This window comes from Asterias rubens, chromosome 13 (genome assembly GCF_902459465.1).
Source record: "Asterias rubens chromosome 13, eAstRub1.3, whole genome shotgun sequence".
In the NCBI taxonomy this organism is placed as follows: domain Eukaryota; kingdom Metazoa; phylum Echinodermata; class Asteroidea; order Forcipulatida; family Asteriidae; genus Asterias; species Asterias rubens.
The window spans coordinates 11,391,117-11,446,358 of NC_047074.1; the positions used below are offsets into that span (position 1 = coordinate 11,391,117).

The 55,242-nt window shown below is 38.9% G+C and overlaps 2 protein-coding genes and 1 long non-coding RNA gene across 6 annotated transcripts; 2 read left to right on the top strand and 1 right to left on the bottom strand.

The window, feature by feature from the left end:
• Positions 1-3,866: 3,866 nt before the first annotated feature.
• LOC117298995 lies at positions 3,867-7,675 on the top strand. The gene is made up of 3 exons (XR_004520023.1): positions 3,867-4,061; positions 4,357-4,446; positions 5,646-7,675. It is a non-coding gene; the product is annotated as an uncharacterized LOC117298995 (long non-coding RNA).
• A 1,518-nt stretch (positions 7,676-9,193) lies between these two features.
• On the bottom strand, positions 9,194-26,090 carry LOC117298322 (armadillo repeat-containing protein 3-like). Of its 2 annotated transcripts, none has more exons than XM_033781504.1 (19): positions 25,984-26,090; positions 24,369-24,442; positions 23,380-23,497; positions 22,723-22,848; positions 22,166-22,234; positions 21,370-21,571; positions 20,271-20,439; positions 19,589-19,772; positions 18,931-19,086; positions 18,365-18,650; positions 17,370-17,442; positions 15,929-16,065; positions 15,575-15,743; positions 14,969-15,072; positions 14,143-14,247; positions 13,250-13,462; positions 12,276-12,438; positions 11,115-11,210; positions 9,194-10,348 (listed from the first exon to the last, which is right to left on the bottom strand). In XM_033781504.1, the coding sequence occupies exons 2-19, from the start codon at positions 24,414-24,416 to the stop codon at positions 10,238-10,240; spliced, it is 2,529 nt and encodes an 842-aa protein (XP_033637395.1). In that variant the 5' UTR covers positions 24,417-24,442; positions 25,984-26,090; the 3' UTR covers positions 9,194-10,237. The 2 variants fall into 2 exon arrangements, with proteins under 2 accessions (XP_033637395.1, XP_033637394.1); XM_033781503.1 differs by having other exon boundaries at positions 24,369-24,447.
• Positions 26,091-26,519: 429 nt separating this feature from the next.
• Positions 26,520-46,641, top strand: LOC117298323 (UDP-glucuronic acid decarboxylase 1-like). Of its 3 annotated transcripts, XM_033781506.1 has the most exons (14): positions 26,520-26,801; positions 28,647-28,689; positions 29,324-29,369; positions 31,116-31,159; positions 31,834-31,894; positions 33,118-33,298; positions 33,952-34,116; positions 34,670-34,791; positions 35,236-35,399; positions 36,884-36,944; positions 38,520-38,577; positions 40,217-40,320; positions 42,019-42,128; positions 44,574-46,641. In XM_033781506.1, exons 1-13 carry the CDS (start codon positions 26,714-26,716, stop codon positions 42,118-42,120), a joined length of 1,239 nt encoding a protein of 412 aa, XP_033637397.1. In that variant the 5' UTR covers positions 26,520-26,713; the 3' UTR covers positions 42,121-42,128; positions 44,574-46,641. The 3 variants fall into 3 exon arrangements, with proteins under 3 accessions (XP_033637397.1, XP_033637396.1, XP_033637398.1); XM_033781505.1 differs by lacking the exon at positions 44,574-46,641 and having other exon boundaries at positions 42,019-43,763; XM_033781507.1 differs by lacking the exons at positions 26,520-26,801; positions 44,574-46,641 and adding an exon at positions 28,079-28,132 and having other exon boundaries at positions 42,019-43,763.
• The last annotated feature ends 8,601 nt before the right edge of the window (positions 46,642-55,242 follow it).

Below are 55,242 nucleotides of genomic sequence, written 5' to 3' on the forward strand. Positions count from 1 at the left end.
GTTTCGAGGAAGGGATTACCATACTCATCGAATGTAGATTTCAGCAACTTGACGTCATGAACGAAGGATTTCTGTACACCCGGCCGTTGCTCGTGGTGGCGTATGTCAGGTGTGGACTGTGCATTATCAAGGGACGTTTCAAACTCATTGAGGAGGCGTGCCATCTCTGGTCCACAAACCATCCACCTCTGGAGAGCAGCTGGAGACTCTGTCAGGCCAACAGCTCCGCCGTCATCTTTGACCACTGCATTGTTTTGCTCGTGGGCTTGATCAATAGCCAGTCTTGAGAAAGAGTGGTTGGTCTTCTTGACTGTGAAATGTCCCTTCAGAAACTCTGTATAGATGAGGGGATGCCATTGAGGTTGACTCACCATGTCACGGATGTGAACTGAAATCCACCTTGCATAGTGGAAGTGGTCTAGTGCAAAAAACCAGTGCACAAGCTTTGTCAGTGATTGCACATACAGCTGGAAGTCGCCTGTCCGGATTGATCGCACAAATACGAGTAGGGTAAGCTGTAGCTGAAGAACAGTGAACCAGAACTTAAACATTGGCTGACTTTCCTGCTGTAATTTGCACCAATCTTCCAGGCTTTTGGTATCACTGTCTGGCTCTGAAGACTTAAGATACTCTTGGTGTGCCTCTTCCAGGGCTTGGTACAGGACGCGAGCTGTCACCTAATGGGCACGTCTTGTGCGGGTGATATGGGCTGCTTTCAAGAAGGAGTCGGCTGTGCCAGATGTTGCAACCCCTGCAGCACCCAGAGCTGATGTCCAACCACTACTTTGAAGAAGATTTCCTAGTGTCTTCAAAGCAGCTACAATGTAGTTCAATGTGGAGTCCACCAAACATGATAACGAACTTTGACTCTCCGTAGGCCGTGGGCCACTTCCACTGGATATTCTTTGCAATGGCGAAAAGCGGTTGATCTACCGCAATGACTGGTGGTTGTCCTGGGTTTGTGAGCTCAGCGATTTTCTTGACAACATCAAAGGAGTGTCGTATCATGGCAACTGTTGCTGCATCTTCTTGAAACAGTGGCAACAGACAAGATATGGCATTGGATGTCGGTGCTTCACTGCTTGGATCCACAAGACTGGCATGGAAAGCTGACCAGGAAACATTATTGGGTCCAGTTTCTGTTTGTACAGCCTTCGACATCTGTTGAAGCCACCTGTAAATAAAATACGAATGAAATTTATTTTCTACATTGATTTAAAAAAAAATTTGGCATAAAGGACCTTGAGACAAGATGAGATGTCAATTCACTATGATCCCATATATTTATAGGATAAAGGCACAGTTCGGGTCGCTGCATTCTCTTGGTTTTATTCATGGTAAAATGATAAAAAGGGTTCCTTTCCTTGTTTGACACATTTGTTCAACAACAACTTTTGCTTAGCTTACCTGTGTTCTAACTGCAAAGCTTCCGACACTAGAATGCAGTCAGGCTTTACTGGCCCATCTACCTCAGAAACAGGGCAAGACAGCTTGCGTTGTGTCACAGGTGGCACTTGTGTATATGAAACTGGCAGCCTTGGCAAGCTCTTCCTCCCCCTGCTGGTTGGCTCACAGATATTGGGATCAGGCTCGTCAATGGTGATGATGGGCTGAAACATAGAGGTATTGTCGGTGTCAAAGTGCTGGAATACTGAAATCCCTGTCCCATTAAATGAATTCTTTGCTGTTGTGGCACTTGTTTTGGTGATTGATGTTGTCCACTGCAGATGTAGTGAACACACTCCTTTTCAGTTGCGGTGGGCACACGGTGTTCAACTTATCATAACAATTGCAAATCTTGGTCCCTTGGTCTGTGGATATTTCGAGAACTCTGTCATACGAAACTGATAAGCCCAACTCGAAAAGTTTTTCAACCAGTTCTCTTTTCCTTGTCTTGTTGTGAAGGACACCCAGATACACAGGCAAAGGAGGCTCACGAGATTTGCTGTGTCGAGTTCTGTCTGTTTGTTTCGGATTGTGGGCCGAACTGTTGAACATTAGAATCTGACAGATACTCAATAAGGCTTGTGTCTGTGTTACAAGTGACTGTTCTTTGATGTTAGCACCGTATAACAACATGGCTACAAGAGTAACCAAAGATTGAGGAACAGCTTCCACCTGACAGTTTTCAGGGAAGGTGCCATTGAACTGTGCAGTCATGTTTACCATTCCTTTTCGGACAATCCTTGCTGCTCGAGCTAGAGTAAACGCTTCATCATCCATATCAACTTCACATGCTTTCCTCAAAGCAATACCAACATCCTTACTGGCAATCAAGAGAACGTCTCGTCCCTCTTTAAATGCTTGCAACTCCGGAAAATTTGCTAAGATGCGATCCTTCAGTCTCGTCGCGTGCACAGTTGGTCTAGGTATGCCAAGTTGTATAAGCCTATCGCTGTAAAGCCGAACAAGATCAGAGAACTTAAACACTGGAGAAAGTTCCTCTCTGTCAGCTAATGTTTCTTCTATGAATACAAAAAGCTCTGCAAATGCTCTAGCAAAATGGGCTTCTGTTGTTTGACATTCAGTGTTTGGCCCAGGTGTTTTTACTCTAGCTGCTGCATTGTAAAGGGCAACCAAACATTTTGCATGATACTTTGCTTCACTAGCCACAAGGTCCCCGGAAGAAACTTCAGCTAAGAGCTGTTCATCTCATATTTGCACACTTTCTTTATTTGTAGAAAGATGGCAATCATTTCATTAACAGATTCCTAAGGTAAAGGCTACTTATTTAACATTTCATATGAATAAAACAAACGAACTCACCTATTGAGAGTAGATTCGCAAGGAATAGTTGACAACTCTTCGTGAACAATAGCATGCAAACTTTTATCCAATAGCATATGTTCATTCCATCTGAAATAGCGCCTCCAAGAGACAACTCCAGCCCTATGTTACTATGGATAGCAAGATGTGCCATCCAAATAAGTGGTTTCAGACAGGGTAACAAACCAAAAAGTGTAACAAATACAAATTCCTGAATAAAGTAACTGGTTTCAAGTAAATAGGAGAGTATATATGATAACAAAAAAAATTATGGAAATGGAGTTCTAATTACATGTAGATAAAGGATTTTCGGCTGTATAACGACTGCCATTTTGAAAAATAAGGACGCCATTTTGAAAATGGCGGACCTAAAAGTCTGACACACTCAACAATGCTTTTTTACAAATGTTAGACTCTGCAAACATATACAAAGTCACTGAAATGAAGATTTTAGGCCTCTTTTTTTCTGAGTTATGTAGTTTTATATCAGTATTGGCGGCCATTTTGAAAAACAAGGACGCCATTTTGAAAATGGCGGACCTTAAAGTCTGACACATTCAACAATGCTTTTTTTTAACTGTTTGACTCTGCAAACATATGCAAAGTCACTGGAATGAAGATTCTAGGCCTCTTACCTTTCGAGTTATGTAGTTTTATATCAGAATTGGCGGCCATTTTGAAAAACAAGGACGCCATTTTGAAAATGGCGGTCCTAAAAGTCTGACACACTCAATAATGCTTTTGTTGAACTGTTGGACCTGGCAAACATATACATAGCCACTGGAATGAAGATTCTAGGCCTCTTATTGTCTGAGTTATGTAGTTTTATATCAGAATTGGCGGCCATTTTAAAAATAAAGTACATGTGTACCAAGTTTCGTGCTTTTACCACAAAGTGCACGATTCCGTCCTAATATAGCCCTTATCCGCTGGACTAACAGCGATGATTCAAAGTGTGTGCACCAACAGAAAGGTACGTACAAATTGAGTAGACCAAGTCTAGGTAAAAGACTGTTACTCCGTGATGGGGAAATTCCCACGTTGAGCAATAGCTGAAACGACACGTTGCCTTAGATTGGGGGTTTTGGGCTATTACAATGTGTGTACGCAAATGTAGCCCAAAGTGGCAAATCCGAAGACAATTCTAAAGACTGCGTCAGTTATAGACTGGTTGAGCTTTGCGTGCACACCTCTCGTGTCATGTGTGGTCTTCTGGACGAGAAAACTTCCATTAAAAGCAACTCGGATTGCTTCAAACTTCGTTTATCTGACTACACGTGTACATATCGGAGTGTGTGAGTAATTTGAAAAGTTTCTGACGCTAGGCGGGGACAGAAAATAAAAGGGATCTCGTGGGATTGGGACTTGACTGAGGTTTAATCTAACCCCGGTTACCGTGTCACGAAACTGCGTCTACAGCGGAGCGGATAGTCAGTGTAACTGTTCTTGAATTACGGGATTTCTCCTTTTAAATACAATGCATTTTTATAATTTTATACAATTTATTTGTTGTTGATATATTTTCGTCTTTTATAAATTTATATTTATTTGTCATCGTATAACATTTCTGTAGTTACTTTTTGGTAACAGATTATTTTGAACTCCGCACCTCTCACGTTTTGGACGCAAACCATTTTGTTCATATCGACTAAACGTGTGTGCATCTAACTCTACATCTTGGTGAGTACTATTAATAGATCATGATAATAATTATCCCATTATGATGGCGCTACTTATAAATTATCTGTAATGTCAAGATACTATGGATTTTATTCCAATGATTCACTAGCCTAGGACGACATCTTCTTGGATTGTCGACTTAGGGGAAATTTATCATGTAACGCTGCATTCAGTATGTTTAAGTCCGCCAATTTATGATCAAAGTTGAACATATCAGTCACGATGTCGTATACATTTCAAAAAATTTGACGTTCGGGGTGGCAGGAGGTTCTGTCCCCCAGAGGTTTTGTGTGTCCCCCCCCCCCCCCAATTATGGCTAGCTGTTTATTTCCATCATAATTCTGACATCGCCCTCATTAATCCTCCTCCTCTCCAGCCTATAACACCTATGTGGGTGGATTTTTGAGAGTTGTGTGTGGTACTTTGGCCCCAAATTACATATGTTCCCCGTCTTCTCCTGATTTTCAGAGAAGATAAATAGTTGATTCACTAAACACTATAAATTTGGTCGAATTGGACTATAACAATTATTGGGGGACGGGCTGGGTGTCCTGAAATACTTCCACCTTCGTTCTGAAAACTGTAGTCATGTTGCAAGCCGATGTGCGCGGCGTGGAGGAGGAGCAGGGGGTCGCGATAGTTGAGTGTGATAGCAAGTGTGAATAATAACGTCTTGCGCCAAAACTATACATTCTTAACGACACTGGACACTATTGGTAATTGTCTAAATCCAGTCTTCTCACTTGTTGATCTCAACACATGCATAAAACAACAAACCTGTGCAATCTTGAGCTCCATTGGTCTTCGGAGTCGCGAGATAACTATGAAAGAAGAAAAAAAAACACCCTTGTCACCCGAAGTTGTGTGCTTTCAGACGCTTGATTTCGAGACCTCAAATTCCAAACTTGAGGTCTCGAAATCAAACTCGTTGAAAATTACTTCTTTCTCGAAAACTATGTTACTTCAGAGGGAGCCGTTTCTCATAATGTTTTATATTATCAATCTCTCCCCATTACTCGTTACCAAGTATGGTTTTATGCTAATAACTCTTCTGAGTAATTTCCAATAGTGTCCACTGCCTTTAAAAGCGTGAGAAAGATTTCGACATGATTTGGGTGGGTGATATATTTTTAGTGGCGTTCTCATTTCCCCCTGCTGTTTCAAAACAATCTATTTTCTTCCTTTTTTTCCAACCGTAGTAACGCAACTGCCTTCACGATGCTGAAGCTTGTTGTTCTTTTCGTATTTTTAATAACCGGAGCATTTGTTGGAGGCTTCATATCTCCCCTCCTGGGATTCCTGTCCCAGGGAACTGCAGCTGGATATACTGCGTCTTGGTGGCTGTATCTCACGACTATGGCAGCAAAACTGGGTGGTGTTGTTTCTAGTTATGTGGTGTATGTCCTTGTTTTACTCGGAGTGAGTAAGGTAATGGCAAGGATGATACCTCTAATATGCATACTTGGTTTCTTCATCTACTACTATCTCGATTGGATGCAAGGCACTGATGAGCAAGAATTAAATTAGATACATCCCAACATATCAGGACGGGGGTGGGGCGCAATATATAGCGCCTTAACTGATCACAAAACAAAACACACCATCCTTTCTGATGATTGGTATGGGGTCTATTGTGCAAATAAACTTGTTATCGGGGTAGCTGGTATACCATGGCAACTCTTTGTTTAACCCTTGACTTAAACGTTTGTGGTTATTTGTATAATATTTTCACCAAAGTCTTCATTTTGTTTATTTTACCAAGTGATAGTGTCAACTGTATTGTCAATGTTCAAAATGGCCGTCATCACATCCAGCAGCCACTTTGGGTTTGTCTTCTCAGCCGCTATTTTGGGCTTTTTCCCCCTAAGAAATACAGGCCCTCATCGTTGCACTGGGGACAGAAACCCAAAGGTGGCGCTATTATGAAACAATGCAGTGTGTAGTAATATAGGGGAACTCCTTTCTCACAACTTAATACCCACAACAGGGTTGACCAAGTCTGGTTATGTATAATAATTATAATAGAAAACGTACGCCATAATAAATGTAAATTAACTAATTTTCATGAGATCTTGATGTGTCACTTTCTCCGGATATAATATAGCACATGAGCATGATAAAAATGGTCAGTGCAGAGGTCTTGTGGGTTAGAATCTCGTCTGAGATGCCTGTGAGTTTGTTTCAACATGCCTCGGCAAAGTATACGAGTTATACAATACACTGGACACACGGGTCAAAGACCATTCTTTTCACCATCAATGTTTAGTAGCGTACAGTGCGCCACCAAAAGATGGACCGTGGAGGTCAGTTTCAAAGAAGAACGACAAAACAGATAATATACAATAAAGAATCCAACACAACTTGGGGGAAATCATTGAAGATCCATCGACAGATCATTACGTTAAAAATATAGATGGGAAAATTCAAACGTCTTTGTAACATTAATTACTTTTTTTGGAGACGGACTTATTTAGTCGGAACTCACTCTAGTTCCCATTTGCATGTAACAGCTAAATAGAAATGTCCATGGAGTTCAAAAATAAAGTGGTAAACCTTTTAAAACGCGGCAATACACTTATAGAGGCCAAATAGATGCTCTTAAAACTAATTTTTCAGAGAGAAAAACATATAATTATTTGTTTGCGTTTTGTGTACTGATATTTTGAGGGTGGGGTCGTGTCCACTGCCTTTAAATAACAAAGTAGTCAACGACCTGACGTTTCGACACTAGAGTCCTAACTTGTATTTTTAGCCGTTGAAAAAGAAACTTCTGGGTCGAAACGTATACAAAAAACGGCCAATAATTGATTGTTATTGTTGATTATTATTGTCGTTTTGATTTTTGTTAAATAATTTATTTATTTATTTTTTATGATTATCATTTTTGTGTAAACATCCTTTAACATTTTTGTGTTTGCATGGTTACCCTCTTGGCATGTCATGACAGCTGCTTACCATCAGAATGATTTGGTTACAGTGTTTTGTTCAGTATACAAACAAAGACACGTAAGCTCTAATTGGACGCTAAGCATAAGCAGCTTCAGTGACATTGGGCCAAGTAGTCTAATTTAAAGTAAAGACATTAAAACTTTATTGTTTGAGCTATTGATCGTTAGAGGCTGCATTTCCAAAAAAAAATAATTATCTTGTGCATTCTATAATTTGTAGCTACACTTCCAATGAAGTTTACCATGGGGGCAATTAAAATTAAGTTTCTAAAAGAAGAAAACAGCTTCCATTGTCATTTTATTAATTAATTGCGTTTCCATAACCAAGGAGCAGCAATAGAAAAGTGTCCCTGTGTCACCTGCAAGTTTAGGTTTTTGAAAAGCTAATACAATAACCTTTCCAGTGATGTTAAGAGACAGTTTGTAAATCATGAAAAAAAGAATTGCCAAAAATGTTGAGGTTCTTTACCTTTCAGTTTCCATAGTCAAACATGGCGACAATGGTAACGTATCCTTGCTGGGCCCGGTGTTCAACTTCTCCGTGGAGCCTTTAGCTCATCCGCTTGGCCGGGTGTTGCAGCTTGCTCCTCCGGTGGGCTGAGGCCTTGCTCCCTCGATCCTCGGGTCGGGCCGTGTGAAACGACTCGCTCATCCTGCTTGGAGCGGGTACTGCGGGGTGCGAGTTGCAGCTCAGCTTGTTCGACGGTGGATGCTGTTTCGTCTGCTCCTGCTGTCGACGAAGTTCATTATCCTATTTTGCATTTTATTTCAAGCCGCTGTCGGCATGCCAGAGGGATGGACACCATGCCACCAAAGACTCGCAAATAACCGAAAGCTCAAAAGAGAAAATAATATCTGTTAGCATGTGGAGGAGTCGCCAAACACAGCTGCCTTCAAGAGAATTAGGCCCTTTTCTTGGAGTTCTCTTGGATGACAGCTCGACGTAGTCGCAGTTTGGTTGTCTCCATGGCCCAATTTCATAGAGCTTCTAAGCACAAAAATTTGCTTAGCATGAAATTTCTTCCCTGATAAACAGGATTACCAACCAAATTTCCACGCGATTTTCAGGATTTAGCAAACAACAGCTGAATACCAGTAATAAGCAATATGCAACAAATGAATATCGGGTTGGTAAGTAAGTATCATGGTAAGAGGCACCCTATGAGCCCAGGTCGAAATTCCAGTTGAACCTAGTTAAACTGGGTTTAACTGGAACTAGTTGAAACCAGTTGATAAACTAGTTAACCACAGTTAAAACCAGTTGGTTTATAATGGAAAATGGACAGAGACCAACTGGTTTATAATTTCAACCTAGTTGAACACAGTTAAACCTAGTCCAAACCAGTTGGTTAAAATGGAAAATGGACGAGTTTGATCACTATCCAGTTGAACCGGTTGACCCCAGTTAACTAGGTTCAACTGGAATTTTGACCTGGGAAAAGATAACTTTTTATTTGAACTTTGCAAAGGGTAGCACAACAAAAGCATACTGCAGCAGTTTATATGGTGCCGGGTCTTAGACAATATTATCACAAGTAAACCCTGCAAAACAAAAATAAACTTTCCCATTCTCTGCCCTGTGTCTTCATGAACCAAACCTTTAATACAATAAAACAAAAATCCGAAGGGGCACTACTGTAGTAACTTGCAAAGTAGCTTTTCTATATAGCGCCCTCTCTTGATTACTGTTTAGTATTATTGTTGTTGTTTACAAAATGGCTGCTGTTGAGTTCAGTCTTGTTTAGTAAAGCTACGTTCAGTTCAGTAAAGAATCGTCTCCAGGCACTTTGAGTCTTTTCACATATGTTTATTTTGTTTCATTTAGTTTAACTTCATTTGTTTTCTTTTACATCTTTTGTAACTATAAATCCGCATACACATAGTTTAAATAATAGTTATCAAATCTTTCTAGCAATAAATCACAAGGGAAACTGCCAAATGGCTTAATTTTGAAAACACAAATCTTGTTGATACAAATTTATTGCTTTGATAGTTTTCAACATTTTTAAATGAACAACAGTATGTTTTTCATGATATCATCAAAAATGAATTGCAAAACAAAAGTGGTAGAGTCAATAGGCAACGCAAGTTATAAATTAGTTGTCGTTCGAGGGCGCAACATCAACTGGCTCGGAGGGACTGGGTAGTCTACAAATTGGATGGTGTTATACAGATATCTCGTCTCCAAGTTGTATTGCGATATCGTTTTTAAACAAAACGAAAACATCACCAACAAAGACTACAAAAGTGATTTATCAAAAGTCTACCTTGCCTTCAAATAAAAACAAAACAAAAAATGAAATTGTATGGTCCCCATAATGTCTGTGAGCAGAACATTTTATCATAAGCATAGACAAATCTTGCTTAGCAGAAACAAGTAGCTAGCCAACATTCCATGAAGTCTACTATATTGCTTAGTCAAGAAATAGTGCTATTCTGCTTAACAGTTTCATGAAACTAGGCTCGAGGTTGGCTTGGGCTGAATTTACAAAAAAAAAAAATTGTCCCATAAAATTACCACAAACAATAATTGCATCTTTACTTTACACTGGACGGAATGTTTACAAAACAGGAAAGTATAAACGCATTGTATGTACAAAGTTTTTACAAATTTGAAATTTGGAAGGTGTTTTTTTTTTGGGGGGGGGGGTGGACACATGATTCTAGATCTTTTTATAGTTTGAAGCGCCGACTGTGTCCGTTCTCCTGTGGTCCCGGCCCTGGCTGATGAATGCGATTTTTGTTTACAAAACAGGAAGTATACACGCATTGTATGTACAAAGTTTTTACAAAATTTGAAATTGGGAAGGTGTTTGGGTGGGGGGTGGGGATGGAGACATCATCTAGATCTTCTTATAGTTGGCAGCATCTACTGTATCCGTTCTCATCAGACGCCCTGGCTGATGAATGAGATCTATGACGTAGGCCTTGGGTGGGAACTTGGGCTTCACTGGCTGAAAGGGGAGAAAAGAAGAACAATGCACATCAGTGACAGGGGAAACAAGTAGCCCTTCAAATTTAAACGTCAATGAACAAACCACAACGGAAACTGACCTGGTAAAATTGTAAATAATCTGGATTTGACAAGTACAAATTTACAGGGTAACTAATTTTGAAATAGACTGCCATACAAGCCAGCCACTCTTGGCATCAGGCAAGGCATGCACAGGTTAAACCGAGTCCAAATTGTTTGAGTGTTGAAATACCCACAGTGGAAAACTTCCAGGGATGGTCCAGTATTCTCTAAAACTCTTCCAACCAAACTATATTCACCAAACTCTTCCTATCTTAGGACTTAGGACGAGTTAAGTTTCGTAAAGGCATAGGACGCATTGAACCCATCTTAAGTTAGGACAGGTTACTTAATCTTACTATAGCATTTCATAAATTCGGCTGCAGAAGTATACCAATCTTGACCAAATCCAGACATTTTGATGATGATTTCCATTGACATGAATGAGTATGATTTTTAAGGATATTGACCCAACTCACCTGGCGTCATAATCATAATAATTTAGGATGTGCCAAACTGGTGGGCAGTGCGACTGCGTTATTCAGTGAAGGGCCCATTTTAGGCGACACGAGGGTAACATGTAAACCTATTGGCAACCAAAATGGTGAGCGTGGCACAGTCGCCGCATGTGACATGCATGCAAGGGGTACTTATCTGCAGCTATAAGAAACTACAAGGGTCAGAGGTTATACATGTAAGACACTTACGTTATCATCTTCATCTATCAGCATGATCTCATTCCAGGCCCGGTTGTAATCTCCTCTTACTAAGGAACATCCCACACCAACACGATCGCAAAGCGTCTGCAAGACAAAGACAAATAATGACTTGGTGTAATATATCGTAATAATTAGTTCCCTTCACCACACACGGAAGTGTATAACCACTGTGTGTCTAAAGCCTGGTTCATACTCTCCTGCGAATGCAAATGCGATAAAAGAATTTTGACGTCAACGCCATGTTTTCTCTCGAATGCTTCAACTCAAGCGAACTATGAGTTGCAAATTTGTGAAGGCAAAATTCGTATCGCATTCGCATTCGCAGGAAGTATGAACAGGGCTTTAGTCTTGCCCGCTCCATGCTTCGACATACTATCGGACAAAATAGCAGGGGCTAATGGGTAACTACCAGATACTACCACATCACAGTGTAACTACCAGATACTACCACATCACAGTGTAACTACCAGATACTACCACATCACAGTGTAACTACCAGATACTACCACATCACAGTCCATGGCAAAGGTATACCCTGATTTTAAGCAGCTCTATGAAAATCATCCCAGATTTATTTCAAGAGCCGTTTTCCTGTACACAGGTATGAATCATACCGTATGATACTTGGCCCTTAGAAAAAAAGAGAAAACAATTTTTTATAAGGTACAATGGTAGACCTACATGTACACATGGTGATTGCTTTAGAAGACTTTCCGGGCTATTTAACAACAATTTTTGAAAAAAAATTCAAGGACCAAAAAAAAATAACAAAATAACAAATCGAAAAACAGACTAAAAAAGAATATAGCGTCTCTGTATACCTCCTTTGAGATTGGTGCAAGTTAACTCCCACAATTCAAGAACTGACTCCGCGGTAGTGCAGTTAAATACGATCCTATAAGTTAAAAAGTAGTAGTCCCAGCCTATAAACAGAACAGTTCTTTTCAGAACTAAGAAGCCTCCCGAACACTCCAACCAATCTACTCCGCAGTAGTCGAACAAAGCAAGACAGTTCTCTAAGAACAAACTCTACCTGGCAGGTAGATACACACATGGTGTTACCGCAAACCAAATATATATTGATACCCTCACCATGCAATGCCTCAAATCCTATATCCTACATTTTGACTCATTTCTAACTGGACTCACTTTGAAGAGCAGCGCCCTGTGGTAGTGGATTCCCCTGTCTATCCTTCCGATGGGCAGGACATTACTCTTCAGCTCGTACTTCAGCTGACTGATGGACAACTCGTAGCTGAAGTTTGACAGCTGACCTCGCTCGATGGCACCACCCATCTTGTCACTCACAAATCTACACAGGGAACAGCGAAAATATGGGGCACATTAGTCTTGTCTGTCCGTACGTTCTTATTCAATTCAAATTCAATTCAATTCGAGCTCACATTTATTTCCATACTTCTAAGTTCTGTAAAGAACTGTACAACCTGGGTGGAAGGAAGTAAATCGACCAGCCCCCGGTTTCACGAAACTCATCGCAAGTAGCGACGCATCGTCGGGTTTGCGATGCCTCGCAGACCTAAGACACGATTTCATATGCATCGCAACTTACGACGTGTAACCGGTTGCAACTTGCACTTGTGACGCGTCGCAGCGCTTCGTGAAATCGGGGGCAGGACTACTACTTAGCTTTAGTGGATGGAGGGGACTTCTCATTATAAACTTATTTGCCGTAGAGTGAGTTCTTAATTGGTCTCAAAGTTTCCACTAGCTTGCTCTAGTCATCGCCATGAGACAGGAGCTACAACCCTCGGCAAGTTAGAGTGCCCAATTTCAGGTGACCTGTAATTGACCCCTGACCAGCAACGTACATGCACAGTGAAGCACTCGCGCGAAGAACTCATTTATAGAAAGTCTAGTCAATTATCGGCCTTCTCGCTGTATTGTCACTGGTTTTCCTCTACGCTTTACACATGTTGGAATGGAACAGGATGAAGAAACCATGGGCTCGAGGCTGGTTCCAAATAGTCGACCGCATTAGTAAACCAATGGTCAACCAGCCTGGGCTTGGGTCAATAGTCAACCAGCCTGGGCTTGAGTCAATAGACAACCTTAAGTTAACCATGGTGCACATTTGAACTTGCTCAAATTTCTTCAGTACTCACTTTGCAACTCCATCCACCTGCTCCCTAGTGGTGGGCAACCCTCCCACATTAACCAGCATCTCAGTGATGTACTCTTCAAGCTTGGTATCTGCCGGAGGTTCAAACGTAGGGGGTTGCTGATTCAAGATGGCCTCTTGCTCGGCGAGACGTTCTGCTTCCAGACGCTCGCGTAATTCCCGCTCTTCTTTTTCCTTCTTGGTTTCTCGTTTGCCTCTGCAAGAAAACACAAAATTGATAAAGACATTGATGAAGTCTTCGTGGGCCCGTCCAGCGCTTAAACATGTTAAAGGTTATTTATCATAATTCCATGTTCAGACTAGTCAATAGGACAGTAGATGAAAATTTGTTTTTTAACCAAAAATCTAAAACAAAATTAACAATAAGTAACTTCTTAGAAAATGTTTCTTTTGACCAAACATTAAAACTTTTGACACCTTTAATCAATAAACTCCGAAAGGCTAATAATTAAAAAGTATGCAAAATCTGCTTTATTTTTGAAATAAGTAATTAGTAAGGACCTTTACAGTACTAAAGCTCAATAATTAATTGTTTGCAAAAAAAATAATGCAGCATTCTAAATGATGTCAGCTTGTTTTATGTTCTTACCAAATTCTGTCAAACCCCTACGCATTATTTATTGGTCAATGCTTAAGCCCGGTTTATACTTCCTGCGAATGCAAAGGCGAAGCGAATTTTGGTGATGCAACAATTGGTACGCGCTCCTTTTTCCCTTTGTGACGCAATGAAATTCGCATCGCAATAAGCATTCGCAGGAAGTATGAACCGGGCTTTAAGGTGGATCAATCGTTATGAAACTCCTCTTGCTGTCCTGTAGGGGGGCCAACTCAGTTGTCACATGGTAATGCCGAAAACTATTGAATGAAACAACTCACCCTCTCATGGTCGACTTGGATGACTTACTCCCCAGGTTGGTCCTGGATGTATCAGGCTTCAGGTCTGCTTCTGATTGGATAGTTTGCATCGGTGAGCCTGGTGGACTGTCATTCAAAAAATTGAAATGTAAATACAGTGAGAGATTTAGAAGGTGGATCTGACTATATGCAGTACACAGCATTACTGAGGCCCTGGACACTAATGGTAATTACTCAAAATAATTGTTCAAATATACATTTTGATCAAAAGGTCCTTAAAAGCAGTGGACACTATTGGTAATCACTCAAAATAATTAGGAGCATAATACATTTCTTGGTAACGAGTAACGGGGAGCTGTTGTAAGTATAAAACATTGTGAGAAACGGCTACCTCTGAAGTAACGTAGTTTTTGAGAAAGAAGTAATTTCCCACGAATTTGATTTCGAGACCTCAGAATTAGATTTAAGGTTTCAAAATCAAGCATCTGAAAGCACACAACTTCGTGTGACAAGGATGTTTTTTCTTTCATTATTATCTCGCAACTTTGTGACAACCAATTGAGTTCAAATTTTCACAGGTTTGTTATTTTATGCATATGTTTAGATACACCAAGTGAGAAGACTGGTCTTGACAATTACCAATAGTGTATTTATGTTTTTCTTCGAAAACGAATGTTTTTATTAATTTTTTTTTGCAAATAAATACTTTGATGACCACTTTGGATCAATAAACCCAAATGATCAGGCACACAAAATATGCAAAAGCAGTTTTCCAAAATCCATACAAATTTAACTAGTGACCTTATAATATAGTTCCGAGCAGACAATTATGTAGATTAACGCTTACCTGACATCAGCTTTTGCACAATTTATGAGAAGAACCGGTCTCTTCTGATCCACCTCACGCTTACTCAACTCTTCAAGGGTCAGGAATTTGCCGTCAGGACGAACCTGTGAATCAGAACAATGTAATATGTTAAAACTTGGTTATTATATTATATTACAAACAGTACTTTAGAACAATTGATCATGTTCAATGGGAAGTGGCAGTGGTGTGATAAATGCCTCTGGGGTTGATTTCAAAAAGCACTCAAAATTCATTGCAAGACAAATGTCAGTAGTATCATGTTGACTTTTATTGTGACATCACATTTTTTTTAGCAACTATGATTGCATTGATTTGCAGTTAAAGTCAATCTCGGCTCTTTGTGAAATTGGCACCAGGTCATCAGAGGTAACTGTCAGCATGCTGTGGCACAATGCTGCCAATCAAACCAGAAACACAATGGCAAACCCCTTCTCTTTCCCAAAGTGCACTGGGTTCTTTTACTTGCGTCACATCGACAGGAACAACAACTGTACGTGCCATTGTAGCATCTTGGTTCACCATATCTCAAAAAGGCAACATGGCATTGCCAACCAGAGAAAAAACTTCTGGCTGGAAAAAACTCACCCTTCCAGCATCGTAGAAGCCATCCTGAATAATATCATTTGGTCCTAGGCAATCCATCAAGGCATACTTGGCTGGTAGTGTGCTATCAAGAAGACGCTCCAGTGCTGCATCACTGAAGGTGTTCTGTCTTGTACTGGACATCTTCACTTCCTTCAAGATGTCAAGTCCGCTACAGTGAGAGAAAACACAATTTTATAAAAAAGCTTAATAAGACGCAAATACAGATATTTCAGATTATTCAATGTTAAAAGGCATAACAGGTAAATCTTTAGTAAAGCACTTGTCATGGGGTTTGTTAATGATTAGTTTAGAATTTATAGATCTGTCAAAAACGAGATGCGATCTAATTCTTACCCAAGTTTGCATAGCTCTGTTGCAACTAGTGGGTCAGTGGCACACACTACGATGGCCCAAGATGCACTCCTACGTACCTCATCGTTCCCTGACTGAAGAAGCTTCAGTATGGGTGACAGGCCCCCTAAACCACGCAGCTGAAAATACCAGAATAAATAACAAAATGTAATAGTTAAAAGAAGAATCTTAAATATAACTAAAATACGTGTATGGTAAAGGCAGTGGACACTATTGGTAATTGTCAAAGACTAGCCTTCACAGTTGGTGTATCTCAACATATGCTTAAAATAACTAACCTGTGAAAATTTGAGCTCAATCGGTCATCGAAGTTGCGAGATAATAATGAAAGAAAAAAACACCCTTGTCACACAAAGTTGTGTGCGCTTAGATGGTTGATTTCGAGACCTCAAGTTCTAAATCTGAGGTCTTGAAATCAAATTCGTGGAAAATTACTTCTTTCTCGAAGACTACGTCACTTCAGAGGGAGCTGTTTCTCACAATGTTTTATACTATCAACCTCTCCCCATGACTCGTCACCAAGAAAGGTTTTATGCTAATAAGTATTTTGAGTAATTACCAATATAGTGTCCATTGCCTTTAAAGTGGAACCTTAAATATGGTAGAGCAACAGTTAAACGAAGGGCCCAAGGGTGTAACTTTCATATCAACAAATCTGTTTTTATCTCCTCAACCATGTTTCTGAAAATGTTTAGAATAAATAATTAAATGAAGTAGGATTAAATAAATCCTTAACTATATAACTTAAATATTCAAGTGAATTGAAACACGATTAACTCTTTCTATCGATTCTAAACAGTAGTATAAGTTCACCTGTGAAACCAGCAGATGTCAATCGACTTTACGTGATTGAAAGACAATTTACCAGGGCCCAATTTCATGGCTCTGCTTACCGCCGAATTCTGCGCTTACGATCGCGATTCCCCGCTTACGTGCAAGCGGCGAATTTCTGCGCTAGCCTTGAAAGCGTAGAATGCCTAGTAACGTGAAGTACGCACGCGCAGAAGCCCAAATTTGCCGCTAACACGTGAAATACGCTAGCCCTAAGCACAGAATTCCCTGCTTCCGTAAGCGCCGATACTGTGCTTAGGGTAAGCAGAGCCATGAAATTGTGTCCTGGTCTTTACAGTAACAAAACCTTCGACTGGTGGTGTACAAAGCAAAATATGAGGGATTCAAAATAATGTAGGGGATTAACAAATGCACCTTCCACACACAAAAGGATGTCAGTTTTTTCTTCCTGTAGAGTGTTCAATGGCTAGGGCTGAGATTTTGTGTTGCATTGGTGGTTTCATTCAACCATTCAGATATTTTTGAAATGAATTTTAACGATAGAGAGTGTAAAAAAAAGGGAGCACTGTTAATTTCTAAAAGGGGAAGAGAAAGATGTAGACATAATGAAAGCTATGACATGTATGAGTACCTGACTTCTAGATTCTGCATCACACACAAACGCAGCAATAGCCAGGGCTGCTTTACTCTGCACTGAGGTGTTACTGTACAAGCAAAAAAACAAATAAAAAAATCAATCTTTTTATAAAATGTATTGACAAAAGAAGATGCTCACAAGGCACTTTGGAACAAAGAGAAAATACCTTAAACGACAGGTTAGTGAAGCTAGTTTTATATCATTCGTTTTTACTTTTACACCGATTTTTTTTTTATCAAGCAAAGGTACACTCAGAACTTTTCCGGGTTCTGTCACAAAAAAAAGAAAAAAAACCCAGGAAAAATCACTCCGCAACCCATTTATGTAGCACCTTACAATGTGCCCTGCATGATGCGTTCGGCATCCAGAACCAGAGGAAAACCCCCTACTGGTTAGCAATAAGAGTAACTGATGGGTACACATGGGACCAACAGTCCATTTCCCATGGACCAAGCAATAATGGTTAAAGGCAGTGGACACTATTGGTAATTACTCAAAATAATTATGAGCATAAAACCTTTCTTGGTGACGTGTAATGGGCAGAGGCTGATGGTACAAAAACATTGTGAGAAACGGCTCTCTCTGAAGTGCCATAGTTTTCGAGAAAGAAGTAATTTTCCACGAATTTGATTTCAAGACCTCAAGTTTAGAACTTGAGGTCTCGAAATCAACCATCTAAACGCACACAACTTCGTGTGACAAGGGTGTTTTTCTTTCATTATTATCTCGCAACTTCGACGACCGATTGAGCTCAAATTTTCTCAGGTTTCTTATTTTATGCATATGTTGAGATACACCAACTGTGAAGGCTAGTCTTTGACAATTACCAATAGTGTCCACTGCCTTTAAGTGCCTTGCTCAAGGACAACAGCCGGGACTCGAACCACGTCCACTCTGCTGATTAGAAACACCAGAGCCTCATGTCCTGTGTGCTGGTTGACCGCTCGGCCAAACACAACATAGAGTAAGATTCATGATTTAATACTTACGTTGACATGAGAGGTGACACGAGTGCCCCCACCACTCCCCTCTTCTGAATATCCACTCTCAATATCTCGTCCGTGGCCATGTTGGTCAGCACGATGGCGGCGTTGGCCTGAGCTCCCTCGTGTGAGCTATTGAGTAGACCGATGAGTGGCTCGATGCCGTTGTGGTCAGCCACCTCGACGCAGTTGGCCATCTGGGAGGTGGTCAAGTTAGCCAGGGCGAGAGAGGCATTTTCGGCGATGTCACCATTGTTGTTATTCAGAAGTTTAATAAGGGGTGCAATGCCATCTTTAATAAAAAAGGGGTAAAGAGGAAAAGACAAATTAAATACAATTTTATAATTTTTTGTATTATTCACTAGGAGCCTGGCTGGTAAAGCATCATGCAATGTCTTCCAAACTTAATAAGCACAAAATCGGCCGCTAAGCAGCTCTATAAAATTTGACCTGGGATGTTAAAAGCAGCCCGGTCTAACTTTAGAACAGCCATGAAGTGCAGCTTAGGGCGGCCAAGAGAGCAAGGGGCTTAATGAAGGCAACGTCTTTAGACAGCTTGAATTGAAACTCACCATACTCAGCAATGGTAACTCTACAGATTGGACTCTGTGCCATGATGCCTAGGGCTAGAGCTGCAGCCCCCATGACCTGAGCATTATCCGACGTCTCAAGGAGTGTGATCAGCGTCTTCTCAGCTTCTTGCTCATGGAATATCTTACAATTCTCCCCTGTCAAAAATTAAGGACATTACGGAATACAGTAGTTCCTTTTTTTTTTTTTTTTAGTACAGCAATACAAGTCAGGCCTGATACTTTACAGGGGCAACGAAAGTGATTGCCTCCATGCCCCTGGTAATTGCCTTGGTGCCCTTTAAATGCTACAGTAGAAATGTACAACTTCCATAAGGGTGCCTGCCGTCAACGCTGATGATTTGCTAATGGCAAGCAGAGCCATGAAATTGGAAGCAGAACTTGCACGAGTCCGTACTAGACCACTCAGCCACCACATGAATGAATACAATGCATCTCCCAAATCAATGTTGACAGAAAAAATAAAACTAGTCAAAACAAAGTAGTTTAATTCTTTAAATTGTTTTTTAGTTTTCATTTTTATAGCGCCCCGAGCACCTTGGTGGATATGTGAGCTTTATAAAACTTTATTATTATTATTATTCAAGCATTATTTAAAATTGTTATTTCTTTTAGATAAAGTGTGGCAATAAAAACTAACCATTTCTCGCGGCTCGTGCGATAGCTTTAGCGGCATGTATCTGAGCTTCGGGGACCGGTGATTCAGCAGCGAATACCAGGAGTTTCTGCAGACCTCCTGTGGTCTGTATGAGTTCCATCGTCTCAACGTCTTCAAGACAGTTGGAGAGAACGAGAAGGGCGTGGACGTGAAGATCCTCCCAGTCCTGGATGAAAAGAAAGAAAAAAGATTCACAGAATGACTGTAAAAAAAAAACACTTGATTCCTTCTTGATCTTTCTATCTTACCTGACATAAAGTGTCGACAGTATTAGCGAAATCTTAATCTATAGAAACTGATCCGGTGAAATTTGATCCTCCAACATCGATCTGTTTGGCTACATGTACTTACATTGATCGAGTGAAAAAATGAAAATTTTAACAAATTAGCGCTCTGTTTTAACTCCTTCATAGCAAAGGATCCGTACAAGTACAATCTGTTTTACAAAAAAAAGGGTCATAAATTGTACATACAAACGACCTATTATATACATGCCATTATCACAATTAATACTATTGACTTTTGGATATACCAAGGCAACACAAAGCAGCAAGTTACATTTTGTTTTATACAGAATTTTTAAAAAGGTACAAAAGATGGGCATTTTTTTTAAAAGCAGGCACTGAAAGAAAGGTATTTCCAATCTCAATGCTACCAAACTAACCTTTGTGCTGACAAACTCAACCAGTCGTTCCAATCCCTCCATCTCCCTCAATGCCTCTCTGTTATCCACGTCCTGCGTGCACAGCGTCAGACAACGTAGGGCCTGCTCCTGGATGGAAGGGTACTCGGACTTCAGCAGCTCAAGAAGTGGCTCTAAACCGTGGAGCTCTCTGCGTTAACACCAATATAGAGAGAGAAGAGTTTATTACGAGACTTGTTTGACCATGACCTGAGCCCTATTTCATAAAGCTGCTTACGCAGAAAATTTTGCTAGATGCATTTCTGGTAAACAGAAATGAGCAGAACAGGTCAAAATTCCAGTTGAACCTAGTTAACTGGGGTCAACTGGTTCAACTGGATAGTGATCAAACTCGTCCATTTTCCATATTAACCAACTGGTTTGGACTAGGTTTAACTGTGTTCAACTAGGTTGAAATTATAAACCAGTTGGTTTCTGTCCATTTTCCATATTAAACCAACTGGTTTTAAATGTGTTTAACTAGTTTATCAACTGGTTTCAACTAGTTCCAGTTAAACCCAGTTTAACTAGGTTCAACTGGAATTTAGACCTGGGTAGAACAGGCAAAAATTGCCTATGATAGTTAGGCTGGTGTCTCAGACATAATAGGGCTCCTTAACATTAAGCCTTAATCTTTCGAATAAGAGGTAAAACCGTTAATTGTGTAAGGCATATTAAACACCTAGAACACTTATCATGAAAGAGAAGGGACTTGACTCCAAGTGCTTCTGGAATTGGCTGTATGAAGCACTCTCTCTCTCTCTCTCTGACATGTCTAAGCATATTTGGAGTAAATTTAGGCTTACGACACTAAAGCTCTCGATTGATCCTTTCTAGAGAATGCTTTTAGCAGAAATAGGAAAGGCAAAATAGAGAGTGGAACCAACTGTGGAACCTTTGTTTGTGGATGATCGTGGGTATTGAAATATTTTTGAGAATTTTTGGTAAATTTGTACACCCTCTCCTGCTTATCATAGAATCCTTTGTAAGTGGCAAGAATCTATGGGCCATATGCAAAGAATTCACGGCAAAGAATTCACGGCTAGCAGTCGAGCCATGACATTGACCCCTAAAGTCTAACCTGATAGCTGTTCTAGTCTGGTAGTCTTGCAGCAGCAGGCAGATCGCCTCCACTACATTCTTCTGCACATCTGGGTCTGGGTCTGTGAGTAGCATGATGAGTGGTTCCAGACCGTCGTTCTCAATGATCTGAACCTTGCTGGTGAATTCCTGGGACATGTTGGCCAGACACAGACTGGAGAACTCATGCACGAGGGTCTCCTCTGTGGGTGTGGAAAGTAAAAGAGCGGTCAAGTAAAGTTTACAAATTTAGAATGCGCCGTTCAGAGATTTTAGCAGATTGGCTGCCGATCGGGGAAAGAACCAAGTTATAATTCTCCTTTATAAAGGCCCTGGGACATGTTGGCCAGACACATACTGAAGAACTACACAAGGGTCTCCTCTGTGGGTATGGAAGGTAAACTAGTGTGGTCCGCCATTTAAGTTTAGAAATTTAGAATGCACCAATCAGAGAATTTAAGCAGTGATCAGGGAACGAACCAAGTCACAACTCAAGGTCTCAAAACTGACCATTTCTTAAAAGTTTTCTCAAAAGTCGAGAAGGTAGTGCATTCTGCTCTACCAGCCAGGCTCCTAGTGAGTACCCTTGCCTACATCCTTACGGACTGTAAAGGGGGTAACCCTGTTTCAGCCACAGGAGGAGGTGGCAACCAATTCAGAGACCTTGTTGCAAAGTGCCACCATAAAGTGATGTTTCAATTGGTTTCCAAGGGTTTTGAGTTACCAGCTTTCTATGTGCTTGATCTTCAATCATGTCAATGTGTTAGGGTACCCTGCAGTCCTACTAGGAAACCTACCGTCTGGGGCGAGCAGTTTGATAACATTCCCAATGCAGTCACTCTTTCTCAACAGCCGCCTCACTTCAGCTGCGGTAACAAGAAGTAAAAAGAATTTGTTTCAAGAACAAAGTCAAGTTTGTTTTATAATGAGCAGTACATTGAACCAACAATGTTCGGTCTTTGACCGCCCTCTATTGCACTGGTATTGGCCTTGGTGCTACCAGCAAATATTTTCCAGATCCTCCTCTCAAAAATCATGGAACTCGTGTGTAAACTTTTCAAGTCAAACTTCCTCACAAAAGTAATTAAATATACAAATACTTTTTGCACAGTAAAGCTCTTGAGCTACAAGAGTATATAGATGGATTGCACATGATGTCATTGGCCACCATCTTTGATGAAAATGCACACGTGAAAAGCTATCATTGGCTCAGAAGTGTGCAAAGCGCATATTTGAGTGCACTTTTCCGTTCTTTGTCATCAAGTATGGCGGTCAATGACGCTATTTGCAATCTATCATTATATGGTCCAGTTGAGATTTGATTTCTAATTTAAGCCCTGCAGTCTGTACTCACGGTGGGCAGATATGACTCCAAGTGTCATGGTGGCGTTGCGTCGAACTGTCTTCTCCTCGGAGGTAATAAGTCTGAGTAGGGACGGGATGGCGCCCATGTCCATCAAGAGGGCTTTGTTTTCATCACCTGTAACCATGGTAATAAAGTCATGTAAATTTAGAATCGCATTAGGGATATTTTGAATGGCAAGGCAACTTTCCCTTTATAAAAGGCACCTCTTTTATGGCACTACATTTCTACTTGAAAACTTCATGGGGCATTGTCAAGGCAGTTATACACCATAGAAGTCTTGTGCTTATGCGAACATTTAGGGATTATTTCAGCCCCACATATAATTCTAACAAACTTGCACACTTTGACAGGTCCCAATGTTTCTCTAAACGCAAGACTTGCAACTATTCTATATGACCAGGAACATTATCATAATGCTTCTGTTGCTTTCTTAAAGTATCAATCTGGGGGTCAATTTTATTAATTTCTTTTTTCCCCATTTCAGCCACATCCGACAAGGCAAACGCCAATAATAGGATGGATCAAAACATTTAATTACATAAAATAGCACAAAGATAAGACTGATCTTAAGGTTTGTGTCAACCTACGACTATACGGGTAGCTAAAGTTCGCTCATTTCGGAAAAGACTTTTGAAATAAACCTACATTTTTCAGCAAATTTGTAGAGCGCTTCACACGATTTGATGAGGATATCATCTTCAGAGCTGTTCAGCATCAAAACCACTGTGGCTGCTTTCTTACTCTCAACAGAGAGGGGATCAAACTGGAAAAAAATAATAATAATAATTTAGAAAAAAAAAAAAAAAAATAAAAATGGAATTATGAGTGTGTATGGTAAGGCCACATAAAAAATATATTGTTGATCGTCCCTGCCCGACCGTTCAAAAACCCCGACCACATTTTTTTTTTCCATGGCTGGATATATCTTTATACTTTTACTGCCCAGATTTTTCAGCTAATATTTTTTTCAAAATGTATAGGTTTGAAAAGATGTTTAAAGAAGGTTTTTATTCATGTTGGCAAAGCAAGAACAATTCTTCAAATGTTTACTTGGGCTACACTGTGCTTAGTTGAATGAAAAAAATTTACAGAAAATGTCATCTAGAAGTTAAATTTGTTTGACAGAACTATTGAAAACATCAAATCCCCACAAACCCTCTGTTTGATAGTGATTGTGATGATTTCTTTATTCTTGATTTCATATTTGGCATGTCAACAAAACTTAAAAAAAAAACTTAAAAAAAACCTCCCTCCCTCCCCCATCCGCAAAAAAAAGGACTATCAACAGTTTTTTTTTATGTGGCCTAATGTAAGGCTCATGGACACAGTACACTCATAAAGGAAAGGTTTCTTTTTAAATTATACAAAATCACAGAATTCTAATTGTACAATGTAATAATAAAAAGTGTGCTTGAGATTGGTAATAAGAACTAATGGTAAAAAAAGATGGTCATAGTGGAAAGGTGCCATTAAAATATTTGGCTAGAAATTTTACATAAATATTGAGAAATGAGTATAAAGCAATATTATACAAAATTTGTTGGGTCAAGACGCGTGAAAAGTGGCTCCGTCAAGACAGCATCTGGCCAGGAACAGATCAATGTTTTGGTTTTTTTTTCCAGCATAATACTTACAATGTCTTTTGGAGGAGCCTCCGTCTCCTTCTTGTTTTTCTTTCCCATCGTGTACAGTCAGTTGTTTCTTCTCTCTGTCCTATCAACCAAAACCAGTCAAGGATAAATTAAATGATTTGCATAATACAGTCATGACATGGCGAAAGAAAAGAGAACGAATGCGTGTTCATATGTCTCTGTACTGTAGACTGTAGTGTAACGACAGGATTAAAGACATTGGACACTGTTGGTAAATGTCTAAGACCAGTCGTCTCACTTGGTGTATCTCAACATATGCATAAGATAGCAAGCCTGTGAAAATTTGAGCTTGATTGGTCGTCGGAGTTGCGAGATAACTACATGTATGAAAGAAAAAACACCCTTGTCACACGAAGTTGTGTGCTTTCAGATGCTTGATTTCGAGACCTCAAATTCTAAATCTGAGGTCTTGAAATCAAATTCATGGAAAATTACTTCTTTCTCGAAAACTATGTCACTTCAGAGGGAGCCGTTTCTCACAATGTTTTACACCATCAACCTCTCCCTATTACTCGTCACCAGGTAAGGTTTTATGCTAATAATTATTTTGAGTAATTACCAATAGTGTTCACTTCCTTTAAGTTTACAATCAGCTGCTACTTAAATAAAAAGCACCATCTGGATTACCAGAATTTACCATCTCAAGGGACAGACATTGTTTTTTAAAAACATGCATTGCCTTTTGAAATTGGCGCACGACCTAACCGCCTTCCAGACATTTCTGTGACGGGAATCGTGAAGTTCTAGATAGAGCTGAATTGAAGGTGTTAACGCATTCCAAATTGAAAATTACACAAAGTGTTTCGCCTGTTGAGCCGTTGAACAACATGGTGCATAATTGGTGGGTGCAGTCTTTGAAGTAAGTTGGCCTTTTTTTTAATTTGCGCAACATGCCATTTTTCTCCGCAAGGAATTTGACTCCTTGTCTTGCATAATGAATAATTTCCTCGGAGGAAGCTCCCCTCTGACTCTGTCAAGTCAGGTCAGGCATGTCTGGTGCAAACTTTTAACACAGGCACAGCGCGATTTTTGTTGTTCGACACTGCAAGTGTAATCTTTGAACCACTTGTCGAAGCTGTACGAAGAAAACTTTCCTGAATAATTTATAATTTGTTAAAAAATACTATAAAAAAAAGAAGAAAGGCTCAGTCATGTTAGTTCATTGATTGTTATTGTTTGATTTGGAAAATTGTAGCAGCCATGCCATGCCCCTACCCTATACTATCCCTAGCCAGTAGCCTTTAATTAATTTATATGTTTAGGTAGGCCTATACATATGCCCTATGTCTGGATTTTTTCTAAATAAACAGTTCGGTTGTTAAAAAAAAGGGCCAAGCAAACAGAGTATGATAAACATATTAATATAGTATTATTATAAAAAGTCACGTTGGTACAGTAAAATCGCCTGTCAATTAGTATTTATTTCGGCCCTCTATCATCATCATAACTGCTTTTAAATAGTGCATACTGCAACTGGTTAGTGACAATCAACATGATCAATTCAACTTGATTTTTTATTTTTAACCACGCAAAATACCACACAAAATTGTGTTTAAACTGAAAATCTTTTAAATTAATTTAATAACGACTCACTCACCTATTCAAACTTAAGATATCTCTTAATTTATACTGGGTTTAACAAGCAAAGTCTGAGCAGTTTTTATCATCAAGTCTGTGATCGTTTTTTGCGGAAACTGGCTCCAAGTTGTTTAATGTGTTGCTATCACTATATGACGTCACTTTAGTCAGCCACACGTTAACGCGAGCACCCCTAAACTGCATCCTTTCAAGATCAAAGAAGGATGAGAGGGGACCAGTTACCGTATTACTTGATGCGTCGTTTAGGGTACCGAGTTTATACGTAAACGTAGAATGTCCTAACCACAGGCCTAATTTGCATAGGGCGAGATCGATCACAAGACAATAAAATGAAAACGAGGTTGTGCAGCAATACAAGTGCCGAGATGGTTTATCCACGGGCGACTTAACTCATTCACATCTGAATGTCTATGAAGGTCGACTTATCTCCAAGACAAAAGTGGAGTTACACACACGACGTCCCCACACACCCGCGGGGAGAATGAATGCTAATCGTGACCCCAAAACTACTGCACCGAATCGTAGGGTGAGTGAGTAAACATGAAGACGCACATAATTCATTTGCATGTTTTTTTGACCGCGGGTTTTGTTTGTCTTTCGACTGAACATTTTAAAACTAAATAGTCCCTCATGGCCCGTTTAATCTGAAGAGTAAATAGGGCCCATTTTTCGCTACGGCGACGTTGCTTTTTCCCATTCGACCGCATATTTTTTAAGGTTTGGCACGAATGAATATCAGCGGGAGCAGTGTTGCAATGTTCCTCAAACGGGTACGTCTGGTCGTCTTCTTTGGAGTGGTGGTTGCATTACTTCTTGGTCAGTATTTATCGGTGATTTGAAGTAAATTTGTTTATTTTGTAAGCCTAAGGCCTAGACGTTGTGTTGTATCATAGAGTAAGGACAGATCTATTCAAACTTTAGCCAGTCTAGAACATGAGAAAGAAAGTGGATTGTATTAATTTTTATCAGTTATACTATAGGCTACATGTATATAAAATTATAGTTTTGTTTTTATAAATATTATTACTCAGCACTGATTAACTGCCCAATTTAACTGTGAATAATGAATCAGTTAGAAATAGCCCCTATTAAAATCTTCTTAAGAAAGAAGTTAAAAGATTTTAAAATCAGTAACAACCAATTGAAAAATAATAAGGCAAACAATTGATTTTTGACCTGGCCTGAGCGACAAGTAAAATGCACTACCTGTCACTGTTAGTCCCGCTGTAATATTCTGGACCCACTTTGACACCTTGTTCGCTGACAAACTTATAATTTGTTCAGTAGTCATGGTGGCATTGTTGAAAAGCGGTAAGGCGTGACTAGACGGAATAGAATGATAAAAACCAGATAAGATATAGTTGCAACTTTGACACCACCCAGTCCCAGGGCAGGCCTAATATTTTAGTAATATAGATACAAAAATAATTCCATACATTTATAAGTTACCTAATTAGTCGGTGACCAACTGACTGTGAAGACAAAATTTACAAATTTATACCCTATTACCCGCATCTTTCCAGAAACTAGATTGATACGTGTATATAGGTCAAACATCACACTCAACTCAACTGAGAATCCAAAAGTTCAGGTTCTGAGTTACCCTGCGGTGAACTTTGTGACGAAAGGTCATCAAAACTAGCACAGGGGTATCAGAGGGCAAGGGTCAAGTAATCAAACTGCTTTAAAAAAAAAAAAATTATCATGATTTTAAAATCAGAAGAATATTTTTAGTCATCAAATAAAACATATATTGTTAATCAGCAATGGGTGGGTCACCAATTAATGGCAAAGTATTCAGAATTTTATCTTTGACCTTTCCCAGAGTGGATAAATATTTCATAAACTGTTTTTCAGTTGATTGGTTTTTATGATCTCGATACATCACCATTTCAGTTTCATACTTAGCATTTATAATCATAAGATGGCTTGTTTATCTCTGGAGCGGAAGGGGTACCAGTATATTTATTTCATTCTTTTGCTGTACCACCAGTGCACATTGCATGGTACATCATGCAGCTTTGCATCCGAAAGTAGAGCAGTTAAAAACCATTGCTATCTGTACAAAAACCAGTGTGTCTCCGAAAGATATCGTGAAAGGATTATGTACGAATCGGCTGCTTCAGGCACGAACATGGACAACAAAGGTTTGAACTATCAGAACTGTACAAATATCATGCTTCGATTTTGAAAGGGCAAGGGCACCAGAGGGATTTTCTCATAGTAAAGGGCAGTAGGGCACCCTATCTATAAGAAAAATGTTAATTTCTACAAGCGTTTCACGAGCACCAAGACAAATGACGTGGACCCAATTTCATAAAGCCTGTAAGCACAACAATTTGTTTCTTCCTTAATAAAAACAGGATTACCAACCAAATTTCCACGTGATTTTCAGGAAGCAAGTAACAGCTGAATGCCAGTAACAAGCAATATGCCACAAATTTAAATTTGGTAATTGTAATCTTGTTTTTATCAAGGAAGAAATTTCATTCTAAGCAAAATTGTTGTGCTTACAGACTTTGGGCACAGGGGGCATGGAGGCAATTGCTCAGGCCTGACCTTGTTTAGTATCCAGGGGAAGCTTGGCTGACCCTCTGATATGTCTTAAGAAATGGATCCGCAAAGCCTGAAGAATTAATTTGTTTGTCAACTTGGTTACAGCTTTCCTGTGTGGTACACGTGGGGAGGATGATGAAGATACTAGGTAAGTTTTAGCATTTCTTAGAACTGAAGTTTTTAAACTAAATTTATATATTAACTGAAATTTTGCATTGTCTTCTTCACAAAAAAGTAATTGGTGTGATGGTTCCATTTTCTTGCTTTGTCGACTATAATTCAGTATCAGATTCAGAGAAGTGCAAAATATATCAATTTATTACATAAAACTGACTTGTAAAATTTATTTTGTTGTCTGGGTTTTTCTTGAGCAGTTCTTACACCCTAGTGATACTTGAAAATGAGTAAGCATTTCGGAGCAGTTTTGTAGTTAAAGTGTTTTTTTTTAATTTATTTATTTGACTGATTTTTGTTTTTATTCTTTTTTCTTGTATAAATTGCTACAACCCAGTGGTAGTTAAAAGGAAGTAAAAAGTCTTGTTTGTTTTTGTTTTTTTTTGCAGTTGCTACAGCCTTAATTTTTTCAAAGCTCTTACTCTTTTTTTTTATATCGGCAACAAAAAATACACAATTTTTCTCCCATAAAGCTCCTGGTTTTCAACCTGGAGCCTCACGATTTAAAAACAAGCATAAACTTAGTCTGCCCACAAGGAAGTCTAGGAATACAAACTAGTTTTGATGCCATAGTGAATTCTTCTAAACCTAATTTCTTTTGTGTTTAGAGGGGAGAAAGATGTCGGAGATGGCATACAAGAACAACTTGCAAAGGTATGAATAACAATAAATATAAATAAATTAAAAAGTTTTTGTAAAGCGCAAAGTCTGACTAATTTCTCACTCAAATACTTGAATCTGAAAAAGACTGCAATCTTGAAGCTTTTTCAGGCATCTGCAAAAAGCGCACAAATTTGTACAACAAGGGTGTTTTTCCCATTTATTTCTCTTACAACTTTGATGACCGATAAGCCACTTCAGAATGTCAGTGGTGCATGTCTGTTACTGCTGACAACGCATTTTTTCTATCTCCCGTAACCTTTTGACAATACCAGCGGGTTAGGGGAGATAGACAAAATGGTTGTCAGCAGTAACAGACATGCGCAGCCGACATTCTGAAGTGGCTTATTGAGCAAAAAATTTCACAGTATTATTTTATGCATATGTTCCATGCATACACCAGGTGAGAGCACTGGTTTTTGACAAAAACCAAACGTGTTCAGTGCCTTTAATACACACAAAATCCATCTGTATTAGATTATAATGCAAAATGTTGAAAGAGCTGGTACCAGCATGACTTCATTTCCCGTTTGTACAAAGGGTAATCATATAGGGTAATCATTACCTTGCATTTATAATGTAAGTATCTCATAAGTGTACTCACAATGTACCACCATTTTGCACACATGTACACATGTTGTGTATCTATTATTGAAAGGTTTGCCGTGTTTGCAGTAATGCATAATAATAATAATAATGAGAACTTATGAAGCGCACAAATCCATCAAAGTGCTCATGGCGCTAAATACAAAGAATAATATTTTCATGTACAATAACCAAAATTGAAACGTAAGCCTATAAGCTAAGAAGAAATCCAGAACATGTTAAAGAGAAATACAATACAAATGCATAATGTGAGTAGGATGTCTAAAAAAGTCAATGTAAACCAGCCGTAGCCAGGGAGGATAGAATCTTGAGTGTTTCCTGGCATTATTCAGTTTGTGTTGGTGGAAGAGATTTAGACAGTGTTTACTGGGTGTGTGTAATGCAAACAGAATGGTCATAACATTCAATGGTTTGTTGAGTACTATGTAAATTACATGTAGTCACACTGGTGTGTAATAGTGGTTCTTGTTTAACCAGCTACAATGTAGAAAGAATGTACAGACACACACTGTACACTCCTTCCATTAGGTTAAGTTCCTACAGATGTGGAATAGTACAGTGTTTGCAATTTGTACCATGCACTCTTTTAAGAAGTTAACCTTAGCAACTCTTAACCCCTCAAAATCCAACTGGGAACTGTACTAGACAACTGCACTAGCCGACTGGTTTCTACCTTTTTGTGGGATCAGACATGTACAAGTACATATAGACCTACATGTCATGCACAAATAAACCACCATTATACAGGAATGTGATTTCTCAATTTTTAACCGGAAATGCCTTTTTTTTTACCCCACCCAAAAAATTATATAGGAAAAATAAACGCATGAGGTCCTAATAAAAAATCAATAAAAAAATTTAATAAAATATATTTATTAGCATTGTACAACTTTGACTATGGGATATTTGGCATGTTTGGTGCGTTGGATGTTCATGTGTTTGTCAGGGACTGGGGTAATGCACAATACCTGTTATTTTTTGGTTTGTTTTTACATTTAATGTATTTCTTTTATTTACAAATTGATTATGTTGATTCTGTGAGTCGCTGCATGTAAAGAAGTCCTTATTTTGCACTCAATTGGAATCTAAAATTACAATTTCAATTTTGTTTTGTCTCCTTAATTGTCTGAACAGGTGGTCCAACCTTTACAAGACAGAATCAAGGAATTGGAAAAACAGTAAGTTCATGATCAGTGCCAACAGTGCAGTCTGTGTGATTATTATTTCACTGTATTATTCATAAATTGTATAGAATGTGCTGACTGAATAACCAATCAAAACACAGACTTTCTCAAAAACGTTTTGTAAATGAATTCAACGAGGACGATTGTTGTTTTCCCGGGCAGCATGCATAACTTGTTAATGTATACTGACCCCCTGTCACTTCGTCACTTCTGATTGTTTTTACTTTTGACACTAATTTATATAGACAAAAATACCACCTACATGTACGTGTACTCCTAGGGCTGAAGCAGGGTTACCCCTTTTACAGTCCATACGGATGTAGGCTTGGGTATCATCAGTCCGAAGCCAGGCTAGTAGAGCAGAAAGCATTACCTCCCTAATTTTACGTAGCAAGTGCATGCATTTGACATCTTGACTTACCAATTAGTACAAGGCCCAGTTGCTAAGAGCTGCTTGAAGAAGAACATATTGCTTCTTAACATTTATCTGCTAAGCAGAAATGAGCAGGACACCAGTTTCAAATTGTTCACAGGACACGGTAGTTTGGTTGGTAACCTTGGGTACAGGACAATCCTTCCAATATTTGTAATCTCTACCAAGCTCAATGTCCTTTAAATTTGCTCTTTAAACTAAATTGCCTCCATTTTTCTCTCTCGCTCTTTTCCAGAACTGTTAAAAAATACCCAGAAGTTCGATACCTACCTGAAAGTGGCAGGAAAAGGATTTTGGTAAGTTTGATTAAGCTTTTCAAAATTTCCGTCTTGTCAATTTGAATGCTACCCTCAATACGGCCAAAGATTCTGCATAGGCCTATAGAGAAAACCGGGACAGTTTTTTACTGTTTTCTTAACAAGTATTCAACTGAAACCTTCACAGGTGACTTTTATGGTATCTTTCGTGATTATTATTATTATTATTATTATTAATTAACATTTATTTCATCGTTGCCCATTAATCTTACAATACATAGATTAATATTACATTCAGTTACACAATAACATGTTTATGATAAAGTAGGCTATTACAATGTATACGCAATATAAATAATAGATTAACAACAATTTTATATGTAATAAGCGGTTGGACAACAATTAGGTTCAGGTGAAGCCGTGGCTTTTGTTCCTTAACCTATGGACAGACGAACACAAAAAAAAAAAAAGCATTGTCAATCGGCACTACGGTGACAAAAGCTAAACGATAACCCTACCTTTATTGAATCTGTCGATGTGCCCTTTGAGTCGTAGTGACCTGAATTTAACTCTCCTTGATAGATAACAGATCTATTACAACAAAAATGATAAATATAGCCCTTAATTGCTTTTAAACAAGATGATCGATTCCCTTTGATGTATGGTTTTTGTCATGTATCAAAGTCCATGTCTCAACTAATGGCTTGGGTGAGGGCTATGGCTGGTTGAAAGAGCCATAGCCGAAGTCACTTGATTCGTAACCTTGTTAACAACAATGTATGGCTGAGTGTTTTAGGGCATCGTATACTGCTTAACAAAATTCTTTGCTAAGCAAAAAATTAGTGGGGCACCAGTCGCAACAATGAAAACTTTGTGGAATGTTGGCTGGTTAATTGTTTTTTTCTAAGGAAGATTTTCCTGTGCTAAGCAGGTTTGTGTGCTTACATTCTTGATGAAATTGGGCCCTGAACTTAAGTCCAGTGTTTTACTGAACTGGGCCCAATTTCGTAAACCTTTTAAGGAGAAAGTTCTACTTTGCAAATTCCTTTGCTAAGCAAGAAATGAGTAGGGTACCAGTCACAGCAAAGGTAAAAATACGGTATTGTTACTGGTAAACTACATGTACATGTATTTTTGCTAAGCACAAGTTTTCTGTGCCTTGCAAGTTTTCTGCTTACAGGCAATGAATCATGGCCCATGATGCATTCTTGTAAAAATGAGATGTGATCATAAGTAGACATTGTCAATACATTCTATTTCAGATAACTGGGGGAGCCGGGTTTGTAGGTTCCCACCTAACAGACAGCTTGATGATGCAAGGTCACGAGGTCACCGTGGTGGATAATTTCTTCACCGGGCGCAAGCGTAACATCGAGCACTGGGTGGGACACCCAAACTTTGAGCTCATCAACCATGACGTCGTTGAACCTCTCCTTATAGAAGGTACAAAAAATAATCTTGAGTCCGATTCATACTTCCTGTGTATGCAAATGCAAAGCAAATTTTGAAGTCACAACTTTGCAACGAACAATTCGCAACAGTTGAGCTGTGTTCAACTCCTGCAAAACATTTGCTGCAAATGCAGCCCTGTGACTTCAAAATTCGCTTCACACTCACAGGAAGTATGGACTGGGCGAAACAATTTTCCTAATCCTCCATACAAACTGACTACAGGCAGCTCGGGCAGGATTCGAACCCATGATCATGACCAGGGCTTAAAAATATTGCTTAACAGCTTTCTGATGTGCAACAATCAGCAGGATACCTGTCACAGGAGGTACACGGGATGTAGTAGTTTGGCTAATAACATTATTCCTGTGGTCATAATCATATTGTGCTTACGGATTAAGGTTACCAGCCAAAATGCTGTATCACATAAACTGCCATTGACTGGTTTCCTGCTTTGTTTTGCAAAGTTGGTAGTAATTTCATCTGTCTAGCAGCTCTATAAAATTTGGCCAAAGCTCCGACTTCAAGAAGCGGTTAAGCAGAACAGTTTGCATAGAGCAGGTAAGGGGAAAACAAAAACAGAACTTGGACATTGTAGCCATCTAAAAATCAAATCTTGAAAATGTTGTTGGCCGTTTTCATCTCAGTGGATCAGATCTACCATCTGGCATGCCCAGCCTCCCCTCCCCACTACATGTACAACCCCATCAAGACGATTAAGACAAGCTCGCTGGGAATGCTGAACATGTTGGGTCTCGCCAAGAGAACGAGGGCCAGGATTCTACAGGCTTCTACCTCGGAGGTCTACGGAGGTAAGTGCCTGCCCTGAATTCACAATGTTTATAACAAAACTCTTGAGTTTACCCAGCAGGTACCAATTTTAACCTTTATAGATCCTAAACAACACCAATGATTGTTAAACCTAACTTACCTTGAGTGTACCCAGTTTCCAATAGATACCCATTTTTCACTAAAGACCACCCATCAGGTTAACCTTACTTGCATTGAGTTTATTTACCCAATACAGGTAGGTACCCATTTCACCTTTTACAGATCCTAAAGGGCACCCATATATAACCTTTCTTGCCCTGATGTGTTTACCCATTAGGTGCCTATTTCACCCTTTACAGATCCTAACGAGTACCTATAAATGTAATCTTACTTGCCTTGAGTGTACCCTACAGGTACCTGTTTTCCCCTTAATAAATCACAGAGGACATCCAGAAATAAACCCATACTTGCCTCTAGGGTATCCATTTTCCAATAGGTACCTATTTTACCCTTTAATGATCCTAAAGCGCACCCACGAATGTAACCTTACTTGCCATGAGTTTACCCAGTAGGTACCCATTTTACCATTTACAGATCCCCAAGAGCACCCACAGAATGAAGAGTACTGGGGCCATGTGAACCCAATTGGCCCTAGAGCCTGCTATGATGAGGGGAAAAGAGTAGCAGAGACCATGTGTTACGCCTACGCCAAACAGGTCAGTGTTTATACTTATTGTTTTGTTTCTCGCCATGTGTTGAACTTGATAATGCCTAGAGTGCACTTGTTGTGAAGTTGAGGGGAAAAAAACCTTGTCTACTCTGAAAGCGTCAGTTTACAGAGTTTTTGAGATTGGCCCCTGTAGTCTAGTAATTTTTTTCTGAAATGCTAGCCCTATAGCTTTCACATGTGATGAATACATGCATCCCCACCCCTCGGCAGTACCCTTTCCTTTCCTTTATCTCTAAAATCAAAAACAGACTTTTATTTAACTTTCATAAGCTTGGAACTTTGTAAGCAAACTGGCTAGAAACACAGAGATTTCTCTGGAAGTGAAAACAGTTTTGGAAAAAGAAGAGTCCAGCTTGAGCTTAAGAGTTTCATTCGCAAGATTTTTAAGACGGTGATTGTAACCGTGGTTTGTTTTAATACAACTCTTCAGGACAAAGTGGAAGTGCGCGTCGCCAGAATCTTCAATACCTTCGGGCCACGCATGCACATGAACGACGGCCGGGTGGTCAGTAACTTCATTCTACAGTCTCTACAGAATGAACCCATCACAGTGTACGGCTCCGGGAAACAATCACGCTCATTCCAATATGTCAGGTAGGAATTTTCACTGTGTACAAGATTGTTAATTGCACGTCAAGCATGCACATTAACATTTGGTTGGCAAAAGTGCGCCTTTTTTGTATGGGGATGATGGTGGCGTAACCCAAACGCCTTTTGCAGCTGCTAAGTGCCAATCTCTATGGTACGTGCCAACAAATAGTGTCTGTACGCATGCGTGATCATTATTAGCATATTTCATTGAAAGGGTCTATTACTCGGTGTTGTCAGAGTCTTAATCCAACTCTTGGAAGTTGACCATAGTGTTGCTCTCCGATTGGGACATGTAGTTGGTGGTTGTCAGTTGTAGAGGCCTGGTACTTCACTAGACAATTGCCCCTGATCATTGCCTTCATGCCCCTTGAAATGTTCCAATAGAGATTGAGAATTTCCCCATATAGAGGTGCCCTCTTACAAGGAGAAAACGCCTTGGTGCCCTTGCCCTTTCATAAAGTAAGCGTCAGGCCAGGGCCCAATTCCATGGGGCCCATAGCGCTGCTCATAGCGCTGCTTACGGAGGGCAAATTTGCGTGCTTACTGTAGCAGAAACCCGTGAAATACACTTGCCGTAACCCAGGTCAAAATTCCAGTTGAACCTAGTTAACTGGGGTCAACTGGTTCAACTGGATAGTGACCAAAGTCGTCCATTTTTCATATTAACCAACTGGTTTGGACTAGGTTCAACTGTGTTCAACTAGGTTTAAATTATAAACCAGTTGGTGTCTGTCCATTTTCCATATTAAACCAACTGGTTTTAACTGTGTTTAACTAGTTTATCAACTGGTTTTCAACTAGTTCCAGTTAAACCCAGTTTAACTAGGTTCAACTGGAATGTTGACCTGGGAAGCACAGAGTTCCCTGCTTCTGTAAGCGCCAATTCTATGCTTATGGTAAGCAAAGCCATGAAATTGGGCCCTGGTCCTAGACTTTGGATTTTGAACCTCCACTCATTGTCAGACAGCATTAAACAAAATTTCAGAGACCATCTGAAAACATACTCTTTTAACCCCTTGAAGGCGGAAGGGGCTATGGCCGCTATTTTTTTCCGGAATGCTGTGGACTGTGTATGCGGTAAGCCGTGGAATGCTGTCTGTGGCCGGTACAGCTGTTGGGAAACAAAGGCTGCTGTGCAGTCACGCGTGTAAGCCGCGCATTGAGGCCTGATAATACTGGCTTAACTGTTTACTTTTTTCAAATATTTTTCTAGAGGACAAACTTAACTTTTGTATCACTTGATTTTGTTCTTTTCTTATTCGAATCAGTTTCTTTATATTTTTATTTGTCTTATTGTGAGGCCCATTTGATCATTTTTAATAATAGAGAATCGGTGGTGTAAGTAACATTATATTATATTATATTATTATTTATTTTAGATTAACCCATTTCACCTGACATCTTTTGCTAGTTCGGGGAGTCAAGTTCCCCTGGTGTTAGCCTGTTGTATTATAACCCCAAGCTCATTTAACTTTTTTTTATTGCAGTGATCTTGTGAGTGGTCTCATCAAATTAATGAACTCTGATGAATCCACCCCTGTCAATTTGGTAGGTATCCCTTTTTTACGCCGCATCATTTCTTTGGAAGAGTCTTCCTGTGCATATTCGCCAGGCTAGTTCTTTACACTGTATTGAAGGGAAGGTACACAGTTGGTAATTACTCACAACAAATATTAACTGAAGAACTGACTTGGTAACAAGCATTGGATAGCTGTTGATAGTATAAAACATTGTGGGAAACGACTCCCTCTGAAGTAACGTAGTTTTTGAGAAAGAGGTAATTTCTCACTAAAGTAATAAAAGACTTCTAGCCAGAAGTCTTTTATTCCTATCGGAAAGCACACAAATTCGTCCAACAAGGGTGTTTTTCTTTCATCGTTTTCTCGCAACTTTGATGACCAATTGAGCCCAAATTTTCACAGGCTTGTTATTTTATGCTTATGATGGGATACACCAAGTGAGAACACTGGGCAGGGGACAAATCTATCTCAGTTGCTGGTCCCCAATTCTCCACCAAATTGACATTCGCAGCATCAACTCACTCCAGACTTTCAAGTGTGAATTAAAAATGCATCTGTTTTCTTCTTGCCCTTAAATTGACAATTTTGTAGCATTCTTTAGCAGCGCATTGTACATGTATCTCTGAAAAATGAGCTTGATAAGTCTTACTTATTATTTATTATATTAAAGGAACACGTTGCCTTGGATCAGTCGAGTTGGTCTTTGAAAAGCGTTTGTAACCGTTTGTTATAAAATGCATATGGTTAGAAAGACGTTTTAAAAGTAGAATACAATGATCCACACAAATTTGCCTTGAAATTGCATGGTTCTCCGTTTACTTTGCGAAGTAACACGGTCGGCCATTTATGGGAGTCGAAAATTTGACTCCCATAAATGGCCGACGGTGTTAGTCGACGAGGAAAAAGGAAAACCACGCAATTTCGAGTGATACTTGTGTGGATCATTATATTCTTCTTATAAAACATCTTTCCAACCATTGCATTTTATAACAAACAGTTACAAACGCTTTTCAAAGACCAACTCGACCGATCCAAGGCAACTTGTTCCTTTAATCTCAGAGAAGATAAAAGCATTCACATTTGAATATTCACATGTTTTTCTTGGGGATCGTAACACATTGTCTGCAAAATTACCCAAGAGATACCAAAATGGTCCTGTAGGATGCACTGCAATCGATCGGTTGCCTCCAAGTTGTCTGCTAAAGTTGCCTCGTGTGACAAGGCCCTCACAATCACCTGGGCCCAATTTCATAGAGCTGCTAAGCAAAACAAATTGCTTAGCATGAAATTTCTTCCTTGTAAAAACAGGACTACCAACCAAATTTCCATTTGTTGCATATTGCTTGTTACATGTATTCAGCTGTTGTTTGCTTATCCTGAAAATCACGTGGAAATTTGGTTGGTAATCCTGTTCTTATCAAATCAAGGAAGAAATTTCATGCTTAGCAGCTCTATGAAATTGGGCCCAGTTAGTTTGTTTATCAGTGTCCTGTAGGTTAATTCTTAGATGAATCAACTAGTCTTTGTACTATCTTGCCGGTTATTCTTCCGAGTTTGTAATATATATTTTTTGATTCACTTTGTTGCTCGTTTTTGAATGCAGGGAAATCCAGAGGAACACACCATCATGGAATTTGCAGAAATTATTAAAAGTAAAATTGGTAAGTGCGCTGGTGCTTTCAAACCATATCTCATAAATTTCTATAAGGCACTTTGTTATTCCGGCAAAGGCCAAACTCTAAAGTAGGTTATAAGTCTCAGTTTGAAACTTTGTGTCTCATAATATGTGTGACAAGTGCATCATCTTGTTTGTATAGCGCCCTCTTCAACTGCTGGCTCTTTTTAAAATTTTATGGACTTTTAAAGACAGTGGACACTTTTGGTAATTACTCAAAATAATAATTATTAGCATAAAACCTTTCTTGGTAACGAGCAATGGGGAGCTGTTGATATTATAAAACATTGTGAGAAACGGCTTCCTCTGAAGTAATATAGTTTTCGAGAAAGAAGTAATTTTCCACGAATTTGATTTCGAGACCTCAGATTTAGAATTTGGGGTCTCGAAATCAAGCATTTGAAAGCACACAACTTTGTGTGACAGGGGTGTTTTTTCTTTCATGATTATCTCGCAACTTTAACGCCCGATTGAGCTCAAATTTTCACAGGTTTGTTATTTTATGCATATGTTGAGATACACCAAGTGAGAAGACTGGTCTTTGACAATTACCAACAGTGTTCAGTGTCTTTAAAGGCAGTGGACACTATTGGTAATTACTCAAAATAATTGTTAGCATAAAACCTTTCTTGGTGACGAGCTATGGGAAGTGCCATAGTTTTCGAGAAAGAAGTAATTTTCCACGAATTTGATTTCGAGACCCCGGAATTAGAACTTGAGGTCTCGAAATCAATTATCTAATCGCACACAACTTCCCGTGCCAAGGGTGTTTTTTCTCTCATTATTATCTTAATCTTATTATCGCAACTTTGATGACCGATTGAGCTCAAATTTGCACAGGTTAGTTATTTTATGCATATGTTGAGATACACCAACTGTGGAGTTTAGTCTTTGACAATTACCAATAGTGTCCAATGCCTTTAAAGACTCAACTTTTGTTTAAACCTACTTTTGTTTAACTTTGCTTTATAAATGGTTCACTGTTTTATGTTCTGTGTTTAATATGCTTAGAGCATGCATTATGAATTTGGGTGAAGATAGAACAAATGAGTAGAACAGCATTTGAACCTACAAGCTCCGGACCAATATGCCAGTGCTCCACCAACTGAACTATGGCCCCAATATGTTGATACCTTTGTCTTGGGTGTCCCTTGTTTTTGTCCCTTGTAATTACTTTTTTTTTCCTTCTAAACTTTCTTTAATTTTAAGTGACTTGTAACGACTCACTTGATTAAATTTACTTTTGTGAAAGTTTGCTTAATATTTGTGATTGTTTTGTAATAATATTAAAAGTGGCTTCTTATATAGCCCGCATATCCGTCACTTAGTGACGCTCAAGTCGCTTTAAGTTAACAAACAGTACATGTATCTCCTGCAAGGTATGTGGGACTAAGTTTTAATTATGAGACCTAATCCTTAAGCACCATGTAATGGTTTACAATGTGCTGTGGGGCAATGTGCTGCCGATCCATATGTTCTGTGTGCATATTAAGGTCCCTGCATTATACACTCTACCAACTGACCTGTAGTCCTATGTAGCGGTCTCCCTAATTTGTTGACATTTTTCTCTGGGGTGTCCCTTGTGTGTTTCATTTTTTTTTTTTTTTTTTTACACTTTTTCTCAGGCGGTGACAGTGGTATTAAAAATGTAGCAGCTGCGGAAGACGATCCACAGCGGAGGAAACCAGATATTAGCAAAGCTAAAAGAATACTAGGATGGGAGCCAGTGGTAAGTTCCAATCAAACATCATAAGATTTTCATGCGTATGAGCGCAGCGAGGTAGCATGAAAAACAGTTTGGTTTAATACGCAAAAGACACTAAATTAATGACACAGGGTAGGATAAATATTCTGATATATTGAATTGATTAAATATTTATTTATTCAGACAGCATGGGGTGTAGGCTTGCATGCACGGAGATGTAAGCTGAAATAACAAAGTATAATGCCAAAGATATGTGTACCTCGAAAAAGAAGCCGGTCAGCAGGAGTAGTCTCAGTGTAAACATTTGGATTGCGTCTCTTTCGTTTTCTGTTCTCCAGCTCATTTAGGGCCTCCTGTTTGGCTATCTTGATGCTTTTCTGTTGATCTGCTGAAAGATAAGCTGATCCTTTTTTCTGTAGCTTGGATACAGTCATCCAATCGGCCTTGCTTCCGTCGACGATCCTGATCTTTTTCTTCCGCTCGGTGACTAGCTCCTCGGCCTCCAGAAGCGCTTCAATTGCGGCGTCTTGGTCCTCAGCCTTGTTGATCACGGCCAGCTTAGCCTTCTCCAAGGCTATTTCTATCTTCCCGCAGAACTCAAACTGTTCAATATTGCCTGGCTTCTCCAGCTCCTTGGCCTCGAGCTTGTTTCTGAGTTATTTTAGGGAGATCGATTCCGGTTTTGGTATGGAAATAGCGTCGAAACGCTCATCAAAGTAATGTTTAAATTTTTTACGAATACTCCAGCAGTATCAATGTGTCTAGTCTCATCGGTCGACATAATCTCGAAAATTTAAGTTATTATAGTATAAGAGCAACAAGAGTGTGAACAGCGAAACAGCATCAGTTGTGCATGAGCCTGAAGTGAAGGGGGTTGGCCAGAGGGCATGCTTATATACCGTGGTGACTCAAGCGTTACAAATAGGAAAAACACGTAGACAAGGTTACGTAACGCAGAAATTTAAGTCCTTTTTGTGCAAAACAAAACAACATTTTTTGAGGTATAGCGGTTGTGATAAGATTGTACTGTCCGCCGTATCTCAAAAAGACTTATTGTAGTTGTCGGGTCATAGATCAATAAATAATAATAATAATAGTGATGGAAACTTATAAAGCGCACAAATCCATCACAGTGATCATGGTGCTAAATACAAGCAATAACATACACATGTACAATAACCAAAATTGAAACCATACACGTAGGCATGTTAAAAGCTAAGATGAAATCCAGAATACAGTACACAGTGGAGAAATACAAAAAGTACCCAAACCCCTTAAAGACCCTGGACACTATTGGTAATTGTCAAAGACCAGTCTTCTCACTTGGGTGTATCTCAACAAGTGCATAAATTAATTAACAAACCTGTGAAAATTTCAGCTCAATTGGTCGTCAAAGTTGCGAGATAACTATGCAAGAAAAAACACCCCTGTCACCCAAAGTTTCTGTGCTTTCAGATGCTTGATTTCTGGACCTCTAATTCTAAATCCGAGGTCTCAAAATCAAAATCGTGGAAAATTACTTCTTTCTCGAAAACTATGTCACTTCAGAGGGAGCCGTTTCTCATAATGTTTTATACTATCAACCCCTTCCCATTACTCGTTACCAAGTCAGGTTTTATGATAATAATCATTTTTAGTAATTCCCAATAGTGTCCACTGCCTTTAATACACACCTGTGTATTAGGGTAAAAACAAATCTCATTCTTCATGATCTGTTTGTAGGTGCCACTGGATGAAGGACTGAAGAAGACGATAGACTACTTCCGAGCTGAACTTGAGCATGCAGAAAGAATGAAGGAGGTGTCGTCAAAACTAGAGATCTAATATTGAAGGTGCTTCTGGAACTTTTTTTTTTTTCGGATTATTTTTATATACTATTTCGCCCACTCTCTGCATTTGTATTCAGGGTTCTGGGTGTATTCTTTTTTGGGGCTCAATTTCAAAGAGCTGCTTAAGCAAAAAAATGTTTCTTACCTACTTTCTGCTAAGCAGAAATGAGCAGGCTAACTGTCACAACTTGAACAGGGCCTAATTCCATAAAGCCTGTTAGTACAAAAACTTGCTAAGCACAGAAAAGTATTTTTGTTTGCTTAACATAAATAGGTTACCAGCCACAATTGTATTATGTTTACATAGTTGTGACTCAATTCTTGCTAAGCAAATAATTTTGTCAAGCAGTAGTTTCTGTTTTGCAGCTTTGTGAAATTGGGCCCATTGGGCTTAAATGGTACCTTTAATCTATTGAGCATTATGTTATGGTGCTTAGCGACTTTTATGAGGGACACTGAACAGTCGGCGGGAGGGTTACATGTTGTATCTCTCCTTCAAAATCACAGTGGATGATAGCCCACACCTTGAAGTGATCTTCAGGCCTTGTGTGTCTGGCGACTTGCATAAACAAAACAAGATAGGCTGTGATTATTTATATATCCTTCAGCGCCACAGTGGATGATAGTAAAAATGGTCTGACATTATCAGTGAACAAATTTGTGGGTTGTTTTGTTCAATATGGTAATTCTTGAAGCGTACATGTACATTGGCTTGTATATACGAATTTGTTTGACTGCTTTGAGCACTATGGTTAAAACTACGACTCCCAAGGTGATCCACGGAGCGTTTTATTTTCCCGAGGCGCGCATAAGTAAAAGCAGTCAATATTTGTTTTATAACGCCCTGACAGACTATTTATCATCATTGTACACATAATGTTCAACGCACATTTCGGGGTGGGTAAAAAGACGTCTGGGTACCGCATGCCCCTTTTTTTTGGGGGGGGGGCATGGCAACTGACTATCACATGGCCGCCGGGTTTCTAGTAAAACAAAAACATATCATGTGACGCGCTCTAACCAATAAAAAAGGAAGACTTTTTGCAAGGGGTGTTACAGTAAAAATTGACACAGGCTAGTAAACACCACCTCTCAACTTTCCCTGTGGGCTACTAAAAAACCGTGCAACTAACTTGTTTAAAATGCTCATATTTCGTCCATTCAGATGTAAATAATACATTATATAAGTGTGTTAATTTATTTTTGGGTGTTTGAGTGTAACTTGTGTTGCCTATCATACAGGTTGTGATTGATACCATTAATTAATGCATCAGAGAGATACGTTTATGACAATACATGTTTTAAATCAGGGCTACTTAAACTTTCTGGTGGGGGGCAAGTTAAAACCAGAGTTCATTACTAAATAACAAGCTTAAGAGCAAGGCCTGATGATAGTAAAAAAAAAAATGGTCTGATATTATCAGTGAGAAGTTGTTTGTTCAATACGGTAATCCTTGAAGGGTTTGACTGTGAACTGTATAGATCCATTCATCAGATATCATATTACAGGCTGGCATAATTTATCTCTCTCTTAAAGCCGCAGCGGATGATAGTAAAATGGACCGACTATATTATTGTTTACAACATTGTTTTTTGTTTTTTTTTCAATTTGGTAATCCATGCCAAAAAACAACAAGCTCAGTGCACTTTTGGCATTATGGGTTTATGGAGGTTAATCTGTTGAGACAGTGTGTGGGAAATGGGACTGGCTTGAAATGGTTTTATTGGTGTACTTGTTATAAATTGGACTAGGTTTGTAAAACTTTGCTCTCTGTTAAGTCCAAGCTTGGATTAAAGACAGTGGACACTATTGGTAATTGTCAAGGACTAGTCTTCACAGTTGGTGTATCTCAACATATATTGCATAAAATAACAAACCTGTGAAAATTTCAGCTCAATCGGTCGTCGAAGTTGCGAGATAATAATGAAAGAAAAAAACACCCTCGTCACACGAAGTTGTGTGCTTTCAGATGCTTGATTTCGAGACCTCAAATTCTAAACTTGAGGTCTCGAAATCAAATTTGTGGAAAATTACTTCTTTCTTGAAAACTACGTCACTTCAGAGGGAGCCGTTTCTCACAATGTTTTATACCATCAACCTCTCCCCATTACTAGTAATCAAGAAAGGTTTGATGATAACAATTATTTTGAGTAATTACCAATAGTGTCCACTGCCTTTAATTAGCCTGGAAAGTATATAAAAAGCCTTCACCACACTAGATAAATGAAGCATGGATCTTACTTCATGCGAATGCAGGAATTGCAGGAAGTTAGAACCTCTTGGAGTCACAGGGCTGTTTTTCGCAGCAAATGTTTCGCAGGAGTTGAACACTAATAAGTCAAATGATGCGAATTATTCAATGCAAATTTGTATTGCATTCGCAGGAAGTATCAACCGGCTTAAGTCAGCCCTTTCATTAAATACAATTATCTCCCTTTTTTCCCCAGGGGCTCAAGTATCATGGCTGCAATAAGTGTCCGGTTGTGACTAGTATCCTCACTGATTTGTGCTTAGCAGAAACAAAGTGCTTAGCATGATTTTCTGCCCCGTTGTGTTATGGGTGAATGAATGTTTTTTTTTCGATGGATGTTCGAATTATGGTTAGGGATATTTTGTTTTAATACAACCGAAACATGTGCCAAATACTGTGTTCTTGAAGTGTTTCTGAATGAGCAGTGACGTGCGTGACATGGCTAGGGACTCGGTGCAACATACTTGAGCTTTAGTGTTCGAGTCTGACACTTAAGCAAGACACTTTAACCCCTTTTGCTTCGTCCTTGAAACAGGAAAATGATAATGCATTAGGTCCCATGTGTTTTGTAGTGGAGTCAGAGAACAACAAACACATATTGCTGTAAAGAAGGCATCTGCATTTTATTTACAGCACAGTTGGCAGAAATAAACCATTACTTTGACAAGGTTTCATAATTCTTAACTGTGACATGTTTGTCTTAAATATTTGCTGCACTGCTTATTTATTGACTTTTTATTGAGCCATTATGATTTGCATTAAAATAATCCAATACTAATTCAATGAAATACAATAGATCTACATTATGCAATTTTTTTTTTTTAATTTTTAGGAAAAACTATTTTGGACCAATTACTAAAGTAAATAAATGGAATACTGCAAAATGTTGGTGGTACTTATTATTTCAAAAGTTTGTTCTTAAGGTGTGGTATCACTTTTTGATATACTAAATAAATATGGATCAAATGAAATGTTCTGCATCTTAAAAAGTGAAGGTATTTTGTAAATTTTGTTGCTGTTAAATTATGCAATCAAAAACTCAAATTCTTACCTTGTGCCTTGGGGAATTGGTGGTTCAAACATCAGCAATGACTGAATCTTGTATTTTGTAAGCTTTTAAATATTGAAGCTGAGAAAAATCATCTTAGAGAAAAAGATTAGGCGTTGTAAATAGATAGCTTTTCATATTATTATTAGATTACTTTTTTTTTTAATGATACCTATTTCAAACCATTGGAGGTATTTTGCGAACAAAATTGGAACCGAACTGGAACCTGGACTGTCCTCTGGTCAGCAAGCACAATCGATGCTCTAGCAATGCTCCGTGAGAGTCTTGGGAATCCCAGTTGAGTTCCCTGTAATTTTATTTTATTGTATTATTATTTGTGTTGGTTTTGGAGCTTGATGGGGGGGGGGGTTCATATTTGTGTTGAACCTTGATGTCCGGCCGGGCAAGATTCTGAAACCCACCTTACCCCCCCCCCCCATACATCCCCTTCCTCACCCCCTCTCGTAATGGTCCTAATTCTTGGACTTGAAGACCTGTCATGGGTGACATCTTTACCGGTCAGATTTGTCTCGGGGATCGGTCGGGATTGAATCTTGGTTCAGAGCGGGTTTATGTTCGGATCGTACCAACAGTCAGTGTGTCCGAATAAATAGCGGCTACATCTTTGGCTACAGATTTCCGCATCATCGTGTGTTGAAGAATTGTTTGTCCTTAGCAACACACTTAGCAACAGTCGTAGTCGTAAGCCGTAACCACCAGTCGGAGACGGTCCGGGTCTAACTGTGTCTGTATATATTGGTTGTTTTTTTTGTAAAAAGAATTTGCACCACAGTACTGCTGTTCATGCACAGTGTCTACAATCGCTTGGTTTTCTTCATAATATTGTTTTGCATTTTGTTTCTTTTTTCTTTTAACTGGGTTTAGTAGGGCATTGGTTTTGTAATAATAAAGGAGAAAGAGTTTTCAAATTTACTTTGACCTGTTTGTTTGATATGTGCACAACATTGGTTAGATTGAACAAATGCCAACAAAATGTTCAAAGATTTGCACACGACTTATGTTTTCAGAAAACTATGTTTATGTGTTTAATAATTCTTAGCATTTTCTTTGAACTTTCTGTACAGCCATAATATTTTAATTGATGAAATTACATTGTGATTTTTATTTTTTATTTTTAATAAGTTAATTATTATTCCCCATATTTTCCTGATCGAAACTATTGTGAGGAGATTATTTCAATGAAAAATTAATTAAATCAGGTGAAGAAAATTTGATAAATTTATTGTTGTTGGACTGTATTTTGCTATTTATTATTATTAATTTTCATCTGTTTATGCTACTTGGATATTACTTTACTTGCTATAACAAGACTTATTGGCCGCAAAAAGTTGCCTTTTATACCAAGCAAAATTAGGTTAATTGATAAAATCAATGGAGGAGAAAACCGCGTCTATAGTTCGACCATTGCGGTAACTCCGTTCCTTCTCGTTTCAAAGGCAGTGGACACTAATGGTAATGACTCATACTAAATATTAGCATAAAACCTTACTTGGTAACGAGTAATGGGGGAGGTTGATGGTATAAAATAGAACTGGCTCCCTCTGAAGTGACATAGGTTTCGAGAAAGAAGTACTTTTCCACGAATTTGATTTCGAGACCTCAGATTTAGAACTTGAGGTCTCGAAATCAAGCATCTGAAAGCACACAACTTCGTGTGACAAGGGAGTTTTTTCTTTCATTATTATCTCGCAACTTCGATGACCGATTAAGCTCAAATTTTCACGGGTTTGTTATTTTATGCATATGTTGAGATACAGCAACTCTGAATACTGGTTTTTGACAGTTACCAATAGTGTCCAGTTTCTCTAAGTACATTGCCACTCCGTCTACAGTTGCAGAGAACGGTCGACCGAAAAGTTTTAGCAGGCTCAAACTCATGGGACACCATTCCGATCAAACCCGTCCATGAAGTTCGTACAGTCCGTAACAAGTTTCTACTACGTCCATTCCGTATAAACACAGTTTATGCCCGTGCGTCTACATTTTTAAGAAAGATAGTGAGAATGATTTCGGTCTGATTTATAGGGTAAGAGGAAGTTTTTAAAAGACACCATACGTACGTACAGACAAACAAACAAACACACAAACAAACAAACAAACAAACAAACAAACAACCAGACAGACACGCAAACAAAAGGACAGACGAATATTATTAATAATAAGCATAATAGCGCACGTATCTACCAAACAAGGTACTCAAGGCGCTGAGTATATACAAACCTTCAGAAAGATATATTATTGCAGTGATGAGTTTTGAGAACCAATTAGTTAGCACCTTAAAAGGGTTTACAAGGTGCTACGGCGCATAAAGCAGCCACAGCCACGAACACCGGGGCGAACCCCTTCTCTGCATGGGTTGGGTTCTTTTACATGCGTTACACAACATGTGGGACCAACAGCTGAACGACCCATCCCGCGAAGGACGAAGCAGTGGTTAAGTGTCTTGCTTAAGGACACAAGTGTCACGGCTTGGGATTCGAACACACACCCTGCTGATCAGAAACACCAGAGTTTTGAATTCGGTCATAATATTAGACATGACAGCTACACATGACACGATATACATGATTTGATCAGAGATAACAACACGAATTCAAAAGTGCAGAGATACCACAACAGTTCAATCAGAAGCGATGTCAGAGGGATTAGTGAAGTGGGAGTGATCGATGGGAGGGAAGCTACGATGACAGTTGTCAGGTAAGATCTCGTTTGAAAGAAGACTTCAAACCAGGCCCAACGGACCGCTGAGATCTTATGCGTTCATCTATGGCATTCCACACTCGTACAGGACCGAAGAAGCAGTCCATGTTCATAGAAGAAATCGTGCGAGTGAATGGAACATACAAATTAGAGCAACAGTGGAGTGGCTTTCTGAGTCTCTTGAACAAGACGTGAAGAAGAAAGAAACTACTTTGGGATCGAAGACACGAGCTGTCACCGCGGAGCCATCACCGCTGATACTAAAGGAAAGATCTTTTAAACAAAAAAGACAGCGAAGTGTTAAATACTCAAAAAGATAAAACATAAAACAAGGATCGTACATTTGGAAACAAGACACCGGACGTCTCACATGCAAATGTTGGGATACAGACCAAACGTGTCAAATTTAATGATGTGTGGACTAATAGTATCGGCCATGTTAATACAGCGTTCATAAAGTCAATAATTAGTTTCTATGTCCCTGCGTTAGGGGGACTTCTCTTGGTCAATATCTACAAAACTGCGCCTTTGTCAACCCGTACACTACTCTTCCACACGACGACATTTAAGTGTTTCGTGGTTTCTTTGCTTACACAATCTATTCTTTTATAAAGGATATAATATGGACAATGTGTATATTATGGTCAAGTGTCCTCCTGAAAGACCCATATTCCAAATAGTTAAACAAGTAATTAGACATGCACCATTATCTTAGTAAATTGTTTAACACAAGAGACTCACAATGAGCACTTTTTGTTTTTGTTTTTATATTTCACGACAGAATACGGTCCGCTGTAGTAGGAATTAAACATCGTGTAGTAATGTATAGAAGTGTAAAAGTATTGTGTATTCAACATAATTATTGATTTATTTTTATGTTGGTGTCACTTATACACATAAGTGGTATATGCAACGCATCAATGCATGTCTTTCTTGATATAAAGCTGGCTTTCTATAGTCTACTCTGCCTCGGCTCGCAACATGCAATCCAACTTTCTACTGTTGAGTGTACAAATAAAGTGATAGTTCAACTTGAAATATGACTGGCTTTCCAAAAAAAAACACGATGTGAATCACTAAGCTAAAAACATGTTATATTATTTCAATTTCCAAAAACATGATCCTGTTAATTTTTCTTTAAAACTCACTGATAAAAACAATATTTTAAACAAAACATTGTATTCGTTAAGGTTACAAGCACTAATAATATGCTTCTCTACATTTTTGCAAAATAGTTATGAATGCGACCACACGTCGTTTGACAAAGTACAAAGACTGGGGAACATTGCTTACGTCAGATAATATACTCTAATGAGTAGATTCGTGATTACAATGTACTCACCTTCGGCTCGTACTTTCTATTCAAGAATCTACACTTTCTCGTCCATTTCTCCTTAACATAATCGCCAGGTTACACTGTTTTTTGTCTATTTTTAAAAACTCAGAAGCTGCTTATTTGTAATCAGTTTAGGAATGTACTCTATCTTTCACTCATTGTATATATTAATAGTATTTGCATTGTTCTCTTTATGCGTTTACAAGCTTTTGCAATAGGCGCTTTATTACAAAAAGTATTTTATATAAGTAATATTATTATTACTCAAATTTGTTTGTCGGCGTCATCATATAATAATCTTACTTAAGAGTTCAGCTTGGGGTCTATGTTCATGCGTGTTATACAGTGATGTGCGGCGAATTGTAGGCAATGTGACGTGCAGACATTTTTAACAGTTAATATACCATTAAATTTGCTCAAAAAAAGGCGAGCGTAGCAGGATACCCGCGTGTGAAATTGTTAATGTACTACTAGTTTTTATGCATGTTTGGGTACCTCGGACCACGCCAGGCTTATACTGCTTGCGAATCAAGCGTGCTGTTTTCTTATGCAATAATTCATCAGGATGTCAAATTCATCAATCGTGAAACAGTTACAGGGTGCGTTCGTTTAGCTTCCCTTGGTCGACCCCGGTGTGTGGCGTTTTTTTACTTTCTAGGACGAACGTGGGTAAAAACGCCACACGTCGGGGTTGACCCGGGGAAGCTAAACAAACGCACCCCGTGTTAACTACTTGGGACTTACGTCAGAAAGTGGTCTCAAGCCTATAGGTCAATACCTGTCCATAATCATCTACCATTCATTTGCAGACGATCGCAAGTGCAGCTGCCACACGTCATCTCGGACCAAACAAAACACATTATACCGTATAGACAGCTTACGTCACTGCACGTTTATCCAATGAAATCATTGTATCCGATGAAATCAAGGGTTCTGATTCTGAAAAGCAAGTATGGCGTCTTCAACCTTCCCCAAGTGGATAAAGCTACCGCGCCAGTTTTGCCCTGCACATGCCTGGCGCACTCTTTCATTATGAATACAAATGTTAACGTTATACTACTCCAAAAACTTACTTTTGAATGCTTCATTTTTATTACAGATTAATAATTTTAGTCATTCAAGAGAATTTGCTCTCCTACCATCTCACAGATTCGTCTAATCTTTCCATTTCCAAGTGATTTTTTTTAAATCTACTGTAACCTTAACTAAGAATTGATTTCATTTTAAACATAATAAACTTCTTAGAGTACATGTACATCCTTACTTATGTTTGCTCTGCTGATCTCATTTTGTCTTTTTGTTCGTATGTCTATTGTTTTGTAGTTTAAATTTGTATTCATAAATACCCCAGACAGTTTCGCTACTCCTATTGGTCGAGATCGCGTCACGTGGGGTGTTTAAACGGTTGATAATGACCAGCTGGAGCTATCTATAACCGGCTGGCTTCCGCGTGTCGGGCGCGCGCGTACGCCAATATTATCACGCGGAACGGACATTAGTAACAGCGCCTAACATTTTTCTAAGCGCGCACGCGTAATCTTTTTCGAAGCGCGCGCGCGTCACACAACCTTCGGCTGGGGCCTTTATCACGCGGCAACGACCCTGCCGGTTTTAAACGACCGTTAAAGAACTCGTCGCTACCCTTTAATTCCCTTAGTAATGAAATTACAGTATGCCCATTGAACCCTACCTTGTGCTATCTTTGTATTTGAAGTTACATGGGTGTTGGGTTTGGGCTCAACGAGTGTACCTGTTTGTGCTCACGTTTTTTTTTTTTTTTTAGCTTTGCTTCTTAGTGAGCTCCCATCACATAAGTGTATAACATCTACTATACCTGCTAAACTGTATTAATGAAACATGTACATACGTATTATTGCCTGATGTATAAGACTTTAGTATACTGTGGAAGGTAAATAAATCTTGAAACCTTGAACTTTTCAAATTGTTTTTCTCATGAACCTCTCTGCTTTCAGCTAGTTAGTGACAGTTCGATGTTATTACTAGTGGTTCGATGTTACTGTTAGTGACAGTTCGATGTTATTGTTAGACTGTAGGTTGGTTATTAGTACATTGAACATTTCACTGTCAAATAATTTGTCTCATCCATCACTTTTTGTCACTGAATAAATACTCATTTGTAGTTTGCATTTTGATTTTTTTTTACCCAGGATGGCTGATTCAATGACTTCCAATTCGAAAACAATCTTGCGAAAACAAAATAATGGCTGAAATAGTCAATGACTATAAATATCTGACTATTTTATTCATATTTTTGCGATAAGTAATATTATATGTAGCCCGCGTATCAATAACTGAATCATAATTAATTGATTTATTTTGGGCCCATTCCATAAAATTTACAAACCAAAGCTAACAACTGGTAAAAAGCATCCTCGGTACCAAGTCAGTTTTTAAGTTAATACTTGTTTTGAGTAATTACCAAACGTGCATCTTGTTTCCCTTTAAATTGGTCAGATACTGCATGAGGTCGATCAACATAGAGCATTATGATCTTAACTGCATCACCCATGCCGTATGCGGTTCAATACTTTCTGCGAATGCAAATGCGGAGCGATTTCTGACGTCACTTGGCTGTTTTTGCAGCGTATGTTTTGCAGGAGTTGATCACACGCCTTACTGAAGCAAGTATGCGTCACAATAGCCTCAAAGACGTCAATCGCGCCTCATCCGCCTCATTGATGATTATGTCACTTTCCTGACAAAAGAAGACCTGAGCTTTTCCCAAGATCCTGTAAACAAAATATGTTTGTGGTGACTTTTAATAAGTCTAATATTACGTTTGACATTAACGTGACGTTGATGTTTTTTGTTCACTCTTGTAATTAATTTCTCTCCCTCCAACCGAAAATGTAACTTCATCTACATCACGTCCTGGACACAACCAGTTTGGACAAAAACAATCTATGACGCCTTTTGTCATCCGCTGATGACTCGTCGTGTCTACAACTGTGCACCCAAAACAGCAGAGTGGGGGGTTTTGAATTACAGCCATCATTAGTTGCAGCCTGGTCGTCAAAAGAAACGAAAAAAGATCCAGAATTTTAAAACAAGATTAAGTCTCATTTATTTCTCTCATGTGGTGTTCTCTAATGGAGTCCCACAATGGAGTCCCACGTAGCAACTCTCTCTCTCTCTCTCTCAAGCAGCGAATTCAAATTATTGTGTGTGTGGTAACTCATTTAAGCAGTGGACACTATTGGTAATTGTCACAGTTGGTGTATCTCAACATACGCATAAAATAATAAACCTGTGAAAATTTGAGCTCAATCGGTCATCGAACTTGCGAGATAACAATGCAAGAAAAAAACACCCTTGTCACACGAAGTTGTGTGCGTTGAGATGGTTGATTTTGAGACCTCAAGTTCTAAATCTGAGGTCTCGAAATCAAATTCGTGGAAAATTACTTCTTTCTCGAAAACTATGGCACTTCAGAGGGAGCCGTTTCTCACAATGTTTTATATCATCAACCTCTCCCCTCTTATTTTTGTTCTTTTTTGTTTGAGTTTTTCTTAATAATTATTCTTCTTCTTTTATAGGTGTTTGGCTAACAGCCGACAACTATTGTTGTTGTGATGTTTTAGGTGTTCGGCTAACAGCCTAACAACTATTGCTAGTGTTCTGTTTTAAGTGTTCGGCTTAACAGCCGAACAACTATTGTTATTGTTCTGTTTTTAGGTGTTCGGCTAACAGCCGAACAACTATTGCTATTGTTCTGTTTTTAGGTGTTCGGCTAACAGCCGAACAGCTATTGTTATTGTTCTGTTTTTAGGTGTTCGGCTAACAGCCGAACAACTATTGTTTGTTTTGTTTTTGGGTGTTCGGCTGTTAGCCGAACAACTATTGCTGTTGTTCTGTTTTAGGTGTTCGGCTGTTAGCCGAACAACTATTGCTATTGTTCTGTTTTTAGGTGTTCGGCTGTTAGCCGAACAACTATTGCTATTGTTCTGTTTTTAGGTGTTCGGCTAACAGCCGAACAACTATTGCTATTGTTCTGTTTTTAGGTGTTCGGCTAACACCCGAACAACTATTGCTATTGTTCTGTTTTTAGGTGTTCGGCTAACAGCCGAACAACTATTGCTATTGTTCTGTTTTAAGGTGTTCGGCTAACAGCCGAACAACTATTGCTATTGTTCTGTTTTTAGGTGTTCGGCTGTTAGCCGAACAACTATTGCTATTGTTCTGTTTTTAGGTGTTCGGCTAACAGCCGAACAACTATTGCTATTGTTCTGTATTTAGGTGTTCACAGCCGAACAACTATTGCTATTGTTCTGTTTTTAGGTGTTCGGCTAACAGCCGAACAACTATTGTTATTAGGTTTTCGGCTAACTATTGTTATTGTCCTGGGTTTTTTCTCTCGTTCTTTTTCTGAACCTTCTCCAGCAAATTTAAACAAAAGTATGTACATAGGCAATAGTGAGTAGATGAAACCGCCACTTTTTTGGAATGATGACGTCATTGATGACGTCATGACAAGGTTGTTAAAGTTACCATTTTGCTTGTTACTGTATCTCACCGAATATAAAAGCTATGATGTTCATACTTAGGCATCGGATAGATAAAGACTTGGGCAACATTTGAAAAGTTAAAGCCAAAATCGTACGATTTTAACTTTCGGGTCGGGTAACGACCTGGCCTTCGTTTTTTGTTCATCAGAAAGCAACTTTCGAGCTTATCTACGGAATAACTCAAGATTGAGATTGATTTGACATTAAAACTCAACAGATAGTTGAACCTTAGTATCAAGGCACCATAGACCCAATTCATCTGGCATTAAATTACAATAAATCAAAGTTTACAATTTGTAAAAATCATATGGCGCGAACTTTTTGGGGAATTCCCAACAGCACTCTGTTTGGTCCAACGAAAGAGGGCGCTGTTGGGAATAAAGATTTTAGAAAATTCTCACAGAAAGACAAATATTATGTATCAACTAAACTTACAAAAGAGGCATACAGAATGGTCATAATGGGGGCAAACTCCGAAAAGCAGAGCTTGAGGAGCGAAGCCTTAATACAGGACAGAAACAAAACAAAAAGGAAAAGTTAAGCCTCATATCCATGTCCATATTTTTTTTATCGCCTGTCTCCATGCCCAAGCCTCTGAATTTAAAACGATTTTGTTCTCGACATACGCGAGAAGAAGTATTGAAGATGTCGTCGGCTGATTTAAACGCAAGAAAGCCAGCATGACAGTGTTTGTTTTCATACGTCAATAACTGGTTGTCTTGGAAACAGTTTTTGTTTTCCTGATCGAGTACAGTTTTGAGTTTCAATACTTCATGTCCCCCTCATTTACGTCAACGTTTCTGTTTCTACAAACTCATCATTATTTTCAAGTCCGTCATTATTACTAAATGCCCTCCAGTTCCATTGTCCATATCCACAGGTTTGCTTGCTGCCATACTCAAATTGCCAATTACCCGACTCGGAAAATGAAAAGTGATTACTAAAGAAGGCCAATCAAACTTTACTCTTTTTACGAAAAGTTAAACTCAATTGAAAACAAATATTGCAAACCTTGAATAATCTCTTTAGTGTGAGTGTTGGCTCTGAGAAGAGCCGGTTCAATTGAGGGTGTTCGTCATCAGCGTGTTATTTGTTGTGAGTGTGGAGCTACAGCCAAAAAAGACATGTAACCAAACAAAATAATATCAACAAATAATGAAGAATACAAAATAGGTAATAATAAGAAACTCATGTTGATCTTTTAGTCAGTGTGTTTTAAGTTTTGGCAATGTTT

What these genes read in the sequence shown, in the direction of transcription:
- LOC117298322 (XM_033781504.1), bottom strand. Translation starts at nt 24,416, where the DNA reads ATGGGAAAGAAAAACAAGAAGGAGACGGAGGCTCCTCCAAAAGACATT. An exon ending in AGGCTCCTCCAAAAGACATT is followed by an intron (nt 23,498 to 24,368) that starts GTAAGTATTATG and finishes ATTTTTTTCCAG; the next exon opens with TTTGATCCCCTCTCTGTTGA. An exon ending in CAAACTGCTCGCCCCAGACG is followed by an intron (nt 21,572 to 22,165) that starts GTAGGTTTCCTA and finishes CCACACCCACAG; the next exon opens with AGGAGACCCTCGTGCATGAG.
- LOC117298323 (XM_033781506.1), top strand. Translation starts at nt 26,714, where the DNA reads ATGAATATCAGCGGGAGCAGTGTTGCAATGTTCCTCAAACGGGTACGT. An exon ending in AATCCACCCCTGTCAATTTG is followed by an intron (nt 36,945 to 38,519) that starts GTAGGTATCCCT and finishes TTTTGAATGCAG; the next exon opens with GGAAATCCAGAGGAACACAC. An exon ending in AATTATTAAAAGTAAAATTG is followed by an intron (nt 38,578 to 40,216) that starts GTAAGTGCGCTG and finishes ACTTTTTCTCAG; the next exon opens with GCGGTGACAGTGGTATTAAA.